The following is a 72,089-nucleotide window of genomic DNA, read 5'->3' as shown; positions in this document are numbered from 1 at the left end:
CCACTCCAGGAGTGAATGGAATGAGTGTGCCAACATCTCTGTTAGTCCATGTTGCCCCTGTGTAATTTAGTAGATAACACCGCTTCCCACTCAAGTTCACAGTGGAGATTAAACAAGAGAAAAAATGTGTAAGTGCTTTGTAAGCCATTAAGGACCATACACAAGTAAAGGATGATTGTAATTTTAAAATATCCTTTTCAGGACTGTTTTAACCGCAAATGAGTAGAAACATAAATCAAATTGGTTTTTGCTGAAAAAGGAATTTCTTGGCATGTGTAATTGATAAGACCAGGCAGCAAAGGCAAGATTCAGATGCTCAAGAATCATCATCAGAAATATCTCTTCTCTCTCTTTCTGTCTCTCTCTCTTTCTCATCAGCCTGGCTTTTCCAGTGTAATGGAAAGATGATCACCAGCAGAGTCAGGTAATAATGCATCAGCTTAACACTCTGGAAGGAGAGAGGGCATCTCTTTTTTATAGTTCCTGCAAAAGTCCTTGGGAAACTATTTTGTTTATCTTGTCACATGATCTTTCTGAGCCAATCACTCTGGAGAGGAGTATGCTCTGCTTTAATTGGCCAGGCTTAGTTCACAGGACACCTCTGGAGCCTGGAGTTAGGGTTCATCACCAATGAGCTCCAAGAACTGAGAAGAGGGAAGTTTGGTTGTGTGAAAGAAAAGGAGGTGCTACTAGCAAAAACAGAAATAGATGCAGGATTGGGAAAAGTAACAAGAATCCTTTAGCGAGATTAACCATTTCAAACAAAGGAATCATTGGATCCCACAGCCTCACTCTGGTCCCATTGTGAACATGGGTTGAACATCTAAAAAAAATTTTTGGAAATTCAATTTGTTTGGGAAATTGTCAAATTGTATTAAGGGAAGCAGACCTGGCCCAATGGATAGGGCATCCACCTACCACATGGGAGGTCCATGGTTCAAACTCCCAGGCCTCTTTGATCCACGTGGAGCTGGCCCATGTGCAGTGCAGTGCCTGCCACGCAGGGGTGTCCCCCACGTAGGGGAGCCCCACGCGCAAGGAGTGTGTCCCGTAAGGAGAACCGCCCAGCTCGAAAGAAAGTGCAGCCTGACCAGGAACGGCACCGCACACACAGAGAGCTGAGACAACAAGATGACACAACAAAAAGAAACACAGATTCCCAGTGCCGCTGATAAGGATAGAGCAGTCACAGAAGAACACACAGCGAATGGACACAGAGAGCAGACAATGGGGGAGGTGGAGGGGTGGAAGGGGAGAGAAATAAATAAAAAATAAATCTTAAAAAAAATGGTATTAAAATATCTCTAAGGGAATCATGCTTGGTGTTTCCTTAGCACAATATGATTCCTGCTATATTATTTTTCATTGATGAAGTCAGAAGATAAAAGGAACCTTAATTTCTAGTTGTAAAAACTGTTTGTTGGTTTGTTCTTGAGGTGTCAGTCTTCCGCTTAGCTATGACAATAGTAATGATAATAACCAACAAGACCATATGTATTATATTTAGTACCTGATGGGTGCTCTCAGGCCTATGAGGTAAATGGAGATTATGGAAAAGAACATTGTTCTTCTGAGTTTAGTTTGTGAAAATGTTAAGACTCTAACTTCACCAAGGAGGGATGCTGAAGAGGGTGTGTTTCCCATCTTGTGTTGAATATTCTAGTATTTGTTTCTAGAACAAGAGGGACATTGTTTCTAGAAAAAAAAAACACAACATCAGTGGAGAGCAGCCTAACTAGTCTAAAACCCTCATTTTACAGGTGGCCTTGAAGCCAGAGAAGGCAAATGCCCTGCCCAAGGTCACACAGCCACTTTGTGGCAGACCCAGGAATAATGCTTGGGTCTGTGGGATTTGTTATTTAATCCCATCTTAATGGCTGTGATCAAAGGACATAGTTTCTCTCACACATAAAGAAATAACTTAACTAGGGGGAAAAAGCTGGTTAGGTGACTAGTGAACTATGTCTACTGTGAAGTGGGCATCCTTAGTCAACCGCCAAGGTCTGCTCATGCCCGTGCTTTCATTTCTGCGTGACAAGCCCTCATTTGAATGCACTAGTGAACACATACCCCCACGGAAAGATCATTAACTGAGCTGCACTGGGACCCACAGGTGGTCAAACCACACATTTGTGTGTGCACTGCTGGAGAGGATGGTGATTTTGAATGTGCTGCCTTGGGATTGTGTCCCCCACATCCTTGCTCCCCCTCTTGCACCTTGGGGAGATGGGTCCTCCCCATCTGCATTGAAAAACAAAACGCATACCCAAAGGTCTATGTATCCCTCGGTACATGTGTTAAGTGGGTGTGTGTAGTGTGACAAGGAGATACACATGTATTTCCTTATCAGAATGTTTTATTTATCAGGCATCTTGTATAAAACAGGCATACAGTTCTTTCCAGTTATGGCCCTTTGCATCGAAGTTTACTTTTGTGGGGTCTGGCAAAATTACATTGCAATCTTCTCATTCCGAGTGAAATCAAACTAAAATGAACACAAAGGACAGCCTTAAAGAAGAAAAGAAGTTATTAAAAGAGTGTGGTGAACTGTGTGTAAAGAGGAAAAAGTACTCAAGCCTCAGATTTTCTGTATTTTTTCATTTGTTTTAGTGGCATTTGGGTTTATCCCCCACTCCCCCAAGTTCCTCCTGGGGGCAGCATGGAAACCCTGACCATACTTCTGTCTTTTCAGCAGGAAGCCCTTCTCATTCATGGCCCATGTAGGGTGGTAGGCCAGTATTGCCACCACAGAGGAGTATAATTTTAAGATCGACATTCAAGTCAGGGGCCAACCTTCAAATTTCTCTCCAAATTCGGAAAGTCAAAAAGAAACAACAACAACAAAGAAACAACCTGAAGTAAATGCCTCTGCATTCTCTTTGCCTTCATTTTGTGCCAGGACCAATCTCAAACTCTTAACCTTCTGAATGTACAAAGAGGTTTTTATTTTAAATCCAAGGAACAAATGACCTCTTCAAATTCATAATGAGGTATGCATTGAACGGAACACAGCCCAAGGTGAGTCATTCATTAATCATAAACAAAACAGTCCCTGATCAAGGACACATCAGCACACACTGTAAAAAAGAGGCTGGGTTGCCCAATCTCTTTATTTAATATTAACTACATTATGTTTTTCATGTGAGTTCTGAGAAGGTGATTTTCTCACTTTATTTGTAGCCAGCTCAGTGTGAATGGATAATTACTTCCCTTAATGCTGTTTCCCCTGAAGGTTAACCCTGTTGAACAAGACACGATCAAATCTCACCCCTCATGGGGGGGGGCTCATCTGTAGCTGAAGACTTTGAGCTGGAATCCTTCAAGCAGAAAAACATCCGCCAACAGGGATATTTCAAACGTCATGAATAATATTTATGATTAATAACAGCTAACCAGAGAAGCACAATTCAAGAAATACATTATTAGCTTATTACGGATATCTGATATGCTAATTATCTTCAACAAGTTCATCGTTGATGACTGTTTTGGCAGAAATTTGAGCAGGGGCAGAGGAAATTTAAACTTTTACATAAGTTCGAAACAAAGCATTTGAGCGATTGGACTTTATAAGAGCTGGGTATGGTATTTAGTATTTAATTCTGCCTGATGAGAAGGAAATTAAATAATGAGAATAGAAATCAGTGTGCAGATTGAAACCTGAGTCAAGGAGAACTTGGCCGTCGTCATCAGAAGCTCTTCCTTACCTTTCTTGACAAAAGGCTCTGGATGCTGGAGTGGGCGGGTAACGTGATGAGGTTTGGCATGATTTGTCAGGGTGCCATTGAGGGGTGTGTTCACTTCTGCTCTCCTTACACCAACCATTCCTAAACAGTAGAGGCCTCTGGACTGGCAACTGCTTTTCCATTTACTCTGGCTTCATCCATGTCCCAACTAAACTCAATGTTAGGTGAACAATGGGAAAAACTGGCTGTCATCGAAGACGCATCACAGAACATGATGTGTGGAACAGAACCCAGGAGAAGGAGCCGGAAGTAAACCTTGCATTTCACTGATGGCATTACTGAATCCCAGAAAGGGACAGTAAGTTCCTGAAGTTCCCAAAAAGAAGTTAGATTTTAACTGTAATAGCCTGTCATCTGCTGTGAGAACTGTGATGTCTGTGAACTAATATTATCTGATCCGTTTACTTAACCCCAATATTCTCAGTCTCACTTTCCAGAAGTTTACAGTCAAGAGAGACATTTTGCTATTGATGGCAAACAAAATAAGTTAAAAACGCTCCTCAGTTAGACTGCAAATTTGGAGAGATGGGCTCTGTAGCAGGGAGGTTCCCCCATCTCTAGCCCTCCTTTCTACAGTCTAACAGCTGGAATGATACTTCTCTCTGTTTATCTCTCTACCTGTCCCCTAAACTGGATGTCTTTGTACAGCACATTCTGGAAGAAGAGAAATTAGGTCACAGTTCAGGGGCTGTGACCAAGACAACCTCACAGCCGCCCAGCCTGAACAAAGGTAGTCTAAGGCTCATGACCTGTTCCCTAGAAAACCAGAGAACCTGGCTTTCAGCAAAGGTTTGGAAAACAATGAGTTTGTCACAGCAAACGAAGGATCAACACAGAGCCCGTCACCCACTACAACTTTAATCCCATGAAGACTGAGGTGTGTGCTACCTCATTCATGGCTGGTCTGGCCCCGATTAGACCTTTAATGGATATTTATTGAAAAACAAAACAGATTTGAATATTTTTGTGTACCCACTAAATGCCAGGCTGCTAGGCAACTATGAAGGAGGCTGTGGAGAGGAAGATGCTGCTATCCTCCAACACCAACGAATTCTCAGTCCAATATAAAGTGAAGATAAGACGAGCCCAAGGGACTAGTGTTCAAGAAAGTGGGCTCCTGTGTCAGGTGCCTGGGTTAGTTCCTTGACTCTATCATTTACTAGCTGAGCGACCAATGACAAGCTATTTAACATCGCTAGGTTTCTGTTTGCTCAACTGTAAAAGAGGGAGAATAATAATCCTTGAGCACACAGAAGATTGTGTGAGGGCTATGAAATCACAAATGGACAGATTGAGCACAGAGCCAGGCACAACAGTAAGTGCTCGATACATATTAGTTATTATTACTACCATTGATGTTGCTTTCTTCCACTTTCCCTTTCACCTCTCTGTGCAAGCATTTGAGTGATATATGGTATACCTAAACATAAAAGAATATTCATCCATCCATCCATCTATCCATCTAATCTATTAAGAGAATTGTGGTTCTGCTGAAGGGTATACTAATCAACTCTCCCCAATATTTTAAAAGTGTGTGTGTGGGACACGGAAACAAGAAAAAATGCTATTGTTCTTTGCCTTTTGATTTTTCCTTTCAAATGCACAGCTTCTGTGTCAGGCTCTGTGCATAGTAGGCATGTTTCAGAAATTTCAACAAACTCAGATGCATGCGGGAAATTTAGTTTTTGTCAAAGTGCTCTTGTCACTAGTCTCTTTTAACAATTAAATTGAGGCCAACCCTGGAGTTTGCTTTGCTTAAAGGGGGCAGCCAGAAACATCGAGGAAGTTGGCTAAATGACTGCTTCAGTTGCCACCCAAGCTGCAACTGCTGTTGCCTGAGCCAGTGTGTGTGTTGTAGGCAGCTTTGATTGAAAAGTTAATCAGCAGGCTTGAGTCTCTATCAAAAAAAGGAGAGAGATTGACTTAAATACTTGATGAAATTGTTTTTAGAAAGCCTAAAACTCCAAACACCTTAAAATGTAGAGATACTGAGTCAAGAGACAATGAAAGATGGATTGTGGCAGGTTTTCATCAGAACAATAAAGTTTCCAAGAAGAGAGTAGTCTGAGGAGTGGGATTTCGATCTTGACATGGAATTTAAGAAGCAAGATGGGGAGGGAAAGGACAAGGGAGTTGCAGCTGCCTGGCTGGGTGTGTGTTTGTGGGTAAAGTTCAGACCAGAGCACAGCCAGAGACCCCTGGTGCCATTCACTATCCCCCAAGACAATCGGAGGGCTCGGAGGACAAGAGGAGCTGTCCTCTCCCTTGGGCCCATTCATGTGAGAGTGGTCAGTCTGCGATGAACGGGAGCTAGGCATTTAGAGGCAAGAAAGAGCCCTGTGGGTTTGAGAAGGTCTAGCAAGGCTTCCGGGAGGAGGGATATTTGAAGGGAGCATTGAAAAAATGGGTATCTAGAGCAAGTAGTACCCTTCTGAGTCATCAAGCCTAACCCTTCAGCTGATGATATGGAAAAAGGAAGAACATGGCAGATGGTAGAAAACAAAAACCAAAAAATTAAGTGGAGTACTCTTTCTCAATCTCTGTTATGTCCTCAGATTGGCTACTTGGACCTTCAGTAAACTGGCAGTGGTGGGGCATTAATAATAATAATAATAATTTATTAAATGCTTACCTTTGGCCAGGTCCTGTGCTAGATACTTTTTAGGCATCTCTCATTTAGGTCTCTCATTTAATCTTCCTAACAACCCTGCAAAGGCACTATTTTAGCTGCCTTTCATTTTATAGATGAGAAAACTGAGTTTTAGATGCAGGAAGAAACTTGTCCAGGGTCACACAGCTCATCAAGGGTGGAGTTGGGGTTGAAAGTTCCTGGACTCAGCCATGTGCAGCTTGAAGAACATTTTTAAATATTAGAAATCTACTCCGAAACAGAACAGGAAAACAAAACTCTAACAGATAACAGACCTTAGTTATCTAGTGATACAAGTTCATATCAAGTGCTTAACTTATGACGACAACAGAAGTGGACAAAGAAACAAGACGCAGCAAATAGACACCGAGAACAGACAACCGGGGTAGGGGGGAAAATTAAATAAATAAATAAATCTTAAAAAAAAAAGTGCTTAGCTTAGTGCCCCACATAGTAAATCCTCAATATATCTTAACAGATGTTCCTCCTATAGGGTCTGGAACACAACAGGTACTCAGTGAATGAAGAGTGATAGTGCAGTGGCTGTTGTTAATAACACATGGGATTTATGCCCATTGCATTTCCTATATAACCAATGCCCTCCCCATCTCCCACTCTCCCTGTACACAACACACTTTAGTGACTGTGCCCTTGTGCCATTTCCTTAGCCAAGGGAGCTGCCCATCAAAAAACTTCTCATTCTGCAGCTCCCACTTCAAGAACTACTCCTCCAACATGTTTTTCATGCCCCTTCTTCATTTCCACAGCTGGCCCTGTAATCAGATAGATGCCTTCATTCCTCCTTGGTGAAGCCTCCCTGCTTTGATTAAACCTTGATTAGCCCTTTAATAATTTTTTTGCACCATTCTGAGACATAAACATGACCATCTTCCCCATCTCAACTCTGAGATCCTTGAAGTCAGGATGGTGCTTGGTGTGTACTTGTAGCTACTCCCTTCTCACTCTTCACCTTGTCCATCCTCTAGTACTGTGCTCACCACCCAGGAGTCACACAATCAATGAATTCAAATGCAAATTAATAAGGAGGATGCCGCCTTAAAATCTGAATGTTTTCTGCAGAGAGGTTGCTTAATAAGCTGTTATCAGATTATGAGTCTTACTAGGAATATGCTCATCTGGAACAAGATATCCCCCAAAGAAGGCAGGGCTTTGATGGCATGGGACATAGGTCAGGTGAGTTTTGAACAGGAATCACTGGTAGAAAGAGTGGGATGAGGGAAAGCAACATAGGCTGGAGATTGAGGGCAATGTTGTGGCTATCTGGACACAGGTTGCTATGATATTTGCTCCTAAACATCTATTGCCATTAAAACTAGTACCAGGTTGACTCCAGGCGGGCATTTACCTCGCTTGTTGGATGGTTATGCTGGTTTGGGTTGGGGCACCGGTTTGGCACCCCCAGGAACATCCTCTAGTAAATGTGCAAACCCTCTCCCCTTCCCCAGGGGAGCTGTCAGTACCACACCTTCCATCAGTCATTTAGGCAACCCCTAAATCACTATATTACAAAAGCATCTTTTGATTGATGTTTATCAACCACCAAACAGGAAAGACACAGCTGTAATAACACGGAGAGCTGCAATTAGCAATGGGAAGAAACTCACAAGTTGAGAGTTGGAGATGAAATTTGGAATGGAAGAGAAAGTCAACTACACCAAACATGCTGGCCCAAGACCTGGCTGAAAGTTAGAAAGGAAAATGGGCCACTGACAATCTATTAGAATAGTCATGTTAACATTATACTGTTCAGAGATTTATCAAGCACTTTTCTGTGTTGGGTGTTTCACATATATTCTATCTTCTAACCCTCAAACCAGACCTAGGAATGAGGGGTACTATTTTCAATTTACAGATGAGGGAACAGAAGTTCAGACAAGTTAAGCAACTTGCGCCAAGTCAAGTAGTAAAGGAGCAGGGATTTGGAGACAGGTCTGCCTGACCCCAATGCATGAGCATCTGAACATTTCAATATATCCTGTTAGGGAGTAGTCGTGGTCCAGAACCTGACGGTACAAATATCATGTTTGAGGAGGGATCCTGCTTTCAAAGTATAGCATTTTCTTTTTCTCCCTCTAAATAAAGTACCTGCTTCTTTTCACTATATTTAAGCATGCAAATGACCATCTGTATAATGTTCTATTTCAAAGTGTTAGGCTCTAGGTAATCACAGTTTACCCACTGGCCATATTTAAATTTTCCAATGTGTTCTTATTTTCCCCATTCTGGGACCATTCTTGGGGTAGTTTTTCCAAAAAAGGAAAATTCCTAGTCATTCACCCAGTACAAAGTATTTAATGACTATTATCAATATTATTTTTTAAACAGAAAAAAAGGTTTTAGCAGCATTAAAGAAGATTTTGAATTAAAGAAATTAATGGAGCACTTAACTTACCACTCTGATATAAATCTATTCATTTCTTGCATTTTCCCTTGGACAATTTGACTAAACAGCTAGATTTTCAGGTGCGTATTATGTACATATATTTTTTTGGTATATTTTCTGTAAATTTACATACTTTTAGTTTTTAATAGCTAAAAAGAATTTCATTGTGTTGACTTTCCCAATTTACCAAATGATTCTCCATTTTCTTGGACATTTAGGTAGGGCCCATTTTCAGATATTGCTGATAACATGGTGAAAAAACATCTCTTAGATCCCAGAATCCTCAATATTAGGGAATGAACTATGGACTAAAGTAGACTTACAATATTCTACTACAGACTTATTGTGATTCTAGTAATGGAAAAAATTATATCATTGATGTGGAGGCAGTGGCGTTGGAGGTTCTGAGGGCAGCGAGAGGGAAAAACAGGTGTAATACGGAGGCATTTTTGGGACTTGGGAATTGTCCTGAAGGACATTGCAATGACAGATACAGGCCAGTATAAATCTTGGCGTAACCTACGTAACTGGGTGGGAGAGAGTGCAAACTACAATGTAAACTTTAATCCACGCTTAGTGGCAATGCTCCACATTGTGTTCATCAATTGCAATGAATATTCCTCACTATTGAAGGATGTTGTTAATGTAGGAAAATGTAGAAGATGTGGGCAGCAGAGCATGTGGGAATCCCCTATATTGTTTAAGTGACATTTGTATAATCTAAGTATCTTTAAAATATAAAATTTTTTAAAAAACTAAAATCTTTTACGAATACTTCTCTTGGATACCCTAAGGCAAAAAATATTTTCCCAGACTACTTTGATATGTTCTTTCCACCTAAAGTTTGGAGAGTTCTCAAAGAAAACTGGTAAAGGGCACTTAACTTGCTAACTTCAACTCTTTTCTGCCACTTTTGATTCTTTTTTCACTAAGTCCATCACCACTGGACACCAAGATGGTGCCATCTGTAAGTCATCACAGCTTTTGCTAAAGTGATGCTGATGAGTTTCAGAAGGCAGGGGCACCTGCTGGGCACTTCCTGAACCCAGCTTGCCTTTGAGAGGATCAATGTGTACATATTAACTGTGGTTAGTGCCATGGACTCATTCCATGCCAGCCTCTATGCTGAGCGGCTTATATGCACTGGCACCTAGCACTGGAACCTACACATAGTAAGCATGCAGCCAATAGTTGTTGAATGATGGTGTGGTCTCCTTCCTTTCTCAAAGACCCTTCTGAGGTCATTCTAAAGATTCATCCCATTTTAAAGATGAGAACACTAAGGCTTCAAGCAGTTGAGTAGCTACTAAAATCACCATGCTTAGAAATGGAGAAGCTAATTTGGACCCACTTCTGCCAGACTCCAGAGTCCATAATCTTTTCCTCTTTCTGAAAAAATAAAAGTGGTAAAATCTGCTCTCTTTCCTGCTTTGCTGGGCTGCTAGTAGGTGGGAGTTCATCTGCTTATTTCCTTCTCTTTTTAGCTCATCCCATTTCTGGGAATGTTTATGAGATTCCAAAATAACCCCAAGCACAAGGTTTTATTCTAGTTTTGTCTCAAGTCTTTAAAAAGAGATGGAAGGACCAGGAGGACAGGTAAACTAAGCTGCCTGGTAACTCTCGCCAATGTCCATGAGCCAAACCTGATGTAAATTTATTCATTTAGCAAATGCTTGGGAATTTCCGATGTACCAGACATGAGACTAGGTATCAGGGGTATAGTTATGGACCAGGCTGATGAAATATCTTCTGTCAAAATCTACTGCGGTAGAGCAGAATCAAGAAATTAAGTGAACAGTAATCAATTGCCAAGCACAAAGGGTACTCCCACGAAATAAACAGGGTGTTGAGATGTGGGTGCCGGATGGGGCATTAGGGGTTCCTAATTTTGTTAGGTTGATCAGTTATTGCTTGTCTTTTCTGCAACAGTGGAAGCCCTCTCTGAGCCTTACTCAGATTTTTGGCATGCTACAAGGTGGCAATTCTCTTTTCAGTTTACAAGCTAGAGTGACAAGCAGCCTCTCAATTACTCATTGAATCCTATTGCTGGCTTGGGACCTTATTCAAGTCTGTTTTATTATGCCCTTGCTTTTAGACCAGAGTTCTCCATCTTGGCACTAGTCACATTTTGGATGAGGTGATCCTTTATTGTGAGAGCATCTCCTATGCACAGTAGGATAGTTAGAAGCTTCCCTGGCTTCTACCCAGCAGATGCCAGGAGCACCCCTCCCCCAGTTGTGACAATAAAAATGTCCCCAGAATTGCCAAATGTCCCGTAGTTGAGAACCACTGCTCTGGACTAGAGCACAACATTTTTGTTGTCATGGATAATTTTCAGAATCTGACAAAATTCAGGACATTTATAAAAAGGGTAACTATTGTTGAGTGATTTCTATGTGCCAAACTTTCTGTTAAAACCTGTAAAAACAACAAACAGCAAAACAAAAGAATAATAATAATAATCCCTATACACTTGGGAACAGATGTGGCTTAAGCAGATATGCACCTAGATCCCACAAGGGAGGTCCTGGGTTTGGTTCCTGGTTCCTCATAAAGAAGGCTAACAACAAGCAGACAATTAAAAGAGACAATGAGCAGATAATGAGCAAAAACAACAAGCAAGCAATGAGCAAAAACAAAAACAAGCAGGGAACACAATGTGGCTTAAGCAGTTGAGTGCCTGCCTCCCATGGGAGGTCCTGGGTTTGGTTCCCGGTGACTCCTAAAGAAAAAAACAAAAACAGATGACGAGCCAACAACAAGAGGGAAAAAAAACTGCGCAGACAGTAAGTGCAAACAACGAACAAAAACAATGAGCAAACAGACGAGGGAACCATCTCAGGCAGGGGGAGTGGGAGAATGAATAAAACTTTGTTTAAGAAAAAAACCTATACACCTATTATCGCATTTGATTTTCATGACACTTACCTGAGGAAAGTATTACTGCCACCTCTGGAGGGGCTGAGATCACAATCAGTCAATGGCAGGATTGAATCTGAGCCTTTGCGATCCACAGTGGTGGATGGGGAAACAGCACAGTGGCTCTCAAGCACCATGGATGCTTGTGGATTACCCTCATCAAGGACCATCTGAATCAGTCCATCTCAACTTGAAGTGCACATGGATCACCTGGGGGTCTTGTTTAAATGCCAGGTGATGTCTGGTACTGGTCCCAAGATTCTGCATTTCTAACTGACTCCCAGGTGATGAAACTGCTTCTAGTCTGTGGACCACACAGAGTACCAAGGCTCTAAAATATCAATTCTTAAACATTTATGGGCTACAGATTTAGCCAAGAATCTTGTTAGCTATGGAACTCTGCCCAGAACAATGCAATTATGCATATATATCCCCTTAGAGCCCAGGTTAAGATGCCCAGCTTTTTCTAGAATCACACGCTAACCCTTGCCAAACAGATGGCTCTCTCCTGTTTGGAAAGTTTCTGATAAGGGAGAATTCCTAATACCATTTTGTCTTACCCCATTCCATCATCTCAAAGTGCTAGCCATCTGAAAGACCTGGTAGAATCTACAATGAGTCTTTAAAATTGTAATTATCTCTATCGCTGCCCTGGGCAGAGGTAAAAGCAGCTGATTATCCTTATCAGATCATTGGCCTCAAAGCTAACCCATTAGTTTCTTATCAACCATAGAAAATTCTTCAAGTCCTGCATGGCATTTTTCCATAATAATGCTTGCTTCCCACCCACTGCTCCCCCATCCATTAGCAATTTCCTACGTAATGCATATGCCATGTGATACAGTTATCAGAAAATGATGTTACCTGAACATACACATACAAAACAATATGAGAAGATACTTTTCTAAAAGAACAGATAACCTTAAACATTAATAAATGGGAAATCTGTGAAATCAAAGCATTTTTTTTCTTTTTTATATAATAGCCTTTCATTCTTTTTATGATTTTGTCTTTGAAAGCTCTTTCTGCAGATGACAGATGATATTGTTCTTCCATCCTGCTTCAGACAGAATTAAGGGAGGAAGGGGAAAAAAACTATTGTAGAGCCTCTCCACTCTGCAATGCGATTTTTATAATTAATATATACAACTGAGCAGAGAAAGGTACGTTATAATGAAATGCAATTAAGAGGTGTTTGTTCTTTTCCTACACATGATGACTATAATTTCCTTGGCTGTTTAGAAGTCAACCATTATCATTACATTTTGCACATATCCCTTCTATTTTTTTGCTCCTGAATTTGTTTATTTTCAATAAAAAGCAAACATGGATTTAGAGTGTTTGATATTCAGATAACATCATCTTTTAATTATAGTCCTTTGGTGATCATTAAATCTAACACCTTTTATGGAATTTCTTGCATTGGCATGGCTTCCAATTTTTAATTAATGGACCTTTAAAAATAGCTCCAAATAAAACTGTAATTTCAATTTACAAAAAAAAAAAAGCTTGGCTTGAACGACAACATTATGTTTTCCTTCCATGTGGAAAGGAACCAATCTGATTTTATAGTTATCTGTCATCTTGAACTTTAATTATAACTCTCCTGTACAACCTGACATTTAGTCATGCATGTGGGGCTGTCCTCTCTTCATGCTCCCCATTTTCTTTGCCTTTTGTCCTTATCCTTCTCAACTTGAATGGGAGAATAAGAGTTGGGAGGATCCACAAGTCACTTGCCAGGGGTGATGGTATATGGTGCTGTGAAACCAGGCGCCTATTTGGATGCTGCTTTTGATCCTCCCTGGCTGTTTTCATAGCTGGAAGTGTCTGGCAACACAGCGTTAGCTTAGCTGAAGGCTAGAACCCATCTGGAATTGCTGAGCCAGGGTGCTGAGAAACTCACCTTTGACAGTGGTGACCCACCCATGTGGAAGCAGAGGACAATCATCTCAGATAATAGATGTTTCATAAAAAGTATATGGCTTACATGTAGCTTTATTGGGATGAACAGGAGCAGATGCAATTAGAGAGCAGGACCCCTGATGCTAAGTGTTAGAGGATAATTTTTACTCAACATCTTTAAGGATTCTGGGACCTAAAATTAAAGATGTTAGTGTCATTTGCTCTTATTTACTGTATTTCATTTTGGGGGCTTGTTTGTACTCTGCAAAGAATAGTTATTGTCTCTAAAGAGTGGTGCTTAATATTTCAGAAGCTGCTATCAGGGAAATGGTACTGTTGGTTAGTCCATGAATATGGTTTTATTTTCCCAGGCTTGGATAATTGGGACATGTATGAAAGTGTACAATACAGGTATTGTTTTTTTGTTTTTATCCTATATATGATAATATTTTATTTAAAATGACAATATCAGTTGCCAAAAATCTCAACTAGTTCTTTTCATCCTACAAGCAGAAGTCAAAATGTATAGGGAGCAAGATTTAAAGGAATAGAAATAAATTATTTGCATGCCAAATAAGCCCCTTCCCCCATTAAATCAATTATTGCCATTTCAATTCATTGAACCTATTATGTACCAGGTAAAGTACCAATGGATACAAAAATGAATTAAAAAAAACAGTAATTTCTGCCTTTGAGAAGACCTCTGCAAAGGACAGAAATATCAAAGCACACAGAGTTTCCAGCAAAACAGTGGGAACACATCACATACCAATTTGATGCTAACACCGTGGACTCATAGGCCTTCTGCCAGTTTACCTCTTGTTCAGTCTAAGGGACTTGTGTTAATGCTGAGTTGGCTTCGGCATGGTGCTTATTGATAAAACTTCCTTTCATGAACAAGAACTGCGTACAAATCCTTGGAGGAAAAACTTCTTTTCCTTATATCCTTTTTCCCCTCATTTTTGCAACCAGGGTAGAAAACTGAAAAGATATAAAATTAAGCTGCACCACATTCCCCTCCTCTGTGCTTTTGCTTCCAACCCTTGGGTTATTTCCTTACAACCAGGAACAAAATTTTCTCAGCAACTAAGTTATTACTTAATTAACTTTTCCTTTCTGCTTTTCTACTTTTTAATGAAAAGTTAGCATGAAACACTTCTCTGCTCGACTCTGAAATTTTACAGTCTGCTTGGGCCAGGTCTTTTTGTTTTCTTTTTCTTCTGGCTATCTCAATACACAGCATGAAGTCAGAATGATTTTACAGGTATTTGTGGGATGGCCTCTTCCCTTAGCTTTGCCTTCTGTGTCTCTTGGTCTACCCACCTGGCTCGGCTCTCACCCCACCAAAAGGTGTGGGCCCTGTAATATACTGAGGCCCCTGTTAGATCTGGGTCTTCAGACAGTGTGGCTCTACAAATGCAAATAGAATGTTGGGAGTCATGCCTTTTTCTCTTTCTCAGTGGTTAAGGATTCAGTCCCGAATTCAGAAATCAGGCTTTTCCGATTAAGTAGCTGTAGATTCTTGGACCAGATATTTAGCTCCACAAAGCCGTGGTTCCCTCATCTTTAAGAAGGAATGAAAATGTCCCTTCTTTATAGGGTTGTTATGAAGATGAAAATAAAAGTTTTTAACACTGTATTGGTAAAGATTGTTAAGAATTGGGTTTTTTGTTTGTTGTTGTTTTTGGGTATTTTTTTGCAGGTAAAAAATAAAGCATTTCTAGGTTTAGGTGATTTCTTGATTAAATGTTAGGTATTAAATATTGAGTCCCTCATGGAAGCATGGCTTTTTAGAAACATAATCATTGGGCTGATATACCTAAAATCAGAGCCACCCCACCTGCCCCCAATAGATTTTTTTTCTTCTTCTTGATCAGCATATTATTTTTTTAAAATCCAGTTTGACTTTTCTTTACCAGTTATTTAATAACATGGAAAGAGTCTCTTTGTGCCTGAATTAGGCCCCATGCCTCTTAATGCTCTAGAATTCAGTAACAATCTGGTAGGGATTTACTCTCTAATCATGGGTTTTCAACTTGTGTCCTGTACAGTTTAATGCTCTACTGTTGCTGTCTAGGTATTTTTAATAATTTTTGAACAAGCTGCCCTGCATAAGCATTTTGCACTACACCCTGCAAATTATGTAGTCAGTCCTGTCTCTAATTGATGTAGACCACACTTTGGCTGGTGATGGCAGTCAACTCTTGAAGCAACTTTTATGTGGGATACTCTGGGTTTGCTCTCTAAACTTCCTTAAATTCCATTCCTGGTGAGTGGTGTTTGCTTTCTTCCCTTCTTCCTCATTGTGACGTCCAGTCAAGTTAAGCTTATAAAATTGACCATTGGTGATCAACTTTCTGGACCTCATGGCAGAAAACTTTACTATTTTAGTTCTATAAAAAGGCCCAGCATCTCTTTAAACCAACTCCGCTAACACCCTTCACCCCAATAAACTTCTCTTTGCTGTCTGATATCCAGCTCTGTAGACAACAGGTATGACTATAACAGTGTTTAGTTTTCCTAGGCAGCTTAGAGCAAATACCATGAAATGGTTCAGCTTGGCCAATGGGAATTTCTTAACTTAAAGTTTTGAAGCCAAGAGAACATCCAAATCAAGGCATCATCAAGATGATGTTTTCTTCCTGAAAACCAACTCCTGGCGATCCTTTACTCCTCTGCCATATGGCAAGGCACGTGGAGGCATCTGCTGGTCTTTCCCTTCTCTTCCAGACTTCAGCTTCTTATGTCTATGGCTCTTCTCTCTCTCTGTAGTCATGCTCTTTATTAGGGGTTTCAGTAATAGGATTAAGACCCATCCTGACTGAGGTGGGTCACATCTTAACTGAAGTAGCCTCATCAAAAGTCTACTTAGGGAGCAGATGTGGCTGAAATGCTTGAGTGCCTGCTTCCCACATGGGAGATCCTAGGTTTGGTCCCTGGTGCCTCCTAAAAACAAATACAAACAACAAGCAAATAAATGAAAAAAACAACTCAGGGAGGCCGATGTGGCTCAGTGGTTGAACACCAGCTTTCCACATACAACGTCCTGGTTCAATCCCCAGTCCTGGTACCTTTGAAAAAAAAAACGCTTATAATGGCCTCATCAAAAGTCCTACTTAGAATAGATCTATACCCACAGGAATGGATTAACTTTAAGAACATGTTTTTCTCGGGGTACATACAGCTTTAAACCACCACAAACATTATTTGGGTAATTTAATTAATGTTGCTTTTTATGGTCCTGTTAGCTGCGGCAATGTAGTGCCATGCATACAAATCAGACATTTGGGACAAATTGCCCAACAGTTAGAACATCAGACTTGAGCTAGTTCTCCCTGTATGCCCAGAAAACATAGCCCCTTTGTCCTACCTTTGTAGACTTGTCCTATGGTGAGATGGCTGCCAGGTCCCCCAGAAACTGTGATAGCCTTTCTCTCAGCTCCCACATGCCATCAAAATGTATCTTGCCAATTCCACATATCTGCCTGCATCATTTTGGCTTCTCTCCTATTTTTCCTTCTAATGTCAGGCTATGCCCAGTGATTGACAATTATAATTATTCCTCAGAGTGCCTCATATTAATAACAGCCACTGATCCAACTCAGATTAGTCTAAGCATTTTTATTTCCTAACCTCAAATATGAGACTTCAGTTGTTCAAAGCTTGAATTCTACAGCTTGTAAAGGAGAGCTAAGACCAGGTTTCAAAATAATAGGTAACCTTCGTCTCTCTATCAGCCCAAATTCAGAGCCACCTCTTCTCAGTTCGAATTTTTTCTCTTCTTGATCAACATATTATTATTTTTAAAAATCCATTTTGACTTTCCTTTGCCATGCTCTCTGCTGCACAGCAGGAATCTCTTTTAGACTTGTTCAGATTGGTGGGTGGAGGAGACCACAATTATACCCCATTTCAATGACATGTCTGGGGTTGCAGTGACTCCAGACAAAGAAGCTGAAATGTATGAAAGTTTCTATGTCTTCAAGACAGAACCTAAAAATACCTGCCTGAGATGCAGGTTGGGAGCTATTTCCAACAACAGGGCTCCAAGGTTTTCCTGCTGGGAGCTTGAGAGTCTCTGAATTCTTTACAGCAGGCTGTCTAGGGTACCTGGTGATCAGGGGGAGTGAAACACAAAGACCAACAGTGAGAGTTAGAAGGCTCCCTGAGAGGCACCTTAGCCTCCTGTTCCCACCCTGCTGTGCCAGGCGACAGGCTTCGACGGTTCTGTTCCAAGCTGTTCCAAATAGTCAAGGGCACAGCCCATGCAGAGGGCAGGCTTTTGAAGAAACGAGCATTATTGCCATTGGTTCTATTTCAAAGATGCTGTTCTGTTGTGGGGAGATTAAAGAAGAGGGAAAGGTGATGGGAGGAAGAGTTCTTAGAGATTTTCAAGTCACTCCATATGATTCTTGAATTATCTGTAAATTAATACCTCATCCAATGGACCTGTAGTCCCCATTTTCACACTTTCTTTCATGGGGAGCTTACTCCCTACACAGGAATGCCGCCATTCCATTTTTGGCCACTTCCCTTTTTTAAAAAAACCCTCTGTCTTGTTCTTGAGTCAAAATTGACCTTTCTCTAAAGTCAGAGTACTGGAACCATGGCCATCTATTTTCTTTTCTATATTTTGTATGGTAGATACTCAGAAACAGTGCACACTTGCTCTACAAAGGGCTTATATGTGTCAGGTCAATGCATCCATTTCCCTCCACCTTTCTTTTGGTGACTCTAACTGCACCTGGTCTTTCTCCTCAGGAAATCTGCCCAAGGTCTTCTCAACTGTGACTTGAAGGTCACACCTTTCGATGCTGGCATTCGTGAGGACATTCTAGGAACATTGTAACAGTGTGAGGATGGGATTTTGTCAGGAAGTCAGTTATGAACTCTTTCTACCTGGATTCTTTGGCACATCCAGACTGGGGCTTGGCTAACTCAATTTGATTTTGAAATGTTAAAACTGAAATCTATGCCTGGACTGCACTTAGTAGCATCTCTTACTTCTTGATAGTGTGCAGGGCCAATCTCTTGGTTCCAGAAAACCTCAATCTGGTGACAGAAGCGATCTTGAGCAGGGCAAGGAAGAACATCTTCTGATTCGCCGAGCCATTTGAGAGGCGCATTTATTAAGGGGGCCAACAGAGAGAAGCATACCTGTTTAGGTCCTCACATTATTTCTTAAAAAGGATATAAAACACCTTTATGACCCACCTTATAAAAGAAGGGAAGATAATTGTACCAGAAATCCTGGACTAAAGGAAGCTATCTAATTTTGTATCGGATTGTTTGCTCTTTTTTTGTGACTTTCCTTTACAAAAAAGTATTATTTAAATACAAAAAGTTTTCAAATCCACAGTCACGTTGAAAATACAGTATAATGAACACCTATGTATCTTCATCTGGATTGACCAACTATTACCATCTTGCCACATTCACTGCATCTCCACACACACATACGTACACACTCGTGAATACACATGAACACACACTCCTTTCACGAAACCAAAAATAATCTGTAGGCATTGTGATACATGTCCCCTTAAATAAGTTAGCTTGTATCACCTAAGAATAAGGACATCCTCCTCCTTCAACCAACATGTACTCCAAATTAAATTTTTCCAAATAAAATGTCCTCTTGAGTTGTTTATTTTTTTAATCCAGGGTTCAAGCAAATTTCCACACATTGCACTGGCTATTTTGTGTCTTTACCTTTCCCATTCCAGACTAGCCCCCATTAGCTCCCTCCATTCTCCATCACACCATGTCCTTTGAAGAGTCAGGAGATCCTGCAGAGCAACCCATATTCTGGATTTTCTTCTCACAATTGTATTCAGGTAAAACATTTCTTATAAGAACACCACGAGGGTGGTGGTGTATGTCCCTCCCACAACATCACACCAGGACTTTGTGTGTGTGTGTGTTTGTAGTTCTGGTTGTCTTTTTTTTTTTAAGATTTTTTTTCTCTTCCTTCCCCCCCACCGCCACTGTCTGCTCTCTGTGTCCATTCACTGTGTGTTCTTCTGTGTCTGCTCGCATTCCTGTCAGTGGCACCTGGAATGTGTGTCTTTTCTTGTTGCATCATCTTGCTCCATCAGCCCTCCATGTGTGCAGCACCACTCCTGGGCAGCCTGTGCATTTTTTGCATGGGGTGGCTCTCCTTGAGGGGAGCACTCCTTGTGCGTGGGGCTTCCCTACGTGGGGGACACCACTGCGTGGCACAGTACTTCTTGCACTTGTCAGCACTGTGTGTGGGCTAGCTCACCATACGGGGCAGGAGGCCCTGGGTTTGAACCCTGGACCTCCTATATGGTAGGTGGATGCTCTATCAGTTGAGCTAAATCCACTTCCCTGGTTGTCTTTTAAAAGAATCTCTTAATGCCTACTCCCTCCTGTTCTCCCAATACAACAACAAAGCCCCTGCAACACAGCACCTATCTCAGAGATGACAGAAGACAACTCTTCATTAGAGAAAATGGCTCTTCACAGGCAATTTCAATAGACTTATGATGATTTTGAGAAGAGGGTTGTTTGCGCAAGGTGACTTTAAATGGATTGGACCAAGTTTGTATTTACAGACAGAGTAACTCCAAATTATCTGATCTGATTTTAGTCATGCTAAAAAAAGAACGGACTGGGGTATTTCACATATGAAAGCACAATGTCTCATAAAAATCCAGTATGTTTTAGAGATTGTAAACAAAACAAAAATGTCCTCAGGGTTGACCAGCTCTCGCCTTACAACTGTGACACTATTGTCCTTCAACCCCTTAGCTTCAGTCTGGTTACTTTGGGATGTCCCAGGGTAGGTGGTGTGGATTACATGCACAGAAATTAGACCAGTCTTGGCTTCTATTCTAACCCCCTTGTTGAGGGAAGGCTACAGACGCCCCTCTTCCCTGAGCCTCCTGTCCTCCTTCATGAGCTCTGTTTCTTGGTTTCTGAATCAACCCTGACAGTGACTGGAATCTCTCAAAGAAGTCACTTAGGAAGATAGCTTTTGTGTTTTTTTTGTTTTTTGTGTTTTTTTAAAGATTTATTTTTTATTTATTTCTCTTCCTCCCCCACCCCCCCCACCCCCCAGTTGTCTGCTCTCTGTGTCCATTCACTGTGTGTTCTTCTGTGACTGCTTCTATCCTTATCAGCGGCACCGGGAATCTGTGCTTCTTTTTTGTTGTTGTTGTGTCAGCTCTCCGTGTGTGCGGCACCATTCCTGGGCAGGCTGCACTTTCTTTCGTGCTGGGTGGCTCTCCTTACGGGGCGCACTCCTTGCGCATGGGGCTCCCCTACGCAGGGACACCCCTGTGTGGCACGGCACTCTTTGTGTGCATCAGCTCCACACGGGTCAAGGAGGCCCGGGGTTTCAACTGTGGACCTCCCATGTGGTAGGCAGACGCCCTATCCACCGGGCCAAGTCGGCTTCCCAGCTTTTGGTTTTAAATATCTTTACATCAAGGCTTACTTGAGGCCTATTAGTGTGTGTATGGCATGGGGAGGTGAGAGCTGATGGTAGTTAAAAATCTTTTTTTTTTTTTCCATTTCTGTTTTCTCACTTTCATTGATTCCTGAAGACTGAGTTTTTCCTTTCTATTCTAGCTCATCATCTTCCAGGTTAAAGTGTCCTTTAGATATCCAATTGAGAGCATGACTACTTGGAGGGCAGGGTCTCATTCATCTGTTATTCAGTCTCAGCTTCAACCAACCAACCCAACCGGGATCAGTATTCCATTACTTGCTTTCATTAGAAATCATTTCTTCAGGATAGATATCTATCTCTATAAATATATAGATAGAATATAAATATAGCCCAAAATAATATATTTCAAATATAAACATATGTTTTAATGTTCTGTGGCTAAACATATTTGGGAAATATCACATTAAATGTTTTTTAATTGAAAATCTTTTAACGTATTGGTGTTCATTGTGAATCTTCAAGAAGAGTTGATTGTTGCAGTATTTCCTCCACTTTTTGGAGCAAGAACCCTATTCCTGGAGGAGTTTATGAAATTACTATCACTCCAAACCCATTTGTGAAAATGCTTCACTGCTTTAGAAATTATAGAATTTTTCAGTAATATAGCTCTTGATTTCTGAGGCCTAAAGAACAATTAGCAGTAAGAGGCATTGTCTTTTATTTGGAGTTCAAAAACAACCTCAGGGTGTATTTACCCAATAGTCTGCCCTACTTATAAGTCATTAGTAAAGAAAACTGTACTTCCTAAGTTTGGTTTTATTTTGGGATCTCTCACCGAAGAGCCAAGAGAGATCTCTATTGTTCAATCAAAGATATGATGAAATTCCACTCTGTGCCATTCCTTTACTCATCACCTGTTTATGGGCAATATCCAGGTGAGAATCATTAAGCCAAGTTCTATGGAGGACACAAAAGGACACAAGGCTAGTGTTCTCATAAGAGAAGAGCTTTGCATTTCAACTTTTTGATTGAAATATAAATAGAAGCATAACTCAGAAATCATTCTTTGCCCTTTCTCAGCAGTCGACATTCTTTAAGCATGCCACTAGGATAATTCTAAAAGTGCTAAGCCCTTCTCTTTAGTTGTCTCCCTGACAATATGTGAAAGAATTTTAGGAAGTTCTTGAGTTGTATGAACAATTCCATCTCCAGGAAAACATGTAAACAGTGGCCAGGGTATCATTCGCACACAGTCTAAACATTCCTTGCAGTTTTAATTAACCACATTTGCTTTCCTTTCAGCTTCAGGCTGAGTCAGACCAGCCATGACCAGTGCTAGTTATAGTCTTGGGTGACCACGTGATTATGTGACATCTTGGTTTGTGATAAACCATTGTGCCTCTTGACCTGCAAGCATTTGCAACTTTGTGTGTGTATGTGTGTATATTGAGTCATTACTATTTCATCAGAACAAAGTAAATGAATGTCTATTACCTTGTCATAAGAAGGAAGGAAGGAAGAGAGAGAGAGTGGGAGGGAGGGAAGGAGGGAGGGAGGAAGAAGGAAAGAAGGAAATCACCTCCGTACAAATTTCTCTAGCCCTTCTGGCAGGCAGGACTGTTGGAGTTGTGTTTCCACAATGCTTTATATGACCTCTATTTGGGAATTTGTTACGTTGAGTCAATCAATATGATAAGGTGGCAAGAGCATACCTGAGTTTAAATCATGAATCAACCCTAATCGATTAGCTGTGTGAATCTGGACAAGTTGTTAAAACTTTGTAAGACTCCTTTAGTAAAATGGGAAATGATGACAATAATTATGTTTCACAATCGCTTCCTCTTATTTGTGTTGGCCAGGCCCTTGGCGCTACCCAATCCCAGTGACTATAGTTGGCACTTCAAGGCCAGGTAACATGCTCAGGGCTGATAATGCTTGTCTCCTTGTGAGGACAATATGCGATGAATGGAGAAATCCTTAGCACAGTGTTTGGTTCAAAGTGAGCATACCACATGTTTATTTTCTTGTGCTATTTTTGAAGGTAAAGCTTAAATAACACTGCAATATGCCAGGCATTATGCCAGACTTTGTGCATGCTAACTCATTCAATCCTATGACATTTAAGTATTACCCACTTAACATATAAGGAAAATGAGGCACAGACAGGCTAAGGGATTTGTCCACTGTCACACAACTATTTAGGGGTAGAGTCAAATTGAACCCACACAATCTTTAAACTAATCTATCACTATTATTGTTTGTTGATATGCTGAAGGGCATCCATTTGCCTCTGAATTTCTGGAGGGCAGGGTCTGTTTCATATTTTGCTGTGGTACCAGGGAACTTGTCCCTCTCTCCCACTCCCAGTACCACCACTGCCCAGAACTGAGAGGTCCCAGGTGAGTTTGTACCAAGTTGTTGCTGAAAAAATTTACACGCTAGGGGTTATAAATGATTTCATGGAGAAATTATTAGAAAACTTGCAGGAGTGGTAAATGGCTGCCCTTGCAACATGAAAGCAAGTCAGACAAGCACTGCTAAACACAATTTAAGTGAAATGGAAACAATTTTAACCCTGTTTAAAGATATCCTGTGTCTAGGGATTCCCGGACAAGAAAAATCATATTCTTCTGCTAAATCTCTGATAGAATATCTTCTTCAATGAATAGGAAGCCACTGGGGAGCTCCAGCTCTCTCATTACATGACCAATTGTGTATATCAAGTGTGCTCTTACAATTCACCAGATCTATGCTAAGTCCTTTGGAAATCCTATCCAATTTAAATACTTTGACAGCCAGAGGGAGGATGTAGTATCCCTATTTTACAGATGAGCCAATTGGGTCTTGGGGCAGTAGGCTCAAGATCACACAAATTCTAAATGGAGATTTGAACCCACAGCTGAATGATTTCAGGGCTAGAACTCATCCTGAGAGAAATGTCCCTGTTTCAACAGGAGCTTTCCTCTCATAGGTAAAGGGACAGTCTGATTCTTGAAGACTGTTGGGTCCTTTCCTCCCGGCATTTCTTAGTTGTGGAGGTCCAGGATTCTGGTCTATGCAGTGCAGCCAAGAAAAGGCATTCGGGTATGGAGGGAGTCATCACGTCCAAGTACTGTCCGTTTCTTAAAGTTATTCCTAATGACAATCTCTGTTGAACCCGCAGGGCATCCTTATAAGTGCTGACACTGACCGAGAAAAATGGACGCTTAGTTGATATTTTTCAGTTCCCAAATCAGTTGTGTGACTTTATTCTAAAATCCTTCAACAAGTTTTTCTTGTTTTCTCCTTGGCTTTTAATGCTGAAAAATCTACCATCATGTCAAGATGGTGGGGCAGACCGTGCCATAAAAATTGTCTTTGATGCCAACGGCAGACAAATATTGCTGTTTTTTTATTGGAGGGAGAGGGAAGGAGAGAAAATTGGCATCAGCTTGGAAGTCACTGTGTGCTTAGCATCAATGACTTACACTCCCTCTGGTTGGCTGCTTCGCAAATCCCCAAGCTCCATGAAACAGCATCAGAGACAATAAAAGAAAAAAAAGAAAGCACAGGACGATAAAAAAGCAACTAGAAAGATTTTCATAAATGCAGCAGTACTTAAATAAAAAAAAAGAAGCAATTTCATGTCTACTCCAGGTAGGCACATAAAATCTTATGAACAAGTTCAAAGTCTCATTCATGAGGCTTTCATGAAGATTCTTTAAAAAATGTTTTAAAGAGTAGAGTTGGATGGGAGGAAAAGCGGGGAACAAAAGACTATTTGGGCCACACTAGTTTGGAAGTCAGGGAAAGGGCCCCTTATATTTTCCCTTATTAGAAGCGCCAAGAGTCTTGAAGCTCCCAACGTTCGTGGCGTCTAGATAGAGGTTTGCCTTGTCACAGGGCTCATTAGTATTCATCATTAATTCATATTTTCAAAGCAACAAAGGAGAAAACAGTAGTAGGAAGAATAAGGAAATGTCAAATCCTTGGAGTAACATTTCAGTGCAGTGTCGCAACGAAGGTTAGCGGAGGTTGTGCTGTTTTTAAAAAGCCAATCCAAACACAGTGAAGAGAAGAAAGCTCACTGTTTCCACGGAATGCCAAATTCACTCTTGCAGGTCCCAGACTCTCTCTTTTTATCTGGGAAGTTCCTTTCATCCCAGCTTCCCGAACCAAGCCTCTAAATCCCCTCCGAGAAACCTTGCTTACATTTATGGTGGGTTTATTTTGTGCAGGCGTTGTACTTAGGGATTTGGAAGGATGATCCCTATTTTACAGACCTCGTAACTGAGGACGAAAAGGTTAAGTGACTTGCCCATGATTATGTAGCTGGTAAATTTTGCTTCTGGGATGCAGACCCAGGTAACCTAGGTCCAAGCCTGTGCTTCAGTGGGAGATATATACTGCAAACAGGGCAGCTTCTGCGGCCGCAACAAACCTCGCCCTTCTTGGATCTCTCTTCCACCCATACCGTTCCCTTGCTTAACAGGAGCTTCATTTTGATTTTTGGCAAACAAGGTGTAGGTGGCAGTTAAGATTGAATCAAGGACCACACGTTCAGCATCATGTTTCCACCAGTATCTATCCTCACCACAGGGGTTGAAAATAAATAAGCCCAGTGGATTCTTTTTTTCCCTACAAAATTCATAACTCCATACTTCCCCTTGATGATTGACCATCTATAAGGCTAGAGCAAATGAAGCTGCATTTGCAACTGCTTTTTAAAATATGTGTATTATGGGCTATGATGTGGACCATTGACCATGAGGTGCAGCGATGCCCAGAGATGTACTCACCAAATGCAATGCATGTGTCATGATGATGGGGGAGAGTGTTGCTGTGGGGGGAGTGGTGGGTGGGGGCAGTGGGTATGAATGGGTACCTCATATTTTTTGAATGTAATATATTTTAAAAATGAATTAAAAAAAATAAAATAAACTATGTGTATTGATGGGATACATATGTTCTCTATGTTTCAATCAGTCTGTAAACCTTCTCCTTTTTCCTTTCCTTTCCCATTCTCTTATTCTCCATTTGTCCAGCCACTCTGTAAACCTTGCCTGTTATGTACTCCATGTCAGGCTTCAGGCTAAGAGCTGGGAGTGCAAAGATGAGCAGAATGTGCGTGTGTTTGCGGGAGCTACCAAACATGGAAATTGAAATAGAAAATTTGACAGAAAACAACAGCTGATATGATTGACACTGTTTGCCATCCTAAGCACACTGCATGTGTTTACACTCTTAATGTTCAGTTAGTTACTACTATTCCCATTTTACAGATGGGAAAATCAAGACGGAGAGTGAGTGAATGACTTGCCTATGGATAGACAGCAAGGAAATGGAAAGCTAGGATTGTAAACTCAGCAGTCTTGCTCCAGGGGCTGGGCTCATAACCACTCTGCTTCACAGATAAATTATATAATTATCCTTAGGGAAGAAAGCAACTGATTCTGCCTGTGTGGAATAGGGCAGAATTTGTGGACAACGTTGATATTTGAACTGGGCTTGAGGGATAAGTAGAAATTAACCAGGCAGAGTAAACAGCATATGCTCGTCAGGGACTACAGTCTCTACAAGGGAATGGGGTCTGAGAAAACAACATGGGTAAATAATTTACAGAGGTTGAATAAAAGGATAGAAGAGGGTGTGGAGGCATGAGATTGAATGCAATAAAGATTGACAAAACATGCTGACTTCTACAAGAAAAGTGGTTGGGCTAACTCTTATGTGGTAATAGGGAGCTATGGAAGGCCCTATACAGGCATAGGCACTCCCAGGACCCTGACTGGAGCATTATATCCACGGTCCAAAATGCAAATGAAATTAGAGGGTATGAATACTTTCAGATAATTCTTTCAGCTTAAATTTATTTTAAATGTATTTTTTTCCTCCCCCTATTTGAAATGTCCGAGTCTCCTGGACTAAGCTATAATTGAGAAAAACAAACCCAGTTTCGTTTTGGTTGTTAGTGCAAACAGTATTTTGCATTGCCCAGCGCAGATGGTATAAGATAAGGGATTAACTGTGACCTGATCACAGGACTAGCCTGGAGGTTATAGGTCCCAATAATTCCTTGATGTGTGCTTGTTTTTCCTTGTATCTCTTTCTCTTGCAGATAAAGAGCAGCTGAAAGAAAAACAAACCTGCTTAATTGAAGGTGCTGATCAGTTAGGATACAGTTAATTGAGGCCACACTGGACAAACTGATAGTGGAGTAATTTATCCTGCTGTTTTACCGGCCTTGATTTGATCTTGGTGTAGATTTGTTCGTTTCAGCTCACAGGTTTCTTCTGTTGAAGCAGTCCTGATTGATGGGGTAGTAAGTGTTTTGAGAAGCCTTCTGTGTGCCTGAGCTCAACGAGAAAGAGTGCCCTCGTCCCCTAGCAATGTCTGCGGAGGTCCCAGGCAGGGGGGCGGCGGGGGTGGGGAGGGGGGATATTTGCAACGTAATTTCTCTCCCTGCTTAAGAGATCTTGGCTATAGCTAGTCTGTATCCAACTTTCACAGTGCATGGAAAGATCTGGATCCCACCGAGAGGGAATGACTGAGGCTGTGAGGGGCAGGCCTAACCCGGCCTCTTGAGAGGAAACCAAACAAAGGCCGAGCTGGGCCTGCAGGAGCTCTGTAAGACTACACTCACATGCAACTGCGCAACAGATACTAGAGTGGAGAGTTAATAGATATAAATGCACAACCCCCTGTGGATAAATCCAGAGGGTCGTGGTTGGAACAATTCTGACCAGTATGTGTGGTTTGCTTGAGTAGGTTATTTTTTTTTTTTTCCAATCTGACTTTAAACTGACTTCTAGCTTCTGTGATATACCCTGTTTGTTCTGTGTAGTTTAAAAGGCTTAAAATACTATTTGCATCTGAAACAGGTGAAATTGCTATAGGAAATTTACTTAGGACTCTTACGTATCCAGGCTTCCACTGTAAAAAGGCAGCTGGGATGGCCCCTGCATAGCTGAGTGAAATAAAACATTTTATTATTGCACGTGTATGACAAGTGTAGACATTCAGACTTCGCTGTTATGGGGACAACTGGTTTTTTTTCCAAGTTCATTTTATAATTCCTGAGGTCTCTCTGAGCTTTAGGTGTAGGTGACTGGAGGAAAATTTCTCCAAACACCAAATTTACATATATTATTGTTGATTTCACTTGTCTTTTTTATTCCCCCAGAGCATAATTTTTACTCTGGGAGGTCATAATTTACACATACCTGAATTGTATGAAATACAATTACTACTAACTTTTTCCTTGAGACTTCATATATTCTCCCTCTTTTAAAAGAGCAGATTTTGGCGGGGACTGGGCTGGGGGGAGGCGTGGTGAAAAAGAAATCAAACCTACAAGCAGAAAAATCCATTGCCTTGTGAGAAGTTTAGGTCCAGGGCAGCAAGGGGGGGGGGGGGTTAGTGGGGGAAATGAACCTAGAAAAATATATGTTAAAGTAGAATAATGTAAGAGGCAAGGCTATCAATTAATACTCAGCTTGAGCTATGTTTTTAAAAAATGTTTGTAAAACCCTGACCAAGGTAGGGAAGAAAGGAAGGAAGGAAGGGAGGGAGGGAGGAAGGAAGGAAGGGAGGGAGGAAGGAAGGAAGGGAGGAAGGGAGGGAAAGAGGAAGGGAAGGAGGGAAGGAAGGAAAGAAAGAGACATATTAAATTCAAATGAAAAATATTAGATTGAGCGTAAGGAAGTTGCCAATACTGGACCAGTTTTGACCTACAAAAAGGCAATTTCATATAGTTAACCCATCAGCACTTAGTGGCTGGGAAGCAGTTAAATCCCATTGGTATTAACTGGCACCAAGTCTGAACTATGCCTGGCACCCGTACTTCCATAATTGTCTAACGATATTGTTTTAAGAGCCTTTGAAAACAGCTCCAGCTTCCCAAGGGGCATCTTTCCTTGGTGCTTCTGACCCCTAGAGAGAAACCAAAATCACAGTCAGACAAGTAGCTGTTTAAACATCCTTTGATTTCCCCTCGTCATTTAGTAAATGCATTAAATTAAGCTGCAGATGTTTTGCTGTCAACACAACGCTGTATTATGGTGTGTTATTTTCCTGATAGAAACATTTTATATACTGTAAATAAACACAGTTTTGTTAATTAGTTAATGAATTATTTTTTAATGCTCCATTAGGCTTTAGAAAAAAAATAGTAAAAGCTATTGGAAGTTCTCATTTTTAATAAACAGACCTAGTGGTAACTATGGAATGCCTCCTTTCTGCTGGATAGTAGCTCTCTGTTTTTAAGTTACTAAGTGCTCCTTATGGTACTTTTAGGTTTGGGACTAAGGCTTATTAGAAATATCCAGGATTTGGGACGGACTATCTGAGCATAACTTGAAGTCAGGGAGAGATAGTAGGGATTTGTTCATTTATTATTTATTTTATGTTTCCTGCAACAGGGAGATGCTTTAAACAAATAGCAGGGAAGTAGAGAATTCTTCACTTAAGGTCCAAATCAACCTGAGAAATGCCAGAACTTTCACAATCCAACAAACCTGCAAACCTTCTTCTTCATTCTTGAAAGTCATGCCGTTTTCCCCCAAACAAGAACTGGGAGGCTCTTTGCTTGTGGAGTGTCTCAGTCCAACAGTAGATTGGAAAAATGTCCAAGAAGGGGATGCGAGCTCTCTCCCGGATGAGTTCATTTCAATAGTCACTGTGTTCCATCGGATGCAGCTGGTTACATTTTTAATAGGCAGATGGCTAATTTTACAGTTCCAAGCCAATCTCTCATTGGACCACATCCAGACAGCCCACAGTAGGGTAATGCCCAACAGAAAGTTCAACAGGACACTTGGGGTGGGGGTGGGGGGAAACATATGCTAATGTCAGCCCTTTTACTTAAATGTCTTTAAAAAGAATCTTCACGGTGCTAAGCCGAGGGATTTTCAGGGACTGAAGCCTAACACCAGCTGGGTGGCCGGCTATGAAGTCCTTAGGGCCTAAGGAAAAGCTCTTAATCAGGCTTGGATGGTCAGAGAATCAAATAGCACCAAACCAGCAATCACTGAGTGATTTTTAAAAAGATGACAAAGGTGTACGCATTTGCAGAAATGACCTGGTAACTAGAGAAGTCATTTTTCTCTTTGCTGAAGCACCTGGCGTTATGAAAGCTCTGTAGACCCATGATTACCTCTTCATCTCAGCCTGGGTTTGGGGTGGCCCTCCCCATTCGATCTTTATGGAATTAGCACTGTCCCTTTACCTCCCCCCAGGTGACTACCTCCTACCCCCAGGGCTGGGGAGAGGGCAGCATGCACGCTCTAGTACTAAAAGCATCCTTATTTTTAAACTGTTGGGAATCTCTCTCCAAAGAAATGGCTATTTAGACATCTTAATTAAACGGGAATTTGGAAATCTCTCCCATTTTGCAGGCATGTAATCAAGCATTTCTTATGCTCTGCAGAAGGACTTTAGTTCGGGCTTCACAAAAGGCTTTGAAATGTCCTAAAACAATCCCCCGCAGCTCGGGGTGGAGGTGGGGGCGGGAGGGAGTAAGAAAACCAAAGCGAAAAACAACAAACATTTTCTGGGAGGTGATAAAAGTCTTGGATGCAAAGTGTCTTTATTTTATCCCATGTGATGAATTGCCATTGGGTGACTGGAAAACTATTTGAGAACCACAATGGCAAATGCCGTTGTTTAAATGAGGCAAATGTTGTTTACCTCTAAGCAAAATAGAAGATGAGGATCAGAAGAAAGAGGGGATCAAAAGAGCTTTCCCCAAACAGATTTATAAAAGAGAGTGATTTTTAAATGATTTCAACTCCTACTTTATAAAAATATTTTATGAGGCTCTTTTCTGAAAATAACAAGCTTCTGAAGAGTTTTCCTCCCCAAATCGCTTCCTGAAAATGGTGGCATTACTTTTATACAGTGCAATTGCCTACACAGGACTTTATTTAAAACAATGCAAAGAAAACGAACAAAGCCAGTAACTCCATACAAGGAAACCGGGCTTTTCTTTTTGGCCGGGAAAATAACCTTCAAACCTCAAATTGAATCTGTAAATGCTTCTATCAAATTTTTCTTTCAAGAACCTGGAAAGCGATTCGTTTTGTTTTACTGAGCAGGTTGTGAAAAGAGTTTTCTTGCAGAGTTTTTGTTTTATAATCAAAATAATTCAAGGGAAGTGACACGACTTTTCTTTTGAGCCCCCCCCTTCCCGGACAAAGTCTAGTAGAGGGAAAGAGGGAGAAAAAAAATCTAACCAAATCCAAGACTCGCAGACAAAAGTTACACATAATGGGAAAACCTCAAAGATAGTTATAAATTATTCTGTCACTAAATTAAAGTATTGGTAGAAGAAAAGTCTTAAAAATGTAAAATGAATACTAGCCAAATACCTTCACAGTTAATGGAATTATGAAAACTTCTCTCTGGTGAAAATGCCCCCAAATACATTTTAGCCTGTACTTTGTCAATGTAGTTTAAAGCAACTTTATACCATTTATAAAAAATAACTTTGAAAGAAAAAAAAAACAAAAGAAAAGCAGAAATTAGAGCAGTTTTTAAACTACAAGCCAACTGTTTGCTCTGCTTTGCTTTATTTATTGGTTCTTAAGGTATTTAAAACTTGGGCATTAAAACTGCAGAATAATTTGCAAATGAATGCCGTTGCAGTTGTGAAAATATAACTCTCAGCTGAATGTGGGTTATTCAGACAAATGGCTGCTTTGTTCGAGGAGGGGAAGTAAAGTTCTGTGTTAATTTATTACAAACTGCAGCATTTCATCCCTGATGTCCAGGCAACAATGTTTTTTATTTCAAGTAATTTATAAGCACTTCCCAGAGCACTTAGCAGTGATGTCCTTGGCTGTTTTGCTCCCAGAGACGGAGTGTATATGTATTTACTGTGGGAATTTGTTTTTAATAAAACTGTTGTAAGGCATTTTTATTCCTTTGCTTTGTTACATTAAAAACATTCGCTGTATAAGTAATGTATTTTATTCGAAGTTGAAAGGCAGCAGATCACAGCTGGCAACTGTATTGGGGGTTGGGAGAGGCTGGTTTAGACAATAATGACAAGAGCAGTGATGTCGAAAGCAAACCAGACCATTTTTCTGAGTTTCTCTAGGTGTTTTCTCTGCCTAGGTGTCTTAGGGAAGCAGCAATTGAGTGATGAAGGACACAAGTTCCCCTGGGCGGCCCAGGGTGCGAAACTACACCTCACACTGGAGAAGAGAATAGAGAAAGGAAGACGAATGTGCAATAAATGTGTGTGTGTGAGTGTTTGTGCGTGTGTGTCTGTGTGATGGATCTCAGGAGCCCTTAAAAGTTTTCATTAGTTCTTCATGTTTCCTAGAACCAATTCACAACCCTAGAGATCCCCAAACTGGCCTTCATTTCATTTTTCAAGGAAAATCCACAGACAGTCATGTTGCTCTGTCCACATAGATGCCTGCAATTTTAAAAAGCACAATTCTTCGGATTCTTTTTGATAGGAGGACATAGTGGCAAGGGATTTCTGATCTTCAGCTTTGATGGGAGAGCTGTGGAGAGAGCTAAAAGTCACACAGTCTTGCCCCAAAAGTGAGGGATAGTGGTCCTTCTGATGGGCAGTGGGTATTGTTCGGGATCCAGATCTCTAGGCCATTAGCCATTCGCTTTCTCCAGAAGGAAAAGATAAGTTCAAGTCATAGCCCATTTATATATGTATGTATGTATGTATGTATACATTTTTTAAAGCAGTTTTACCATCCTTGAAACTTCCTTTGGGAGAAAATAATTGATGCTGGTCTGGCTGTAACAGATGATGCTATAGGGAAGCTGAGAATTTCCATGTGTATGTATCTGCAGCACCAGACTAGCTACATATTTAACATGCATCATGAGGCACTTTACATGTGAACGAACATGTTTGATGCAATCTTGGGCACCAGTGGCAAAGATTGTAACAGGGCTTGCAGCCTACTGAGGTACAGGAGCTATATAAAATGCAGCCTCATAATTATCTAGACACATTTGAGAAGTTCTTTATAATTTGAAAATTGCTTTGACTTTTAAAAAGAAATTTGATGAGCAATTACTCTATAATAATAGATTTTTAAACTTATTTAAAAAAATATATAATGAGGGAAGTGTTTGAACAAATTACTTTAAAGAGAATTGAATCTTTTTTCCTCTGGCCACTAACTTTTCCATAAGGGATCAGAAATAAGTGAAAATATAGATTGCTGGATTAACTACCTATAAAAATACTATTTATTATTTGTAAAAAGACATGGAAATAAGCACTGGCCTATGGGCCAGGGAATTGAGAGAAATTAGGAATCAGGTCTAATAAGAATCATGCTTAATGCAAACAATATTTCTCTTCCCAACCAGGCATCATCGCTAATGGAGAAGAATTGATTAATCTTTTCCTTCTTCCTTCAGTTTCCTTATTAAAGATCAACACAATTATTTTAAGACCAGCTCCAGGAAGCTTTCCTGATTTGTAACCTCCATTCTTCTCTTCCGTATTCCAACTCCTAGGTCTCAGAGACCTAGAAGTATGTTTGCGTGTATATTTAAATGTTTAGGGCTCAAGGGCCCTCAGGGATCATAGAGAAATCTTTCCTCTGGGTCTTGAATTTCTCACCTGGAAAGTGAGCAGATTGAGAGGGGATGGAAGAGGAATGGGCACTAGAAATTCCTGTAGAACATGGATTTGGAGCAGGGATTGGCTCCGCAGAGGGAATGCACATCTTCACATCCTGAACTTCTTGAGGGGTCTAGACCCCAAACTTTCCCTTTGGGTTTTCTGATGTTCTGGATTTTCCAACCACCTCCCCACCCACACCGTACCACCCAGGATCCAGCTGCCTTCTGTCTAAGGCCCCCATGGAGATAAAAAGAACATCATGTGCTTTTCTTCCTTAGTAAAGAAATCAACTTTAGAGCTGGTCAGAAGCAAATAATTTTCCGGATTAAAAAAGAGACAGAGAGAGAGAAAGAAAAAAGAAAAAGAAACAACACATCAATTTGTGATTTGGCAGCGACAGCTGAACATATTTAGCTGACGTTGGAAACAATTATCTATCAATCAAATGATCCGCAATTTAAAATTTGTCTAAACAAATATTTACCGTGTAGGATGAATCTCTGTGCCTCTGGGGAGAATATTAGTCTCCTCAGTGAACAGATCTCAAATACTACATGTCTAGGCTGAGATTTTTTTTAACCCTATTTTAAAGCATGTCCTTAGCGACTTAAGATGGTTAATCAATACACCATGGAATCCTTGATCAGGATAGACCCTTGGCTAGTCCTAGAAGCTGAGGCCCAGAGTGGCAAAGAGTCCTGTGTGGTTAGCAGAGCTCCTGAGCTGGCTCTGCCTCCTAGTTCAGTGGCCATTTCTGAGCACAGTCCTGCCCACTAAAAACCAGTTAACAGGAAGAAAGTGATGAAGTTAAAGGGGCTAGCCGCCTGAAGATGGAAACCCTTAATTCTCAACCACGTGTTCTAAAGCAGATTCTCTGCAGACAGTAAAGTCCTCTTGGGTATGGGTGCCCTCACCTTAGGAAGTGACCCCCTAAGCTCCCAGCCTCAGAGCTGCCACCTGCCAGCGATCTGACATTGGGCTAATGACTTTACTATCCCCTTCCTCCTTAGCCAAGTGGGATGGTAATGATAGCAACTGATATGTACATGATGTTTACCAGATGTCAATAAGGCCTGGCAAATAGTAAATGTGTTAGTATCTCAATTATTATTAACATACATCAACTGAATTAAGTGATGCCCATATTAAACTCAGACATGTAGTTTTGCTCAGTATTAGGATGCTTTTTATAGCCGCCTTTTCTCTTTTCTGGTGTCTTCCTTCACCAAATAAGTCAGCTAAGTTCTTTTTATCCTCCATCTGTGCCTCCCGGATTTCTTGCTTTTCCATTTTTTTTCTCTTTCTCCCTCCTAGAACCAGTCTCTGCCTCCTAGAGAGACTCTAGACATCCTCATTCCAGCTCTACCAGGCTCCATGGCCTTTGTCCATTAGCATCTGGTTTGCTTGCCTGTTCCTAACAAGTTCTTAGAACCCAGGCCCCAGGAGGCTGGATGTTGGCTCTGGGTAGTCACCATGGCAGGTACTGGAGGGAGAGCAGAGAGGAGTTTAGTTTTCTCCAAGTTGCTCTGCAAAAACAGAGACCTTGCAAGGTTCAAAGCACCAAAGAAGCCCTTGTCAGCTTGCCAACAAGTTTGGGGAACTCAGTGTTACCAAAAGGAATGAGAAAAAAAGTGCTGTTGGGAGGGGCTGATGCTTCTGCCCTCCGTGAACCTCTGGGAGCAAGGTCCTCATCACCTGAGGCTCTGAGACTGGCTACTTTGGGTCTCTCCTCTTGTCAGTTTCTCTGACTCTTGGTACACATTTCTGTCTTCTCCACTATTATCTTTACCTGTCAAATTCATTCCTGCTCTGATATAAAGGGCCAATCCAATTTAATCCAATATATCTCTGAGAGATTTGGGTTTTAGTAGGCATGAAAGATTGTCTCTAGGTTGCAGGACTGGGTAGTAAACTAGCAGAATATGGCCCATATTTGACCGTTGGATGTCTTTGGTTTGGTCGACAGTATGACACCAAAACCCAAACTGGTATGAAACTTTGGTGGACTTTCCATAAATAGCTGGATATCTGTCCACCCTTGAAGAACTGAGATCTCTCTTCCTTTGCTCACCCTCTCCCTGCATGTCTGATTACTCTTGGGTCTCACAGTCCCAATGGCTGCCATCTCAGTCCAAAGTGACTGAGTTCCTCTACCATCCTGGAAACCAGGGATTCCCAGAAAGAGGAGGACTGGTCCCAAAATGACCTGCTAAGATGCAGAGTAAAAATGTTTGGATTTTCACTATGTTGTATTTATTATAAAATGCTTATTTGTGTGTACTGTTCAATGGGTATTATGTATAAGAGACATGTCTATATTGGGATGCATGTTCAAATTGTTACGACTGATGGTGTGAGCAATCAAACATGGAGGCCCTTGTTGGCTACACCATGGTGTACTTGGGAACGGTTGTTAAAAGGCAAATGCATACAAAACACATGTTAATTCATGAATAACAAATGAGCCAGATGGAGCTGTACCAAAGATGCCAGGAGATAGATGGCTCAAGGAAACAGAGAAAGCACCAGGAGAGGGAGAGCAAGGAGAAAGGGGGAAAAAATTGACATGGATACTGGCAAATATGAGCCTTAAGGAACTCCAGGACTCTAATGGATTCCCTTGGTCATGGGGGAAGAACCATAGGGAAAATAGCGAACTCCCTTCCTATAACAAATAGGATTCTTGATACATGCATGTGGAATTGGGAGGGAGCTTAGAAAATATCTGTTACTGTAAGTCATTTTACGTAGTGGGGAAATCAGTTCTTGAGCACTTAAGTAATTTACCAAGGGCCAAACATCTTTTGCTGATAAACACCGTCATTTCAAGTTGCTGTGAAGTGATCAGTTATATGGCTGTGTCTAGAAATGGAGGGTCTGTTGTTAAAGACCACCAATAATCAGAATATATCTGAGAAAGTTTTTGGTTTCTGTTTACAATCCTGAAATGTGTCCTCTAATAGAAATGCATTCTTATGAAGTCTACAAAAATAAAATCAGATTCCTTGCTTTTCTGAATGGACAGTACAGGCCAAATTCTATCTTGGTTAGGTGTCTTCAGGAAAGAATTATTAAGCATTGTGGAATTCAGGGAAGGTCTTGTGGCACAGTAGATAGGGCAAGGGCACTGGGGTCAAATGGACCTGGGGTCTTGTTACTCAGAGTATTAGCCTGGAGAGTTTAAGAAGTCAGTTTTCCCATCTGTAAAATGAAAATACAGTCCTCATTTCACCAGGCTCTTGAGAAGATTAAATGAGCTGCTATAGGTAAAGTATTTAGCATCATACCTGGCCATAAAAAGTTCCCAGTAAATCATAGGCATTATTAGATGTCAATTAGCTTCCTAATGCCAGTGGCTCAGCAATCCACCTGTGTTGAGACTTAACAGTAACAGAGGCTTTACCCAAATCACTTCTGGTTTTAAAGGTGTGGGGTTGCCCTCCTCCACTGCCAGTAGCAATTTGTTCAAGACCTGTGACTTTTACATGAGTGAAAAAATAGTGTGATGAGACTGATCATTTAGTGCAGGGAAAGAGTCCAGTCCCCTCGAAACAAGGCCAACTACTTGGGGATGGTCTGAGCAGATCTGCTGCTTGTGAATGCACCTAAACTGAGAACAGAGTCAGACCTTGGATCAAGAAAGAACTCCCGCTTTCCTGCAGGATGAGAAATTGGATATTCCTGTGAAAGCAGGTATGCTCTAGGCTCGGGCCACAGCACCTAGCCTCTGTTCTGTAAGAACTTTATATTGAACAAGGGATTTACCTGAGTTAAAGTGTACAATAAAACACCTCGCCTTTCCTTTTTGCTGTCCTCTTCCCTTTGTCTCCCAGAGTTTCCTAGTGGAGACCAGGGACTCAGTTGTGGCCCTGAATTCAAATAGATGGATCATCCGGAGTGCCATGTCAGAAACGGCAGCAACTTCGCCTGAGGCTCCACTGCTGAGCGCCACCGTGCGCCTCCTTCACCACCACAACCACCTGGAACCTCCCTCCAACCGAAGCCCCGAGAGATACCAAAGCACCTTTCTCCACCCTTTCCGTGCAGCGTCACCCCTGCCATTTTGCTGGCCACCGAGCCTGCCTTTCAGTGTACTTCTCGTGGGGTCCAAAAGCAGCGCGGAGAGAGCCTTGGTGGGGGAGGGCACGCTCGCTCCGGGATCAAATGCCTCTGCTCTGGAATTCGGGACGATCGCACCCTAGGGACTCTCCCTCCTTGAAATTCCCCGAGCGGCATTACAAAACCGAGGCCGGAGAAAAGGGCAGCTGTCCCAGTGCCATGAGGCATGGGCACCCGGCTGTAAAGGTCAGCGCCCAGACTGGTGCGCTGCCGGACCCTGGTGTCACCCGCGCGTCCCCAGGCGCTGCGCGTTCCCAGGCGCTGCGCTTTCCTTCTGATGCCCTCGGGGATGGGCAGGCGCTGCTTTTCCTTAGCTTGGCTCCCTTTATCAGTCTGGAATAGAAACTTCTAAAACCCCATTAACTAGTAATCACTCAGGGCCAGTGAGGGCACCTCCACCACCCCAGGAATATCCAATTAGCAAATCATGATCCGGCCCTCCAGTGAAAGAAGTCAGACCCATTATCTGTGATGTCCCCAATTAGGGTGTTTATTCATGAAAGACTGCACGGAGCCAGCCGACCTGCGGCTCCTTCCTCTCCAAAGCCTCTCCAGATTAAGCATCCCTTCCCACCCCCACCTCCACCCCCACCCCACCCGCGCCGGCCCCCAGGCCTCCCCCGCAGTCTGCCCAAATCACGAGGAACTCTGCAAGCGGCAGGATGGAAGAGTCAAATTCTTCAGGTTTGGTCATGCCTGACTTGAGTTCCATGTTTTGTGTTTCTTTTGGGGGGTGGAAAAATAAATGAGCTGAGCCCCGAGCGTGGCTGTGATTTAGTTAGTATTTATCAATCTCACTTTAGCAGTAAATCTGGCATTTATCAGACACTGAGAATGCCCCAGGTGCTGGGGTCTCACTCCTTCCCCTTCCTGCTTTCTCTCCTCACTTGCAATCAGTTATGTTTTAACTGTATAAAAACGTGGGATAAAAATTCATCTGCTCTTTGAGTTAAAATAGTCCTTAGAGAGTTGGTGGTTCAGCAGTCCCCTTCTCCGTTTTACAAATGAGGGAACATATTATTAGGTTTGGTTGTTTTATAAACCTCTCCATTTTTTAAAAATAACTAAGAATATAATCCCATTTTTAAAGTGCCCAAATAAATAAAGTGATCGTGGAATTAAAAAAAAATCCAACGTAATATTTGTTGGAAAGATATCTTAGCATTTCTGGAAAAACTGAGCAAAGGAAAGAAAAATCCAATCTATTGAAAAGAACAGCAGTCACGTTTGCTGGCTGGTTATATAATGCCCCAGCTCCAGAGGCTTTTGAGGAAGGCCATTTTAGCACTTGACGCATTATGAATCTCCTTCCAATATCAGAGCTCAGAAGTCAAATCTTTTTCCCACTGAAAGGGAGATAATATTCCCCACTAGCTTTCCTACTCAAACGAGTTGCTTGGGGGAATTAAGAAGCATTGCTCCCAACCAAAACTTGTGTTAAGCTGCTGGGAAAACACAATCTGTCTGTTTATATTTCTAGAGCCAAACACGGTGCTTTCTGTAATTCTGATTAGCATCTCCTTGGCCTCTTCCTTGAAGTATCCTCTGTGGAAATGTTCCAGATAGAAATCTGTGAGAGTTCCTACAGTCACTGATGTGCCCCAGACAGACCATACCAAGCTTGAGAGAGCTAGTCGACTGTCTCATTTTCAGGAATTTTGCGGGCTGGTTGTTAAATGCAACCGTTATTAAAATGGAAATGATGTAAGCTTACAATTAAGTAAATCATGTTAAAAACAGCGCTTATAAAAATTCAAAATGTATCCCTTCCTAATTATTTTCCCACACCTCCCTAGCAATTTCTGCTCTTGAAGTTGTTTGTGGCTGTGCTACCTGTAAGGTGTATTGTATAGAGTGATGTGCTATGGCACATCTCTTTCCAACTTTGTGTTCAGTGATGTCACGTCAGTGACAAAATCAGCCAGTGTAGAAATATTTACACCATGGAAATCAGAAATCTACAAGTCAGGGTCGCTCTACCTCCAGAACCAGTTGTTAGACAATTTACTAGCACACCACTGGATATAAGGCCCTGAGCGTGGTTAGATGGTCCAAAGAGCAGCTCCTCAATGGGCATTGACTGACAAACACCTGGTTTATATTAGTGAATTTTACTTGCAGCTGGACTTTAGTCCATTCAGGATCAAACACTCTATCTTTGTATTTTGACTATTTTTAGTGGATATTTTTTCTAAATTGTGTAGCATAATTTGCTGCCTTTCAAGCAGAAATTCTGACAATATTTCAATATTTCCTTGTGATGGGAGGAGGTAGAGTAAAGCCATCACTTAGTACTCTATTATAATAATATCCTCAGGGGATTTGAAGGTATATATTCATTTTCCCTGTGCTAAGTGACCTAGACAACTATGTACGTTCAGTTTTTCTTTTTGCTTTGATTGCTGTTTAAAATAGTCTTCTGCATTAATGAAAATGTCAGCCACCACATATTTTTTGAATCACACAAATAATGCATAAATACATGTTCAAACAATACACAGATTAAAGAGAAAAAGCCTCCCCTCAAACCATTTTCTGCCCATTGTCCAGAAATAACCCCGGTTACATTTTGACATGTTTCTTCCATGACCTTTTAGTATGTATTTACATGGATGTGTGTGTTAAATGTATTATGCATTTATAGATATTGTATATATACAATTTTACTTTAATGTGAAACACAAACATATTTTTCTGCAGCAAGATTTTTTCCTCTTATATTTTAAATCATTTCCACGTTAGTATTTGCAGATCTATATCATTCTTTATAATACCTGCAGGGCTTCACAGCCTTTAGTTAACCATTCCCATATTGATAGGCATTTAGGCACTTTCCAGTTTTTGATGTTTGTTACAAACAAACACCACTTAAAGTCCTTGTCCATATATCTTTGTACACAAGCATATATACATATATATGTAGAATGACTTTTAAGAAGTGGAATTTCTGTCATAAGATCATTGTCATTTCTTACTCCTTTTGTTTGCCTTCGTGATCTCCTGTATCCACTAAGTTTATAAAATCATATCAATGATTAAATAGGCTATGAATGAAGCGCTGATATGATTAAATAATTACTGTTAATAAGGTAAAAGGACTAGTGGCTATTTGAGGCTGCTTAGTAATTGTTCTTTGACAAATGAGCTGGTACAGAAATCTTTTCTGAAGGTGAGGAGGAGATGGTGGTTTTGAAGATGGGGCTTAGGGAGGCAGATCCTGGCAATGCCTGCCCACCTCCCCAGCGCCTTACCATTCTCCCATGCTCCAGCTGTCTCCTCATGGTCTGTGCCTCCTTTTCCATGCCTGAGAGTTTCCCCCAGCACCTTGGAAAGCCTATGCTCTGATAGAGGCCCCAAACACTGGGCAATTAGCACCCAGAAGCAGCTATCCAACTGTGATGGCAGTTGGTATATCAACACCCCAGCACCCTCACAACCAAGGTGGGCTCATTTGCAGGCTTGTGCTTTGTAGCATTTCTGGGAGTTTCCACATGGGATTGAGCTCCAGTTGACTCTGTTGCTAGCTGGCTGGAGTTACACCCTCTAAAACACCTTCTCTTCCCTATCTTACTTCCTCACTCTTCTACTGGGGCTTACTGTACCTGCCAGATACCTTGTACCTGCACTTCAATCCTGGTCTCTGGGTTGCTTCTGGGGGAACCCAAATCAAGACAGCTTGTCTTCTCAGTATGGTGATCATGGCCATTTCAACGCCCAAAACGCATTCTTGCTTAGCAAGCATAATGCTTTACCTCATTGTTGCAAGGGACAAGTACCCTCCTTACGAACCAATCAAGTTACACCTGGCTGCCCTTGTACAGAACTTTGGGATTCATGACTTGACTGGCAAGGTGTGCTGATTAGGATAATAATATGTTATATTTTAATAGACATTCTCCCATGGGGAAGAGACGAGCTGTCTCACACAGTCTTTCAGCCCAAAGCCCTCGATGCAGAAAGTCCACATTTGCTTGAGAATGCTGGGCCTACATGTGGAAGTTGGGAGTGAAACTGAATCAGTTCTGCATAGGAATGTGAGGTGTTGGGGCTTCCGTGATTAGGAAGCCAAAATCCAGACCAGAAGGGCTTCCTCATAAGGCAATGTTCCCCATCTGAGGCAGGCCTGGCACAGAGAGGCACATCGCTTCATTGCCTGGCCAAGGTCAGTCTGCCCCAGATCTGTTCACTGGATGTTTACGGGAGGGCTTGGGAGTTGTTTTAGATTCATTGGAGAAGCTGTGGCTTTGTTGAGCTATCAAAGCCTTTGGTTAAAACTGTCTCTTTCTACTCCTGAGCTGGGGTTTTGACTGGCTAGTGATGACTGTCAACTTCTCCATCGTCTCTACATGGAATCTCTTTTTCTCATGACCATCCACTTGATTCACTTGCTTTGACCAAGACTGAGACGTCCCTGACAAATGGACAGCAAGTTATCTTAACAATAACCATGATAGCACATCTTTATGAAGCACAGTGTCGGGCACTGGGCTTTGTGGTTCACATGCATTATCCTGCCAAGTCCTAAGAATTATCCTCTGAGGAGATGGATATAATGATTATTATCCCCACCCTGGGTGGAAAACCTGAGGTACAGAGAGGTTTAGTGACTGGACCAAGACCAGACAACTAGTAAATGGCATAGCTGAGATTTTATCCCAGGCTGTCCAACTTCAGAGCCCATGTTCTTAGCTTCTCCAAGTGTTGAGCTTGGGGATCAGGTCATTCTTGCTTCAAAGACTGCTTATTTAGCTGTGTGACCTTGAGTAAGTCATTTAAAGTCTCTGAGCTTGAGTTTCTTCAATGAAGTTGATGATACCTGCCTCATGGGGATTGTTGTGGGAACTATAAGGGTAGCCATTGTACTCCAATGGCTGAGAGCAGAGCAGATACCCTAAAAGATGTCATTATTATTGTTGACTCATATTCCACCACTGACCCCACTGCCCTCCCCAAGTTCCCATGCTCCATATGCCAGCCATACTGAATGTCTTGCTCCTCTGTGAACACACTGAGCTGTCTCTTGCCCTTTGTACTCTGTCTTCCCAAATTGCCTGCAATGCCATTTCCCTTCTGTCTTTGGTGATCTACTGCCAATCCTTTGAGGCCCAGAGTAAATGTGATCCTGTCTGAGAAACTTATCTAAATTCCCTTAGAGTCCCTTCTTCATCAGTGACTCCACTTCCTAAGCAATGGGTGGCTTGCTGTGTAATAGCATAAGGTCTAGAGGCACATTGTCCAGCTTCAAGGCCCAATTGCTATATAATAGGTAGCAAGTTCCTTTAGGTGTGAAATAAGAAAAGTTGTAGTTCTTATCTCATAGGATAGTTGTGAGGTTTAAGTGTGTAAATGGCTTAGTATGCTAATTACATATTCAACATACTCAATAAATCTTATTAATATTGGTTAGCATTCTAAACAACTATATCATTTAGCATTTGTTATTATTGGGCTTATTTGTAGATGTATCTATCCCTTACTAAATGACAAATACCTTCAGATTAGTAATAGTGTCTATTCCTTAACTAATTAATTAACCCATTCATTAATTTTGCCTACTCTGTTCCTGGTATATAGCAGCAGTCAATATGATGTTGGCTAGATGGATGATTGGGTAGATGGGTAGATGGGTCAGTGGATAGTTGGATAACAGCTGCTTGGCTAAGTGGATGAATCAAGGGACTGGGTCAACCCTGCTAACTGGTATACATTTATCATCACATCAGGGGAAGGAGACCATGAAGGAACAAAAAGTAGGTTTCCAAACTCTTTACTTTGAGCTAGGAATAACAAAGGAAGAAAAAATAGAACAAGAATGGTAGTGGTTCCATTTTCATCCACATCAGGTAAACTGTTGACCTGAATTGCCTGCTGGTCCACTTTCCTTTCCCAGTGTTTACCATCTTTATTTTCCTTTGCCTTTCCCCATCTCTTAATACATCAAAATACCAATGTGTCAGTCATGGACCCATTTTCCCACGCTGACACCCCAGTTTTCCATCTGGGTGCCTGGATTATATCAGAAAAATGGAAAGTAGTGTCTCAGGATTCTGTTCCTGATTCTTCTTAGTTGGGAGGCTCCAGGTTGAGGACTCAACAGTTTCACTAACAAGACAAAAGCTTGGTGAGATGTGAATTCCCTTGATCCAGCTATAGAGGTCTTGACACTTCCTCTTTATTCTTGAGGGCTTTACATGGTTTCTTAGTCATCAGTCAGCCCACTTTGCCCACTATGCCAAGGCTGAGCTCTTAGTGGGACTTGAATCCCTGGTACTTAGATCCAATGGGCTTGGTGCTTCAGAATTCACTCAGGTGAGAATCCTTTCTGTCCCAACTTCACACAATAACTATGCTATTAATGATTTTCTCCCCCTTTGCCAGGAGCTAAAGAACAAGGCAAAAGTATCAGATTTAAAAATAGTTCCCTGCATGTGTGTTGCTTCTCTACAAAGACACCATCTTCCTGATCAACCAAAACTTTTACCATTCCTCTGAGTAACCACAGTGAAAAATCAACTGTGGGAACTTTGCCGCTGACCAATTAACCTAGTATGTATTGAATTTCAGCTAGGCTTATTTAGGAAGCCTCAGGACTTTGGTGGAATGCTCAGAAGTGGAACCAGCCATTGTGCAGAACATGAAACAAGCACTCAGTTGACCAATATTGGAAATGAAGAAGAAGGGAGGAAAGAAGATCCTTGACCACTAATATTGTACAGTCTAACCAAGTTTGCAACACCAATGCCAATGACCAATATTGGGAATGAAGAAGAAGGGAGGAAAGAAGATCCTTGACCACTAATATTGTACAGTCTAACCAAGTTTGCAACACCAATGCCAATGAAACACCTTGCCAAAGCCAAGGTACAGCAGATGATAGTCAGTAATGGGTTGCTGGACCAGAGGAGAGGTATGCCAACACCAGAGAATGAGTTATCAGAGCTGGCTAGAGGGACTGGGAGATACTCTATGGGAAGGAGAATCTTATCCTTCCTCAAGACTCCCTTTTTATGGTGGAGACATCTAGGGATATCTAGCAACTTGCCCAACTCATTCAACTCGTTGGGAGAGAGCAGTAAGAGGAATACCAGTGCAGCCAAATACACCCCAGTATACCTTTCACAAGGTGCTGGCTTACCCCTCCCTCTCCTTCCCTCCCTCCCTTCTTTCCTTCTTTCCATCCATCCATCAGTTGTTCCACAAATATTCTGGTTAACAGAGTTATTGTGTCTTTCCTGCACAAAGAGATGCACTTTAAGGCCTTAAGGAGGTAGGGGTAGTGCTTAGTGGTGAAAAGTTCAGACTTTAGAAATAGCTGGACTTCTGTTCAAATCATTGTTCTATTGGGAATTAGCTATGTATCCTGGCTCAGTTTATTTAAATCTATTAATCAGAAGGCTCCTCCTCAACACAATGGATAATCAAAGAACCTACCTTGGACGGTTTGGGGAAGATCAAAATGAGGTAATTAATATAACGCACATAAAATAGTCTGGCTTACCACGAGCACTCAGTAAATATTCACTAGTTATGTTAATTTTATCACAAAATGTCCAACCAATAAAATCAGTTGAACATAAATTCATCTTTTATATTTCAGAGCATATGCCAGGATCATCCTAACAAAATCCAGTTATCATTTTCTTAGAAGTGTAGAGGAACAAGGAGACTGAAATATCTTCTTTAAAAAATCTCCCTGAATACCATGCTTTAACTTTCTGCAGAACCTTGAGCAGTGCAAATGAAAAGATAGCAAGAGCCCTGGTGCCCACATCACAGGCTCCAGTGTCTGTGACAAGTTCAGACTCGTGTCCTTGGTCTGTGACAATGTGGCGGTTCCTGATGTGGGACTGGAGGGGTGACCTCTCGGGTTTTGGGATGCCAAAGTTTTGTGAAGGGTGCTTTGATTTTGACTCCTCCTCCCGAGAGCCCATGTCTGGGGACGGAGATGCAGGCTCCTCCATATGAGGACACGGCATGGTAGGTGCATCCCATGTCTAGGGGTTCTCCTTAAAGTCCTCTCTTTAAGGCCCAGCATCCTCTCTGCTCTAGAAAGTCATTCTGCATTAATAGTTAAATTGAGGAGAACTTCGTCCTGCTGAGACCTCAGAATTTTTCTTTTCAGACCTGACAGCATCTGATCTTATTTTAAAACTAGAGGAGATTTTGGCACTTGCTTCATGGTTTTGAACCTTTCTGTCCCTCTAACTTGCCCCTTTATTTCTCCCTAACAGACAGGGTAGCTCTTGCAGGTTGTGAAAGAGGAAGCTGCCTTCTTTGTTTACTCCTCCGGGCAAGACAGCATCCTGCCCAGTCCACCTGTTCTCTCCCTGTGGCCCCTGAGGACTCACTTTGGTGTCCCATCCACTGTGGTGTAGAGAACAAAAGGCACACTTTATTGAAATGTCATATGTCAGCCTGCATCCTTGGATTCTTTGAAAAACCCTTCTTTTTGCTCTTTCTTCTTTTCTTTTCTTTTTTAACATTATGGGGGGAAAAGAAGAGAAAAGAATTGGGGAGAGCAAGCCACAAAAAACAGCAAATCTAAGCCCACTTTGGGGAGTTGAAACATCTGCACTTTCTCAGCAGTTTGAAAGGAAACAAAAAATTGCCAAGTGGTATAAAATTTGAAGAAAAATTACCCAAAGGAGGAATGGACGTTAACCACGCTTCAATTCCCCACTATGGGTTGACATTTGAAGTACTTTCTTCTCTCCTCTTTCTTTCTGATTCACAGTGTGTCTAAAGAGGTGAATTGGGCACACAAAACCCAACCTCCTCTTGCCAGGGTGGGTATGAAATATGAAGGCTGGACGATTGTCTGAGCTCAGTGCATTGGAATAACATTGGTTAAATTATGGATAGTTTTTGAATAGTGTCACTTTTTTTTTTCTCTGCAGATGGTTGTTCACACAAGGAGCCGGGTCTGCATAATTGTATCACTAATCAGCAGTAAGGCAATTAGTTGTGTAAGTGTGCTATAATCATTCTAACAGAAGAGATGACGAAAAGACAAAAAAAAGGAGGGGGGGACCAAAATGTCTTTTCTGAATCCATCAACTGACAGCCATAATTAGATATATATAATTGAAAATTCCACAGTAGGGGGGCCAGCTTATACAAATGAATTTTCTCTGCTGCCCTTACGCATTTTTGTCTTTGGCTGAGCATCCCCCTAGGAAAAGGCAGAAAACTCGTCATTCCAAAAGAGTGCATACTGTACTGGGTATTCTTTCAGACCAATGATGTCAGAATAACATTTTTTTTTTTTTTTTTTTTAGTGTCTGGGGGCATAGGCTGGGGGACTGAGAGGTTAGTGTGCTCTAAAGACAAGCACTTGGCGAAGGCTGATAGGAATTGCGTTGTTGTGAAGTGTGTCGTCGTCATTGTTATTTTGAACCTCTTCTTGACTGGCCCCCTAATGTCCCAGTGTGGTTCATAGTGGGAAATTCTGAACAGGCTGACTTATCCACTAGAGTACACCATACTTTTAGGGATCCTCGGAAATGTTTTCATTTCTTTGTAAATCAAAAGAAAATAAAATGAATATAATAGCAAGAGTGAAGGTATAATAATAAGTCCAGCCTGAATTATAAGCATCTTCATACAAGTGCTGGAGCAAATTATCATTTTTAATGTGTGTTTTTATGGACAAAGGGGACCATGGAGGCAAATGTGTATATAGCCCATGCTTGCCATCAGTGCAGCTCCATTTCTGGGCTAAGGTAGAATATACCCTTTATGGAGGTGAAAACAAGTGGGGCAAGTGGGGCTTGAGGGAGCTCCTCTACAACAGAACATTTCATCCTCAGTTTTTCTAAGAAAGAAGGGACTTTATTTAACCAAGCCCATTATCAAAACCTATAATTACATTTGGTTTAAAAACCCTTAAGTGCCCATGAGTTTGTGGAACTGTGCAGAAATGCTTAGAACCAAATTAATCAGACTATAGGTCTCCCATCAAACTAGAAATCTTTGTAAATTGGCAGTGCATTCCCCCAACCTCTCTCTCTCTCTCTTTGAATCCACCAACTCTTCTATAATTTAATTGGACAAATCTTAACTGTGATTTTTTTCCCTCCCAAAGAGGGGGCACATTGCGGCCAAAGCTTGTTAATTAAGTTCTTTAAATGCCCCCAGCTGTGCAATAAGTTTTCAAAGCAACACGACAGCAAATTTATTTTTTAACATTTGGTGGCTAGTTTTCAATCATGCATCCCCCACCCCCATCCTTGTTTTGAGGATGGGAAAAAGAGGAATAATCTCTGGGAGAATTCCCATGCATTGTGGAGTCTTGGACAGACCATCAAATTGGAGGTGCCATTAAGTGGTGTCTAATTGGAGCCTGTTTAAGTAAGGGGAGTCACAAGGACTGATTCTCCAGGCTCACAGGCAACTTGGGCCCGCACACGCTTGTGTAGAAATAACTCGATGAGAACTACCCCGGGAGCAGCCCTTCCCAGCTGGACCTGAGGGCACTGCTCTCCCTACAGGCAGATGGGGCCCTAGTGAAAGTGGATTGAGCCCGGTCCCACAGAGAAGCTCCTGTGCACGGGACAGAAGGTCATCTAGTGTGTTTCTGGCTTCCCCTTACCCTGTTTGTAACCCAGTTCCCTTCTCTTCGCCAGCTTTAACTGGTAAAGAAGAGGTGAGTTTGAAGAGGAAGGAAGGATGGAGAAGTGAATTTATAGCTATCAGGACTGTTTATAAAGTACCTACGCTTAAAAAGTAACATCTTCCTTAAGAACAAATTATATCCAATGTGAAAGGGTGAGGACCTTTTAAAAAGAATGTTAATTTCTTCCAGCTCTTCCATATTTCAGTTCTCCTTTCAGTCACTCCACCAACCCCCTTGAAATGAGGTGATCACACAATTTGCTGTAGCCAATGGCACATATGTGGAAATGCAGCATGTCAGGTGACAGCTTGAGGAGCCAATGCATAATTTGCCACATTCTATAATCCCCTGCAGAGATGAATGGTTTGAGATGGGTTCCATCAGCCTGGGTTCCTGTATTTCTATGATGAGTAGAGACGCCCAGCAGAGTCTAACCTCCCACCCTCACTCCCACCAACCCATGTTGGATGTGTAACATGATCAAGAAACACACTTTCCTATGTTAGACCAGTGGGATTTGAGGGCTGTTTGTTATGGTATCCTGACTGGTACCATCACTTAGAGTGTAGCTGAATGGTGGCCTGTGGACTAGATATGGTCTGCAGAAATGTTTTCTTTGGCCCACAAAATGTTTTATAAAATATCAGTTGCCAACATTAAATATCAGGGGAACATGCATAAAAATTGGCAACACTGTATAGCTTGCACCCCTGCACAGCTGCAGCTCTGTGGCCCACTGCCCTAGCATACCCCATGGTCTGACACCAGAAGTCATTTACATCATCTGCTGCCTTCCCCCATGGGCCAAGATAATTGCCCACCTGGAGAACAGAAGAGCTGTGTCTCAGGGTTTTCCCCTCTCTGATTTTTCTATATTCTCCTGAAAGGGGACTCACCAGGCTTGCTTTGGCTTCCTTCTGCAAGGTGTGCCGCATGAGGCATGGCCCCTGGCAAGGGATGAGTAGGAGCTCTGAGTTCTGGGTTTCTTGCTCATTATGTGCATATACCCATTGGCTGGCAGTGTCCACTGGGTAGAAGATACCATGCGGGGATGCAGGGAAACTGCATTGCTCCTCCTTCATGTCTGTCTCAGGCCTTGGGTTACAGACCTCCTGGGACTACAGACTTCCTGGGATGCAGGCCTCTTCTCCTCCTCACATCTGCTGCTTCAACATGGCTCTGCTGAGGATAAGTGCTCAAGAAAGAGTTCCTTTTGACCTAATAATGGTGGTTTCCACTCTTTGCTAGGATAGTGGGGGCTTTTGAACTCTTGTTCCCAAGAGCCTGTTAGCACAGGTTCCTGCTTTGTTAGATTTATTTGGATATTCTTCCATTTGGTCTCCCAACTGAATGGTAGTGAATGAGTCAAAAGTTTAGGTTGCCCACCATCTTACCTTGCAGGGCCAAACAATCACTGACCATTTTAGGAAACAACCAGAATTTAGCCTACATCAGCCCACTGGAGTTAGGAGCTGCCATCGGCAAATTTTGAAATCTGTGTCCTCTCCACCTCAATCTCCACTCTTTTCTATGTCACACCAGCCACTGGCAGAGTCTTTGGCTGTGTGCTTGCTTGGGTGATTTGTTTAGCTTATATTAAACCACTTTCATTCCTGCTTATGCAATCATGTGGGAACTATATGAGCAAGCCTGAGTACCACCACCAAGCCAGGCTTCTTGGTACTTATAAGCTTAGTAACTGATGACCAGGCCTCAAGGAAATGACACCTTGGCTGCCCCACAATTGCTCTGTTTATTGTTACTGATTTCTCAAGAAGCAAGTGCATCTGTGGGCTTTGTCTCCATAAGTCAGTGGTCTGAAGGCAAAAGTGGGGCGAGCTGTAGAACCAACCATATTTTAAACTCCCCATCCCAGGCTTCTTTGGTCAAAGGTCAGGAGTTGGTGACCAGGAGGCAGAATTTGGCCTACATGATGTTTTTTTATTTAAAAAATGGAGTTTGCATGTTTTTAGCAATTCAAGTGATCTCTCAAATGCCACAATCTCCACTATTCCCTTTTATTTTACATTTCAACTTCCCTATTTTGGTCCCTCTGCTTAGTCCCTGAAGATAGGGTTTACCACTAAAAATTGTAGTGTTTCCTCTGTAAGTATGAAACCTCTTCACAGGTATCTAGAGCCATGGAATTTAGGGCTGAAAGGGAGTTTAATGATTTTTTTTTGTTTGTTTGTTTCAGTTTTAGTCTCACATTTCCAAGTGGGGGAACTGAAGTCAAGAGAAGTGACACGAAACCATGCCAGACCCGCAAATACCTGGTGGCAGAGTCTTATAATCTCAAATGAGATAATTCCTCTGGAAATTTTGGGGGAAGTGCAAATGCTACAGAACTATAATAATCCTGGTCGCATTGTTTAATAAGCATGTTAAACCTTGATACACAGAACTCATATGTCAGCTGCCATCAGCCTTGGCCTCTGCTTTGAGAACTTACTTCTCATTCACCTGGAAAAGTCAACCCATATCAATGCATTAGTGACATTCAGAGTTTACTGAAGATCTTGAAGAGAGAAGAAAGGGTTCACATCATAATGTACCCAGCCTTTTTCTTAAGAAATCCCCCTAGGCAAATTTCACCCTCTGCCCTCCAGACTTCTCTTCTGATCCATCTTCTCACCAGCTCCTCCAACCCCTGACTCCTAGCCCCATCCCCTGGATTTTCCCGTCCTCTTTTCTTACACTGAGCGACACAGCTCTTCCCCAGATTCCATCTTCTTCTGTTGTTTCATGCTATTTTCAAGTGTGAGGACAGAATTTTGTTTGTGCTCAGAAACAAAAGGTTCTTCAGTTCCAATTTCCTACCTCCATACATGACAATGGAGGATAAAAATTAATAGTGGTAAAATATTTTTTTCACTAAACACATATGGTCTCTAATCCTTACTATAACTTGGAGATCATATAGGTATTATTTTCACTTCATAGAAAAAGGAACAGAGATCAGAGATATCTAGCCACTTGCTTTAGCTCACACAGCTTGTGAGTGATGCAATCAGGTATTCCAAAACTTCTTCTTCCTTGCCATGTAGGGGCGTTGGGTGGCATGGAGTGGGGTGAGTTAATTGATCTGCTGGCATCAATTCTAGGTGACCCCTTAATCTCCATTGGTATCTAATAACTCAGAGATGGCAATTTGGAATAAACTCCTTTTCTCTGGATAGTATTCGTCCATGTTTAGAAAGAACCTCTTTTGGGTTTCCAAAGCCACATTTGCTAATCTGATTACTTAAATATAACACTGACTACAACATAATGTACAATTCTATGGTGCAGGGAATTCAGAAAGGGAAGCAGGGCAGGAAAGGGGAGTTGGCAATGACTTTTGTTGGGGACCTAACCCTACCAGGCACATTTCTGCCAGAAGTTTTCTAAACAAACTCCCAATCATGACACCTCCTTAACTCTTCTTTCTCCTCCTCCTCTGAGCCTCATTACAATTCAGGCCAGTACATTGAAACTGACAGTGGTCTCTTTTCTTTACTTCTTTAATTAGTACTGTCATTTTTAATCCACTGGAAAGACGAGCGGGAGATTGAATGTCCCAACAACAGACTTGTTATTCTGAAACTCCAATTGTGACAAATCCACAAACTCATAAAAGACTTTTTTTTTTTTCTTTCTGTGCTATCCTATTAGCTCAGAGGATAGAGAGTTAGGAGTCTTTCCCTGTTTTGGGGGCTAATTCAGAGCCATTTTTGGTGATCATGCACGAGATGTTTTTAAACTGAGTTGTCAAGTTGTTAAATGTCTTCACCATGGAGTGTTCCAGTAATTCAATCCCTCTGGATTGTTCCGAGTGTCTTAAATGTTTTGATTGCAAATACAGGAGGGAAACTGCTGTCCCAAACTGTCTACCCTTAAATCTTCTTATGGATTAATTTGCTGTGTGGCCTGAAATAGGTCAAAAGGTTTTGGCACAGGAGTAGAATTCTAGAAATAATCACCCTATAGACACTCTAAATCAATCATAATTAATGCACTTGCCTAGTCTTGTCAGCTGATTGCTGCTAGAGGGCGAAATAAAGAGACCCTTTCTAATACAATTTGAAAAGAGATCAAATCTGTCATTTCATCTAATAATTGAGCCAAATGAGAAAAGAGAGGGGTCAAAGTTCACTGGGTGACCTTATGTAAACCCAATAATGCATAATTCATTTCCTTTTTATGGAATTTATACGCTGCTGTAAATTGACAGGACAGAATCATCTGCCCTCCTTGGCTTCTACCAAACTGTCCTTGCTCATCCTAAAATGCCTTCAGAGCTACCCTAACTTTTCAGGGGTATATTCTGGTTGAACAATCCCCAAGCCTTCAATATGGGCCAGCATTTAATTCATTCTCCCAAGCGTGTGAAGTTAATAACTGAATAAATCACTGGCAGCTCTCTCTGAATGATATAAAACCTGTAATTTATTTATTGAGTGTTACAAATACAGTTAAAACATGTTTTCACGCAAAATGCTTTCCCTCTTTTTAATATTATCGAAAGGCAGAATCTGGGTTTTGAGTTCTGGAAGTGGAGGCTGAAAAACAGCATTTGTAAATTGTCCATTTCCTCCTTGTATGGTGACATTAGGAAATGGGTTCTCTTCCCAGCTTTGACGTTTGAGATGAGGAGGGGATGCGTGTTTCAGAAAACCTCCCAGCAGTGCTTCAGGCTTCCCTGAGCAGCTCTGCTCACATTTACCAAAAGCTTTGGACTGCAGTGGAACAAAAGCTGATTTAAATGCACACGGATTATTCAGAGTTCTTGTCTCAATATCCCTTGATAGTAGCCAGGAAACTTTTACATTTATTTTTAAATTTTTTTTTAATGGTTTCATCAGAGGGCATAATCAAAGTAGGTATTCATTTAATTTTTGTGGGTGACTTATTACATGACCAGCTCCCTATGCTTCCAGATGCCTTCAGAACTCCTAGCAGGGATTGGGAGTTCCACTGGCAGTTGCTACATCACGTGTTGAACTGACACTCTTCAGTCTGGATTCTCCGGCACTCAGACTGCCATAGGGCGCTCACCGTATCCACAGGAAGTTTGTATAGTTGGTATATGAACAAATCTTTCAAAACACCTTCTGAGTATTGCTCTGCTGCTTTTGTGAATTGTGTTGCTCCATGCTACTACCAGAGTGGGCTTTCTAAAATCTAAATCTAATCTTGCCATTTCCTGCCCTTGGAGGCTTTGGTGTACTGTGAGAGGATGAGTATAAATTGGTCCAACCTTTCCAAAGAATGGTGTGGTATTATGTAACAAAAGTGGAAATTTTAGGCTCTCAAAGCTCCACTTTTTGTAATTTATCTTAACTGATGGGTAATTTATCTAAATAGTGATAATACTATATATTTATTTATAATATATAGGGTGGGATTTTAGAAACAACCTGAAAGCTCATCAGTAAAATATGATAAATAAAATATGATTGTTCCAATATAGTGAAACACTCTGCAGGTATTAAGAATGACCTTGTCAACTGCATGGAAAATGTCTGTGACGTAAAAAGTAAAAAAAAACCAAAACACTTTATGATACGGCCTGAGAAGTATTACCATTTCTTCTTTTTAAATACTCCTTTCAATAAGTAGAGAGGAAAAAATTCAGGGCTTTGGAGTCTATCACAGACCAATGTGAGCTCACCAGGAGAGAATGGATAAGGACACACATACCAATAAGGAAACTTGGTTTCCAGTAGAGATGGCATCCAAATTCAATGGTGAGTAGGGAGGAAAATGGACATGAAAATTAATGGATGCTATGATATTCGATGATCCATAAAGAAAAAAAAAAAGTAAAAAAAAATTCCAAGTTAAAAAAATAAAAACCTGAGCATTAAAGTATATATCTTGTACATACACATACATATATAGGAGACAGTTTTATGATCTCTCAGTACGGAAGGAGTCTATGATTCCTTCACAAAACATACTAAAGAAGTCTAAACCCTAAAGGAAAATATTATGGATTTGCCAAAATTGAAATTAAAATCTTCAGTATGACATAAAAATAATAAAGTCAAAAGGCAAGCTACCAACTGGGAGACTGCATTTGTAAAGCATATCACTGCCAAAAGCTATATGGAATCATAAGAAAAATATAAATAACAGGAAAACACATCACAGAGGATATGTATAGGCAATTCCTGGAAGAGAAAACTTAAAAGGCCAGCAAATACCTGGAAAGAAGCTCAGCATCCTCAGTAATCACAGAAATGCACATTTAAAAAATATTGTTACCATCTCATACCTATCAAAATAGCAAAAATTGTAAAGTACAATACCTCATCTCATATCCATGAAAACAGGAAAAACTGTAAAGTACCATGTCTTGGTATGTATATGGGGAAACAAGAACTCTTATACACTGCTGATGGAAATTGCTTTGAGTTGTAGAGCAATTTAGCAATAACCACTGAAATTGGGATATTCACATACTATTACCCAGCAGTTCCACCTGTTGGTCCATCTCTTGGATTCACATGTGTGCTCAAGAAGGCAGGGACTAGGATACTCATACTCTATGAGAACTAAAAGTGAGAAAAAAAAAAACAGTTAAAATGTTCATCAACAGTGTGCTAGATACACAGCAGTGGTGTTTATACTTTGGAGGCAGAGGTTCTAGGGGCAGATCATCCGGATTCAAATCCAAGTCTTACCATTTACAACCAAGAATAGTTATTTAACTGCTCTGTGCCTTACTTTACTCATCTGTAAAAGAGGAACAATAGTAATGGTCATATATACAAAATATATATTTAAATGAGTTAATATGCAAGCATTTAGAGCAGTGTCTGGCACATAGCATTATCTAACCTTTTACTGTTATTACTATGAAATAATCAAATTAAGACAAACCTATACCTTCATTTATCAACGTAGTTGAATATCAAAGAGTTAGTGTTGAGGGGAAAAAAAATTGTAAATGATATGTATTGCATGTGATGGTATGAAAACATCTAGGTTACTTTTTAAAATGCACACAAAACAATGTTATTTATTGTTATGATAATACTCAGGAAATATAAGTATCAGCATATGCTTACACAACTTTATTGTTTTGCTCACTTCTAGAGGTATATGTGCTAAAGCAGGAAGTAGTGCTGCTTTAAGTATTTCCTTAAAAAAAGAGAGAGTTCTGATTTTTAAAAAATTAATATCTATAAAATTTAAGTATAATTACACAAAAGTCTACGTGACCCAGAACACCATAGTCTTCCAGGAGAAAGCACTGCTTTGATGACACCTTGATTTGGACTTTGTTTTAGCCTCAAAACCACAAGTGGATGTGGCTGGAATTGAGTTCCTGCTTATCACATGGTTCAGTTCCTGGTGCCTTGTATTAATAAAACAAAACTGGGAAAACAAATACATACAGCAAGTGCAAACAATGAAGAGATAGGGAGAAATAAATAAATAAAAATAAATCTTTAAAAAAATTTTTACCTTCAATAATTTCTATTGTTTTGGATCTTTACATAAACATCATTTTTAAAAAATTTTAACTTTATTTTGTACACTAAATAATTGAAAATATAAACGATAATTTAAAAATAAAAAGAAATTATGGTTGAATAAAACCATACATTTCTCAGTTTAAGGAGTCTATGTGATTTTCTATATTCTTTTAAAAAATAAACTTTTTATTTTGAGGTAATTGTAGACTCACATTTAGTTGTAAGACACAATATGGAGATATTCTCTGTACTTTTATCTGTTTCCCCAATAGTAACAACTGGCAAAACTATAGCATGATATCAGAGTCAGAAATTGATATTGATGCAGTTAAGATGCAGAACATTTTAATCACCACAGCTTTCCTCCTGTTTCCTCAGGCAGCCCACCTCCCCTCTGATCACACCCTTTCCTTAAGCTGGCAACCACTAATCTCTTCTCCAATTCTATAATTTTATCGTTTTAAGGATGTTATAAAAATGGACACATATAAAACCTTTAAGAACAGCTTGTTTTCAGCACAAATGCTCTAGAGAGTCACCCAGATTGTTGAGTGTAGCTGTACTTCCTTTTCATTGCTGAGTAGTAGTCCACGGCATGGCTGGACTACCCTTTGTTTAACCATTCCCTCACTGAAGAATATTTGAGTTGTTTCCAGTTTCTGGAGATGAGAACTAAGGCTACTGTAAACATTCATGTACATGTCTTTGTATGAACATAGGTTTTCATGCGTCTGGGATAAATGCCTGGGAGTGTAATTGTGGCATCATAATACTGTAATGTGAACATAGCTTTTTAAGAAACTGCCAAACTGTTTTTCAGTGTAGCTCTGCCATTTCACATTCCCACCAGCAATTTATGAATGATCCAGTTTTTCTGCATCCTTCCCAGCTTTTGGTGCCATCATGATATATACTGGTTTAATTTTAACTCTTCTGATAGGTGTGTAGTGATAGCTCTTGTGGTTTTAATTTGAATTTCCCTAACTGCTCTGATGCAGAACATCTTTTCATGTGATTATTTGTCATCTGTATATTCTCTTGGGTGAAATATCTTTTCATGCCCTTTACCCATTTTCTAATAGAATGGTTTGTTTGAATTTTGAAGGTTTTTTATGTCTTCTATATAGTAGTCCTTTTTCAATATGTTTTGCAAATATTTTCTCCAAGTCTGTAGTCTGTCTTTTTGTCCTCTAAACGGGGGCTTTTGTAGAGAAAACATTTTTAATTTTGATAAAATCCCAACTCATTAGTTTTTTTCTTTTATGGATTGTATTTTTTTGTGCCAAGTCTAAGAGAATTTTGCCTGGTCCTAGATCCCAAATATATTTGCCTAGCTTTACATTTTATATCTGTGAGTGATGCATTATTTTCTTAAATTTGTTAGTATTTTATTGAGGTATAATTCCTGTTTTAAAGTATACAAGATTATGCTACCATGACTACTATCCAATTCCAGAACATGTCATCATTCCAAAAAGAAACCCTGTGCCCATCAGGGGTCAGTTCCCATTCTTCTCCCCCTACCTTCTGGAAACCACTAATTTACTTTATATATAGATTTGCCTATTTTGGATGTTTCATGTAAATGGAATCCTGGATAAATTGCCTTCTTTATCTAGGTTCTTTCATTTAGCATAATAGTTTCAATGTTCATCATTTTTGTAGCATGTATCAATATTTCATTTCTTTTTATGACTGAATAATATTTCATTGTATTAATACACCACTTTTTGTTTATTTACTCAACAGTTGATGGACATTTGGGTTGTTTCCCCTTTTTGGCTATTAAAATAATGCTGCTATAAACATCTGTGTACAAATTTTTGTGTGAATGTGTTTTATCAAGTCTCATGGGTTTATATCTAAAAGTGAAATTGCTTGGTCATATGCAACTTGTGCTTAACTTTTGAGGAACCACTAAACTTTTTCCACAGTAGTAGTATCATTTTACATTACCTCCAGCAATGTATGAATATATGAGTGTTCCAATTTCTCCACGTTCTCATCAACATTTATTGTTTTCTGTTTCTTTTTACTTTTTTCTTTTTTTAGTAATAGCCATCAAGGTGGCTGTGAAGTGGTATCTCACTGTGATTTTGATTTCCACTTCCCTGATGACCAATGATGTTGAATATCTTTTCATTTGTTTATTGGCCATTTGTATATCTTTTTGGAGACATGTCTAGTCAAGTTCTTTGCCCATTTTTTATTTAGGATGTTTGTCTTTTTGAGATGTAGCAGTTATAATATATTCAGGATATTAAACCCTTATTGGAAATATAATTTGCAAAGATTTTCTCCCTTTCTCTAGGTTTTCTTTCCACTTTCTTGGTAATTTTCTTTGTTGTATGAACATTTTAATTTTTGATAATGTTCATTTTTATTTTATTTTTTTCTTTTATTGCTCATGTTTTTGGTGTCAGAACTAAAAAAATCACAGCCAAATTCAAGATCATGAAAGACTTCCCCTGTATCTTCTTCTAAGAGTTTTATAAGTTTCACACTTATGTTTAGATTCTTGATGCATTTTGAGTTATTTTTTGTATATCATGTGAGGTGGGGTCCAACTTCATTCTTTTGCATTTGATTATCCAGTTTTCCCAGCATTATTTGTTCAAAAGACCATCCTTTCTCCATTGATTGGTCTTGGCAACCTTGCCATATTTATGCCCTGAGCTGTATGCAGCTGTATGTGTACTTAAGAAAGACCTGATGTGGCCCTAAGTGCTCACCTCTGCCTTACTATGAGGTGCTGCACATATAGGAAATGAACTGCCAACTGAATGTTGAAAACATGCCTCCATGTATACACAAAGCCAATTAGCAAACTCTGAAAAACTTATTATTTCTAGACAGTTAGGGAAATATGTCCAAATCATTAGCTAACCATGAAGCTAACTGTGAATTTTGATGGAATTTGGTATGATAAATGATTTTTTATTGAAACCTGGACATTTTGAGTATTATGCTGTAAGACTATGGATCTTATTTAAACCTTCTGTTTTAGGTGGCTTCCTCTGACACTGCTCTGGCAGGAGAAGGAGGCAATTCCACTTTGTTACTGTCAGGTGTTGCTAGAAGTCCAGGTTCCCCAGTTTGTCTTCACTGAATGGTAGCAAGGTTCCTTGTTACTGTTGGGTGGAGGTTGAAGATCCAGCTCCCCACGAGACCTTCACTGATACCTTTCTGGCTGGGAGGGGTAGGAGCACCTTTTTTGTGCTTCCCATGTCATCTCCACTGACATCACAGTGGAAGTAATTGGCTTTGTTATGGCTGGGCAGTGATGAAAGTCCTGACTCACCACTAAGGTTCCTCTGATACCATCCCAGAGAGAAGGGGGAAGGGGTGCCTCCTGATTACCAGGGGCAGTGCAAGTTCAGACTCCTTATCTAGTTTCTAATGATATCATGGCAAGGCTAGAGGAAGCTTGTTATCACCTGGCAAGGATGAAAATCTGACTCCCTACTTGACATTCTCTGACACCTCCCTTCCCTTGCAGGGGTGTTGGGATGCTTCATTACAGCTTCATAAGGGTGGAGGCCTTGGCTCCCCACCTGACTTTTGTTGATATGGGTCCAGGGAAGGCACACTTTTTTCTGTGGTGTTTTGACTATGGCATTCAGACTTGCCAATCCCCATGGTCACATGAGTCAATTCTTATAATAAATCTCTTAATATTTACATGCACATATACATATACATGTACATGTACATATACCTGTACATATACATACATACATATACATATATATATATACACACACACACTCACACGTGTATATCCTGTCGGTTCTGTTTCTCTGCAGAATCGTGACTGATAACAGCCACATCCCTTGAAGGGGACGTTTTCTAAACTTTAAAAAAGATATACCCAAATATTTTATAATTAAAAGAACTACTTTAAGCAATGAACAGGAATTTTGGGGTATGGAGGGATAATTTAGGTGGGGAGGGTGGTAAGTTTGGTGGAGTCCAGGAAGAAGGCCTAGTAACAGAGCCAACGATTGGAAGTCCCATGGAGTGGAATGCTTCCCAGTTGGGAATCGACCAGGTCAGAATAACTGACAAGTATAGTTGGGTTGCAAAGACTTTGGACAAAAAAGAATGTTCCCAACCGATCACTGCCATAGTAGAGGCATGGGCATCCTCTTGCCCTCAGGACCTGTGCTAACCTCTCTTCTATCTTTTTAGAGTTGCAAACCTTGGCAGTAATGATTGAATTCACTGTATTTTTTAAAGTGACCTCCTGACCTGAAGGTCAGGCATTTCCCTTGTCCATCTGATGAGCACATTCCTTAATTTTTTAAGGAACCCATCTCCGGCTCTTTCTGTTAATTAGTCTCAGCACCTTGTAATCTCAGGTCTCTGAAGAGAAAAAACCAATGCTGAGGCCTCTGAAATCCCTCTTTGGAGATCAGGAAGTGAGATAAGGAGACAAAGCTATTAACAACTGACAATAGTCCTGCAACCTGAGAGGAGCCAAGGAGCCTGAGAAAAGCAAACAAACAAAATGCCTCCATGAGGCTTGGATTTAATAAGCACTAATATCTGGTGGTTACTCTGCCTATCTGGACCAGACTGGACAATGTTAAATTGAATTTTACTCTTGATCCAACTTAATCTGTCATTGTAGAGCCCACCTGTATGAGAGCTTTTGAAGTCAGAGCAGTATGCGTAGGGAAGTTGTACTTGTCCATGTTTGGTGGACCCTGAACCAAAGGAAATGACCTGAGGTTAAGTGGAGCCACCCCTAGCTGGGTGAGCACCAGGGAATCCTTCTGGCAGGACAGTGCAGTCAGAAGACACTTCTCAGTCTATGGAGGTAAGTAGGTGGTGTCTCCTACACCTGCTCCTCTTTCACTTTTCATAGGCTGAAGGAAGGCAGTGTGGGACAATGATGATACACGTGACCTTTGGAAATACTCATATCTCTGCCACTGACCAGCTGGGTGACACAAGGAATTGACCCAATCTGTCCACCTTCAGTTTCCTCGTCCATAAAATGGAAAATAATTGAACCAATCTCAGCTATTGGTGGTAAAGGACTAAACGAGAGCATTAACTACTTACACATGGGATGCGTTCAATAAATGGAAGTTAGGGTTTTTAACATCATTGTTATCTATGTCATCTAATATAGAGTCCTAACCTGAAAGAAACTCTGAGGATTGAGTTTAATCACCTCATTTTATCGGATGGTAAAGCTAAGTCTGGAACTTATTGCATGTGACCTCTCCAAATCATCCAGATTTAGGGACAGATCCATCACTTTTAAATCACATGCTACCTTCCAGAAGGTATTTTCAATTTCCCCACCAAGTCTGGGTTATAGCTTTCACCTGATAAGCATGTCATCTGATGTTTTAAGAGTTTATATTTCTTTTTTAACGTGTGCTTCAAGAAAGTTGTACCAAATATACAATGCAGAACAAAACAGTAGCCCAGAATGCAAGAGCCCATGGAAAGAGGAGGTCAAGATGCTAACATCAGAAATCAGGTCCCAAACAGTGGCCCTTGTGTCCTGTCAGAATCTACACTGGGAGTAATACTGGAGTCTTCTCTCCCTCGTGAGGTAAGTGTTCCCAAGTGCATTCTAATGCATGCTTTATTTATCCATTGATTTTAATTAAAAGGATATTGTCAAGGTTGCTAGGCATAAATATTGACTGATTTTGACACTACAGTTGTCCCAGAGGGTCAGGCTTGCTTTTTCAAGGTTCCTGTATCTCTTTTGGTTCCTCATATTTCTTTTTCAGTGTGTTAGAAACATCAAAAATACCAATATTAGGACCTGCCTAAAATGCAACACAGGTTGAGGGAAAAAATGTCAGGTTATTTGGAATAACAACTCACTAATAAGATCTTAAGCCTTGACTTAACCAGAATGGTTGCAGCAGTGATAAAATTGAATAATTATCTGACTCATCAGTCACTTTTATGTGTGTATATATGTATATATACTATATAAAAATATAGCTATGTATCACCAAAAACTTATCTGAGATTTAATAGTGCTTTTAATAAAACAAAGAGTTGTGATTTTTTCAATGATTACTAAAAGAGAGTCCTGTATTCTGTCATCCCCCAGCCCCTCACCCTAAGCCTGAGTTCCTTCATGATTTCTAAGTGACCACAACTCTCTGATTAAGCAAATGGCTAGTTCAGTCACACTACTGACTTTGATTTCTATCCAGAAACTGGGAAACCTTAGTGCTAGCACTTCAGGGTTAATTCTAGCAGAATCTAAAGCAGCAAGGGGTTAAAGAGGCCCAGCACTGCATCAGGAGGTGGTGGGCTACCAAGAATAAGTGATGTGAAATGCATTATGAACATTCTCAGCACAGAGAAATTGTCTTTTCTTGTTGATAGTAGAAAATCAATATGGTTGTTTTCTCTTCAGTTTTCAAGGGCACAAGTTGCTGCTACTTCAGGCTCGAGAAGTTCATAGGGTAGTTAACAAAATGTCAGTGGTGATTGAGCAGTTCAAGCAAAATTGACATCCCTCTGCTATAAGTCTACTGTAAGTGAACTGGGAGCCACCTGGGAAGGTAAAGCATCCCTGGGCCAGGGGAGCAGGAGGGCTGACATGTCAAGCTGAAAAGAAATTGCTGGTCCTTACACAACAGGTGGAAAGAGGAGATGGGTTGTTAGCCTCCTTGGTTTGGGTGGCTGACATGAGGAAGGGAGAAAGGCTTTCTGATCAGCAGAGGGGCTGCCCAGAAATCTACTTAACAGCAGACACCATGGGGACTCAATACCGTTCTCTTTGCCCTACTCAATTTTGGAGCATGGGGATTTCTTTCATCTTGGCAGTACTCATCCTGACCCATCTATTTACTTTTCTCCTCCTCAAAGACCACTCTTTTTCCTCTTTTCCCACTTCCCTTCCCTACCAGCCTTTCCTAAGTACCTACGCATCTCATGGTAGTTAAGAGGTAGGCTCTGGTGCCAAACAGTCCAGGTTTTAAATCCTGCTGTAGCAGTTTGATATTATTGATGAATTCCAAAAAAAATATTGATTACGTTTGTAAACTGGTCTTTTCCTCTAGGCAATTGGAGTGTATTGGATTCAGAGGTTTTACTTTTGTTTGATTAAATTATGATGAGGGCTTTGATTGGGCCACATCAGTAGGGTGTTGAGTCTCTGCCCCTTGGTAGGTGTGGACTCACAAATAAAAGACATGGCAAAGGACAGAGTTGGAGTTTTTTTTTTTTTTTTAATATTTATTTATTATTATTATTTTTTAATTACATTAAAAAATATATATGAGGTCCCATTCAACCCCACTGCCCCCGTCCCCCACTCCCCCCACAGCAACACTCTCTCCCATCATCGTGATACATCCATTGCACCTGGTAAGTTCATCTCTGAGCATCACTGCACCCCATAGTCAATGGTCCACATCATAGCCCAGACTCTCTCACGTTCCATCCAGTGGGCCCTGGGGGGATCTACAGTGTCCCGTAATTGTCCGTGAAGCACTATCCAGGACAACTCCACGTCCCGAAAACGCCTCCACATCTCATCTCTTCCTCCCGTTCCCCACACCCAGCAGCCCCCATGGCTACCGTTCCCACACCCATTTCACATTTCCTCTGTGGACATTGGATTGGTTGTGTCCATTGCACACCTATGTCAAGTGAGGGCTTAGATTCCACATGGGTACTGGATGCACTCTTCCCGCTTCTAGTTGTAGACACTCTAGGCTCCATGTTGTGGTGGTTGACCTTCTTCAACTCCATGTTAGCTGAGTGGAGTAAGTCCAATAAGTCAAAGTGTAGGAGCTGAAGTCTGTTGAGGCTCTGGGCCTGGGTGTCATATTATCAGTCCAGAGATTCAAATCCCCTACATATATCTTAAACTCAGCACCAACTACAATTCCAATAAAGTAGCATGCAAGTCTTGTGAAAAGAGATCCCCTCTGAGTCCATTTCCATCACGCAGAAACACCAGCTCCAAAGAAGGGCCATCTGTCATGGCAGTGAACCCCTTCTGCCATGACCATAGAACCCGTGGGTCTCTTTATCCCTCAAAAGAACCAATACTTGGGGTTGTATCTACCTTATCTGTCTCTTAGACTCTGTTCAGTTGTACATAGGGGTATTCCTTCTGACAACCTCCAGACTCTTTTTTAGAGACTCACAGCCTTATAATCTCATTTCTCCTTTCCATTTCCCCCTTACATTAGGTCAAACTGCTTTCCGAAGTCATGTTATTATATGTAGACAGGTATATTCTGCTGTTCCGCATTGAATCTTTAATTCAAGGTCATTTTCTAGTTGCTTCTTCAGCTGGCATGTGGTAGTGATCCCTCGGTGCCAGGGAGGCTCATCCCCGGGTGTCGTGTCCCACGCTGGGGGGAATGCATCACATCTACACGCTGAGTTTGGCTGTGAGAGTGGCCACATTTGAGTAACATGAAGGCTGTCAGGAGGAAACCCCCAGGCACAATACTACTCTAGGCCTTGTTCTTATTGCAGGTGCATAGGCTCAAAAGTGTAGCCATTAGTATCAAGAGCCCACTGTTGGGCCCTCCTTCCTTCCTGGTTCTTGCCGTTGCACCTGGAGGATTGCCGCTGCTCTCCCAGGGCCCACAACAGTGACCCCCCGGCCAGGAGCCCAGTACCCCCCCAGCTGTTGTTTTTAATTGTTTCCACTATGAGTATATATAGACATTACCATATACCCTGGTCATATGCCCTGTATAACTCCCTGTCAACCATATATATCCTGTCAATAACATCCCATATCAGTATTCCTCCGCTGCCATTGTTGAACCACTCTGTGATCCAAAACTTCCCGTAAAGTGAATCCCAACATAATGTCAGCTTCAGAAGAGTCTTAGATCACCAAAATTCATATATACAATATACAGTATTTCCCCAGATCCACCATAAAACCTTTTCCCTTCCACAGCAATAATCTTTTAACTTATTCATATCATATTTCCTGAAACTGATGTACAGATTCCGAAACTATAGTTTTCAAACAAGGTAACATTTGTGCTTACTATGTGGTCCATACTTTAGGTTGTACAGTTTTCTAAATTTTTTAGTTATCCTATGTTTTGTCTTATGGTTTTCATTATTAGTCTGTCGTCCCCTATATGTTTTTGGTGTAATATTAGCTGTTTTATATTCATCCTCGTGTACTCTCACATAACTCCTCTTTTGCCCCCTTATTTACCTTTGTTCCATCCATTGCACGTCCATTTTCCCCTCCCCTTAGGGCCCACAACGCCTGCCAATCTAATGCCCTGGGAGCCGTCCTTTCTCACGAGAGATACAGTTCTCTCTATTCGACGGCATTAGTCTTCCCCAGGATATGGGTCCACCCCACCCAATGGTAGAACCCACCTTGGCAAAATGAGCCTTCAGCTATTCCCTCCGGAGTCCGTCCCGCATCAGACCATACCCCCTGAGCGTCCTAACCAGGTGACCCTCCTATTTATACTTTGATACGTTTTACTCAACATTTAGTTCTCAATGAACTTCTGGCACTCTCCCATGTTTGTATGTTGCCCCTCCCTCCCACCTATTTCTTGGACCATATTACCCCTCTTCCCATCCCCAGCCCCCCTCAAACCCAGAAAACCCCACCCGAAGGTAACCCCTTGCCCCCATTTTGTCCCTTCTTTGTGCTCATACTTACCCCCAGCTCATCACAGATTCCACCCCTACAGACATTAACTCACATCCTTCCTCCACCCCCCGATTTCCAGTAAGCCACTTTTCCAGACTCTAGCTCTCTAAGGCAGTTAACTTATTTCATATCATTGAGGTCATATAGTATTTGTCCTTCAATGCCTGGGTTGCTTCACTTAACATAAGATTCTCAAGGTTCATCCATGTTATCACGTGCGATTGTAGTGTATTGGTTCTTACAGCTGAGTAGTATTCCATTGTGTGTATATACCACATTTTATTGATCCACTCATCTGTTGATGGACTTTTGGATTGATTCCAACTTTTGGCGATGGTGAACAATGCTGCTATGAACATTGGTGTACATATATCAGTTTGTGTCCTTGTTTTCAGATCTGATGGGTATATACCCAGCAGTGGTATTGCTGGGTCATATGGCAAATCTATGGATAATTTTTTGAGAAACTGCCAAACTGTCCTCCAGAATGGTTGGATCCTTCTGCATTCCCACCAGCAATGGCTGAGTGTTCCCCTTTCTTCACATCCTCTCCAGCATTTGTATTCTACTGTTTTTTTCATTGCTGCCAATCTTATGGGAGTAAGATGGTATCTCATTGTAGTTTTGATTTGCATTTCCCTGATAGCTAGGGATTTGGAGCATTTTTTCATGTGCTTTTTAGCCATTTGTATTTCTTCTTTGGAGAAGTGTCTGTTTAAATCTTTTTCCCATTTTTTAAATGGGTTGTTTATCTTTTTGTTTTCGAGATCTATGAGTTCTTTATATATGCAAGTTATAAGTCTCTTATCAGATATATGGTTGCCAAATATTTTCTCCCATTGTGTGGGTTCCCTTTTTACTTTCTTGACAAACTCCTTTGAGGTGCAGAAGGCTTTAATTTTGAGGTAGTCCCATTTATCTATTTGTTCTTTTGCTGCTCGTGCTTTTGGTGTGATATTCATGAAGCCATTTCCTATTACAAGGTCCTGTAGATGTTTCCCTACACTGCTTTCTAAGGTCTTTATGGTCTTGGCTCTTATATTTAGGTCTTTGATCCATCTTGAGTTGATCTTTGTATAAGGTGTGAGATGGTAATCCTCTTTCATTCTTCTACATATAGCTATCCAGTTCCCCAGGCACCATTTGTTGAATAGGCCATTCTCTCCCAGTTGAGAGGGTTTGGTGGCTTTATCGAATATTATATGGCTATATACATGAGGTTCTATATCTGAACTTTCAATTCGATTCCATTGGTCTGTGTGTCTCTCCTTATGCCAGTACCATGCTGTTTTCACTACTGTAGCTTTGTAGTATGTTTTGAAGTCAGGAAGTGTGATTCCTCCTATTTCGTTTTTCTTTTTCAATATGTCTTTGGCTATTCGGGGCCTCTTTTTATTCCAAATAAATTTCATAGTTAGTTTTTCTAGTTCCTTAAAGAAGGCTGTGTTGATTTTTATTGGGATTGCATTGAATGTGTAGATCAGTTTTGGTAGGATAGACATCTTAATAATATTCAGTCTTCCTATCCATGAACAGGGAATATTCTTCCATTTATTTAGGTCTTCTTTGATTTCCTTGAACAATCTTGTATAGTTCTCGATGTATAAGTTTTTTACCTCTTTAGTTAAATTTATTCCTAAGTATTTGATTTTTTTATTTACTATTGTGAATGGTATTTGTTTCTTGATTTCCTCCTGATCTTGCTCATTATTGGTGTATAGAAATGCTACTGATTTTTGCGCATTGATCTTATAACCTGCGACTTTGCTAAACTCATTTATGAGTTCTAGGAGCTTTGTTGTAGATCTCTCAGGGTTTTCTATATATAGGATCATGTCATCTGCAAATAATGAAATTTTGACTTCTTCCCTTCCAATTTGAATGCCTTTTATATCTGGTTCTTGTCTCAGTGCTCGAGCCAGTACTTCCAAGACAATGTTAAATAGGAGTGGAGACAATGGGCATCCTTGTCTTGTTCCTGATTTTAGAGGGAAGGATTTCAGGACTTCGCCATTGTAAACAATGTTGGCTTTAGGTTTTTCATATATACTCTTTATCATGTTCAAAAAGTTTCCTTGTATTCCGATCTTTTGGAGTGTTTTTATCAGGAAGGGGTGCTGTATTTTGTCAAATGCCTTTTCTGCATCTATAGATATAATCATGTGGTTTTTTTCTCTCAATCTGTTTATATGGTGTATTACATTGATTGATTTTCTTATGTTAAACCATCCTTGCATACCTGGGATAAATCCCACTTGGTCATGGTGTATAATTCGTTTAATGTGTTGTTGAATACGATTAGCAAGTATTTTGTTAAGTATTTTTGCGTCTAGGTTCATTAGAGAAATTGGTCTGTAATTTTCCTTTCTTGTGGTGTCTTTGTTTGGCTTTGGTACTAGGGTAATGTTGGCATCATAGAAGGAATTAGGCAGTGTTCCTTCTGTTTCGATTTTTTGGAATAGTTTCAACAGGATTGGTGTTAGTTCTTTCCGGAATGTTTTGTAGAATTCACCTGTGAAGCCGTCTGGCCCTGGGCTCTTCTTAGTTGGGAGATTTTTAATGACTGATTCTATCTCTTTGCTTGTGATTGGTTTGTTAAGATCATCAATTTCTTCTTTCGTCAGTATGGGCTGCTTATGTATTTCTAGGAATTTGTCCATTTCTTCTAAATTGTCATTTTTGTTGGAATATAGTTTTTCAAAGTATCCTCTTATGATAGTCTTTATTTCTGTGGGGTCAGTGGTGATATCACCTTTCTCATTTCTTATTTTGTGTATTTGCATCTTTTCTCTTTTTTTCTTTGTTAGTCTCGCTAAAGGTTTGTCAATTTTGTTGATCTTCTCAAAAAACCAGCTCTTGGTCTTGTTTATTTTTTCAAGTGCTTTCTTATTTTCTATTTCATTTAGTTCTGCTCTTATCTTTGTTATTTCCTTCCTTCTTCTTCCTGTTGGGTTACTTTGTTGTTGTTTTTCTAATTCCTTCAAATGTGCAGTTAATTCTTCAATTTCTGCTCTTTCTTCTTTTTTGATATATGAATTTATGGCTATAAATTTCCCTCTCAGTACCGCTTTTGCTGCATCCCATAAATTTTGGTATTTTGTGTTATCATTATCATTTGTTTCAAGGTAGTCATTGATTTCTTTTGAGATTTCCTCTTTGACCCACTGTTTTTCTAAGAGTGTGCTGTTTAATTTCCAAATTGTTGTGTGAAGTCTGGGTCTCTGTCCCTTGCAAATTTCCAGCTTGACTCCACTGTGGTCAGAGATATTGTTTTGTATGATTTCGATCTTTCTGAATTCATTAAGCCTTTCTTTGTGGCCTAGCATATGGTCAATCTTGGAGAATGTTCCATGTGCGCTTGAGAAAAATGTATATCCTGCTGTGTTTGGGTGTAATGATCTATATATGTCTATTAGATCCAGCTCTTCTAATATACTGTTCAAATGTTTTGTTTCTTTAGTGATTCTCTTTTGAGATGTTCTGTCCAGAGTTGATAGTGGTGTATTAAAATCCCCCACTATAATTGTAGATGCATCTATTCTTTCACTTAGTTTTTCCAGCGTTTGCCTCACATATTTAGAGGCGCCCTTGTTAGGAGCATAAATATTTATGATTGTTCGATCTTCTTGACAAATTGTCCCTTTCACTAAAATATAGTATCCTTCTTTGTCTCTCACAATTGTTTCGCATTTAAAGTCTATTTTGTCTGATATTAATATAGCTACTCCTGCCTTTTTTTGGTTGTTGTTTGCTTGTATGATTGTTTTCCAGCCATTCACTTTCAACCTCCATGAGTCTCTGGGTCTAAGATGTGTCTCTTGTAGGCAGCATATAGATGGGTCGTATTTCCTTATCCAGTGTCCCAGTCTGAATCTTTTGATAGGTGAGTTTAATCCGTTGACATTCAGTGTTATTACGTTTAGAGAGTTATTTATGGTAGCCATATTTTGGTTGGATTTGTGTTTGTTATATTTTGTTTGTATTATTTTATTTTCCCCTTCTATTTTTGTCTTTCTTGTTGCTTTTACACTCTCCTCCATCTCTGACTGTCCTGTTTTTTCCTTTCTTCCTGCAGAATTCCCTTAAGAATTTCTTGAAGGGGAGGTTTCTTGTTGATATACTCTTTCAGTTTCTGTTTATCTGTGAATATTTTGAACTCTCCATCATTTTTGAATGCTAGTTTAGCTGGATAGAGTATTCTTGGTTGGAGATTTTTTTCCTTTAGTACCTTGACTATATCATACCACTGCCTTCTTGCCTCCATCGTTTCAGATGAGAAATCAGCACTTAATCTTATGGAGTTTCCCTTGTATGTGATGGTTTTCTTTTCTCTTGCTGCTTTTAGAATTTTTTCTTTGTCTTGAGCATTGGATAATTTGACAAGTATATGTCTTGGGGTGGGCCTGTTGGGGTTTATGACCAGTGGAGTGCGCTGTGCTTCTTGGATATGTACATCTGTCTCTTTCAGTAGATTTGGGAAGTTTTCATTCATTATTTCCTGCAACACTCCTTCTGACCCCTTTCCCTTCTCTTCTCCTTCTGGAATGCCTCTAATACGTATGTTTGAGCGTTTTGCGTTATCATTCAGGTCCCTAAGTCCTATCTGGATTTTTTCTACCTTTTTATTGACCACTTCTACTATCTGTTTGATTTCCAATGCACTGTCTTCCACATCACTAATTCTCTGCTCTGCCTCTTCTAGTCTGCTGATATTTGCTGCAAGTGTATTTTTGATTTCTTGAATCGTGGTGTTCATTCCCATCATATCTGTTATTTTTTTGCGCATGCTGCAATTTCCCCTCCAAGTGTTGTCTTCACGCTGTTAACCTCTTTCATTACTTCATCAAATTTGTCGGTGATAAATGTTCTGAGATCTTTCATTGCTTGTGCGAAGTCCTGCCCCCCTTCCTGATTTTCAGTTTGTTGATTGGATTCAGCCATGTTTTCCTGATTACTGGTTTGGTTTGTAGATTTTTGTTGCTGTCTTGTCAACATTTTTTCTTGACGGGTTTAATCAGTTCCTTAGCTTCTTTGTCTAGTCTTGGAGATTAATTAGCTGTTGTTTTTGCGTAAGTGTTATATCTTCTCTTTGTCACTTTGTTCTTCTTATTCCAATTTCTTATTGCTAGTTAAGCTCACTTTAAAGGAAAGTATTAGTGCTGGGGAAAGTCAATTGTGTAAGGAAGGAAAAAGTGTGAAGTAGTATTGGTGATATATGTTTACAAAGCAACAATATGAGTTCTGGGAGGATGGAGGTTAGATCATGTAAATTGTGTAGAGTTATAGTAGTAGGAAAGTACCTATAATGAGGTAGACGACTGAATATGGGAGGAATGTGGTACGTACTAAGAGGCTATTGTTTTCATGAAAGAGGGAAAGAGAAAAGAAAGGTAATAGTTTCAGGGACGAATACCAGATGGAAAACTAAACAAAGGTATTAGAAATTAAGAGTTAGACACTTTGTGGATCAAAGAAAGGGAGATGGAATATAGGAGAGATAGCAGATGGTGGAGGATATCAAGTTGTAGGGGAAAGGGGATAGTGTAGATAGGCTAAATCTATTCACAGAGCAATGCGGCAGTGGAGGGTGAGGAAACCCAGCAAATGTGAGGTATTTCCTGTAGGACCTATTGTATTGTTAAGGTAAAATAGTATAAGAAGAATATTGGGGACAAGAAAGAGAGGATTGAAAAAAAAAAAAAAAGAACAACAACAACAACAACAACAACAAAAAATAAAAAATAAAAATAAAATAAAATAAAAAAAAAAAACAAAGAACAGAAACCCCGCCGCCAGGCTCGGCTGGGCTCAGCTGGGCTCCGGTCCCCCGCCCGCCGCCTGCTGCGGCTCGGCTGGGCTCGGCTGAGCTCGGCTTTCCCGCCCGCCGCCCGGCGCGGCGTGGCTGGGCTTGGGCCCCCCCGCCCGCTGCGGCTCAGCCGGGCTCGGCCGGACTCGGCTTCCCCGCCCACCGCCCGCCGCCGCGGCGCAGCGCGGGTCGGCTCTCCCGCCCGCCACCCGCCGTGGTGCTAGCTGCCTCGGCTCCGCCTACCCAAGGAGGGAGTCCTCCACACGTAGCTGGGATCTCCGTGTATATTTCACAGATGGATCCTCTCTGTTACCTTCCCTCCAAATCGATGTCCAGACACCTCCGGACCAGGAAAAATCCCGAAACAGCCGGTCCCAAAGAGTCTCCGACGCCTCCCAGCCGATTCCCCCCAGGAGCTAGTAACCGGGAAGTTCACTCAGCCGCCATCTTGCCTCCCCCTCCTGAAAAGTCCCAAATTATATCTTATAGACCAGTCCTTTCCGTTACCTTCCCACCAAATCGATGTCCAGACACTTCCTGCCCTGAAAAAATCCTGAAAAAGCCTGGTCCCGGAGAACCTCCAGCGGTGCCCAGCTGCCTCTTCCCAGGAGAGACGGCAAGGCAAGCTCACTCAGCCACCATCTTGCCGGAAGTGTCGAGTTGGAGTTTTGATGCTTTAGTTTTGAGCTGGAGCCCCAGGAAGAAAAGTTGGCACATACAGGAGCTTCGTCTTGAGGAAAGAGAGAAAGCCCTGGGAAGAAAAACAAGCCATTCACCTAATAGTCTATAGCTGACCTTGTGGAGAAACAGAGGAGC

Source organism: Dasypus novemcinctus, chromosome 18, assembly GCF_030445035.2.
Source record: "Dasypus novemcinctus isolate mDasNov1 chromosome 18, mDasNov1.1.hap2, whole genome shotgun sequence".
Classification (NCBI taxonomy): Eukaryota; Metazoa; Chordata; class Mammalia; order Cingulata; family Dasypodidae; genus Dasypus; species Dasypus novemcinctus.
This window is presented reverse-complemented; position numbering follows the sequence as displayed.